This window comes from Pinus tabuliformis, chromosome 2_1 (genome assembly GCF_031772625.1).
Source record: "Pinus tabuliformis cultivar Carrire ecotype Pingquan chromosome 2_1, CPIR1, whole genome shotgun sequence".
NCBI lineage: Eukaryota > Viridiplantae > Streptophyta > Pinopsida > Pinales > Pinaceae > Pinus > Pinus tabuliformis.
In genome coordinates, this window is record NC_142299.1 from 424,364,297 (window position 1) to 424,436,385 (window position 72,089).

The following is a 72,089-nucleotide window of genomic DNA, read 5'->3' on the forward strand; positions in this document are numbered from 1 at the left end:
AGGTCACGTGGAAAGTTTCTCCTTAATCAAGCAACCAATAATTTTTCCAAGAAGAAAGTGAAGAATTAAACAAGTTTTCATTTACTCCAATGTTACAATTTGCCACAACATAGTGAGTGGATTCCTATGATATACCTTTCTCTTTGTCATGGGTTTTACCTTTGGCTTCATTTATTTCCTGCTCAATTTTGTCCCAAAGCAACCGACATGTGGATGCATCATGTCCATCTCTATAAGAACATATGGAACGAAGATCTTACTTTTCTTAGAATTATCTACCCCCCCTCCCTCTAAAAATTTTTCTTGCTCTTCCTCTTCGGCCACCTCTTCCTCTAAAATAATATTGAGCATGATTCTTCTCTGTTTGTGCAAGACACACAACTTCTTTAGAAGACTTAGGAGTTCTCTTCTTCCCAAAATCCTTCTCTCTCTCATCAAAATTCTTCTCAAGGGAGTCAAAGGTAGTCTCCTTGAGTTTTCCACTTGTTTGCAATGACTCAAGATAATTTGAATAAGTGGGATATAGTGCCCTGACATAAGCTATGAGAGGAATGTCTATTTGAACACCAATGGTTTTGATATAATGCATAATAGATATTCCTTCTTATTCTAAAGAAAGAAGGTAATCGTTTTTCAATTAAAGACTCAAAAATTTAATCATCAATTGGACAACTTCAAGTTCAGAGTGTAAGTCATAGAGTTCCTTAAAATTATGTAAGGCTCCAAAATCATTCGAAAAAGGTGAAATATGGTGACTCACCTCTTCATTTATAGATGTTAGAATCAAGGCATGGGCCTTGTTGCTCTTGTTTTCCCAAATGGTGATCTCCATATTTGAGGTGGGCTTTGTAGGTTCACTATCTCCTTCCACTTCATAAATTCCTTTCCATAACTCATAAAAATGCGGGTGTGTTTTATCATTAGGGACCACTTAGGATAGTTCTCTTTTTCAGATAAAACTACTCAATCAATTGATATCAATGAATGCATTAAAAATATGTGTACTACAAAAATGTACTTCTGGTGGCAAAAAAATTGCAGTTCTAGTGTAAAAATGTTCTTAGAGGTATTACTTGTGGGAGTTGTTATATGGGGGAGGGGATATATGGGGAGGGTTGTATGGGGAGGAGGGTCAACGTATGCCAAGGAGGTAGTTTGGATAATGCCAACTAGTATGTTATATTATTGTTTGCATCTGGGGAACTCGTTCGAGGTGATACCGCCAGTGGTATGGAGGGGTTGAGGAGGATGCACTAAGTATTAACCATTGGATTGAGTGGAGAATTCACCACATCTTGATGGGAGTTGAATTTTGTGGTGGCACAATTTACTATCAACTAGAGGAGACCAGAGTAACCAGTAGCGGTAGGAGTCAGGGAGAGGTCTGATTGTCGACTATGTAAATATGGAGCCGAGGTCGACTAAGTAAAAACGGATCTAAGTGGTAATAACATTGTAAAACACTATGGTAATGGTTCAATGGAGATATGTAGGGAGGAGAACTAGAAATGTTATGGGTGTTGTTGTACCTCTGTAGATACTTTTAGGATAAGGAATTATGTCGAGCATCTAAAATGTTTTTTTGTTTGTTTTGGATTTTTAAAAGAACAATTTTAAAAGTGCATGTGAAGTTTGAAACCGTCATCGAATTTGTCTTGGATTTTTAAAAGAACAATTTTAAACATGCATGTGAAGTTTGAAACCATTATGGAATCCATATTGAGAAGGTGGGCTTTATGTCTATTATTTTTCTTCATCATTCCAAAAGAACAAAACTATGGAGGGTAATTTTCCACACATGAGCCTTTCGCCTATAAATATAACTTGACCTTTTTGTATTATTCCTTGGTGCAGTATCACATACCTTACCCTAATCAATTTGTTTGGCTTTCAAATTTTTAACCCATGGTAACTTTTGAAGAGGCGTTGCTAAAACAAGTCCTTGGTCACAAATTACACTAAGAATTCAAAGCAAAAATGATACAAACAATACCATGGGTGAAAGCCACAAAATCCAATAGGTAAAATACAACAAAGGGAGAAGGCACAAAAATGGCATAAAGCAAATGTGTTGGTAATGGTTAGTAAAAAAGAAGGACCCAGGGCAAATGAAGACAATAAATAAAACACCTACCTTTCTCTTTTCATAGAATTCTAGTCGAATATTGCTGAAGGAATGGTTATCCCTATATATTGAAAATGACATTGAGCTAAAAGTAAAAAATCAAAATAGTTTATTGAACACTTAATACCATTTTGGGTGGCATAGAGTAAACTAATGTGAAATTAATATCATCTTGAAAAAATTGGAAAGGATGTCAAGGAAGCTACAATGACAGGGTTGGATGTGCCTTGAATATTTTCAGTATATTTAGTTACTGCTATTGTGACTTCAGTCACTTTAGATTCTCTATATAGTTGTTCACTAATGCCATTCACTGTCAAGATGCTTTGAGAGTTATAATCTCCTAGAGGCATAGTTATTTTCAATATTCCATCTTGATATGTTTTACTATCAACCAAACCCTATCTAGGATAATATTCAACTAGAATTCTATGAAAAGAGAAAGGTAGGTGTTTTATTTATTGTCATTGTAGTTTTTTTTCTTGTATTTGGTTTGTATTTCTTTATGATGAAAAATTTTAAAAATGCATGTGAAGTTTGAAACCATCATGGAATCCATATGAAGAAGGTGGGATTTATGTCTATTATTTTCCTTCCTCATTCGGAAAGAACAAAATTGTTGAGGGTAATTTTCAAAACATGAGCCTTTCGCCTATAAATATAACTTGACATTTTTGTATTGTTCCTTGGCGCAGTATCATGTACCTTACCCTAATCAATTTGTTTGGCTTTAAAATTTTTAGCCCATGGTAACTTCTGAAGAGGCATTGCTAAAACAAGTCCTTGGACATAAAGTACATTAAGAATTCAAAACCAAAACGATACCAACAATATCAAGGGTGAAGGCAACCAAATTGAATGGGTAAAATAAAACAAAGAGAGAAGACACGGAAATGGAAGAAAACAAATATGTTGGTAATGGTTAGCCAAAAATAAGGACATGGGGCAAAATTGGACAATAAATAAAACACCTACCTTTCTCTTTTCATAGAATTGTAGTCGAATATTGCTGAAGGAATGGTTATCCCTGTATATTGAAAATGACATTGAGCTAAAAGTCAAAAATAAAAAATTTGGTAGAGGAACTTGAAATGATTGAGAAATAATCTTGGCTTACACTAGAACTGACCTATCATGAGAAACTTAATGACCTAACATTTCCTATGGAGAAAATTGTGATTATTGTTTACTAGCAAGCAATGCAAATTGCTCAACTTAGCATGAATATAGTCGATATGTATGGAAGAAAAATGAACATTCAAAATTAGAATTTCAAAAGTGTGGTGAATTTGTTGTCATTAGGATGGATTAGGAATTCTGGTCTTATGAATGGGGAATTTGAAGAGGTTCGTAAATCACTAGGGACTGCCACAAAAATAGAGGATGATCTCAAATAAAAGAGTGCTGATATGAATCCAAAATCTTGAGAGAATGTTGAAGTAAACATAACTAGCATATAAATAAACATTAGTATTACTCAATATGATCTTATAAACTTGGAATATGAACACAATTTTAGAACAACTAGAACCAACATGAAAATAGAGAGTAATATTTATGAAAAAATATTGTTGAAGGAATGGTTATCCCTATATATTGAAAATGACATTGAGCTAAAAGTCAAAACTCAAAATAGTTTACTGAACACTTAATACCATTTTGGGTGGCACAAAGTTAACTACTATGACATTAATATCATCTTGAAAAACTTGGAAAGGATGTCAAGGAAGCTACAATGGGAGGGCAGATGTGCCATGCATGAATGGAAAGGTTATTTACAAAGATGAAGAAGAGGTTTAGAAAGAAAAATTCAAGTTCAAGACTTGAGAGATGACTCCAGAGATTGGTTTTGAATATGTTTGATTTACAATTAGAGAATGTGAGCTCTCACTAGGTTTTGTGTTCCTAGATTATGTTAAAGAGACTGTGGAGGAGTGTGATATTCCTTTAGCCCAATGTTTATGAAAATATAATGATGAATAAGTTTGGGAAAAATATTTAAAACAATAATTGAGCCTTTAGGATGGTATAAGATTTAAGGATGCAGAGGTTGAATCCAAAAAAATTGAATATGGAATCCAACAATCAGAGGAAATGATGGCTTGTAATAATATGTCCCAAAGTGAGGGTATATCTAGAGTTAGGGCTTATTCGGGGAATATTTTCTCAGAGGGGAGTGGGAAATTGCCTACAATTATGCCTAGCTTTTAACATGGGAAACCTTTGAAAGCTAGGAAACCTAATGAAATATTTCAGGGGTGATTGTAAAATTTGTGTCCACTATCAAACTCACAATAATTATGTGGATATGGTGTTATCATTCCATAGTTATGTTTGATGTGTATATATCATTTTTTGGATTATAGACCTGATTTCCTTGCCACTCCTATAATTTTTTCCAACCTTGTTTGAATTTGCTGTGTTGAACACTTTCTCACAAGACTTAACTTAATGTAGAAGAGACCAATCTGAAGGTTCTAATATGACTATAACCTTCAAAAATGAGTTAGATAATGATGGTACTCAAATATATTTTGTCTGCGAAATGAATTTAATGCCAAGATAAGGAAAGTATTGTAAAAAAATTTGTGACTCAAATAAAAAGATGTTAACTTGTCATATCTTTGAATGAGTTGGACGAGAGCTCTAGTGAAGGACCAGAAGCAGGTTTTTGTATTACAGTGGATGTGAAAGGTTCGCCAATGAGCTCATAAAATGATTCACCTAGCATCACGTTTGCATCATGTGCATGTCATCCTCATATTAGAAAACAATGCCCATTATTAAGTAATGTATTAGCAAAGACTTTATCATATTTTAATACTGCAAAAGTACTAGTAGCAGCTTGATTCAACAACTTTTTACTCATTCAAAAAAACTTTAGCTGTGTGCACATGTTCTTTTCTATCCATCTCCTATGTGAATTTTTTTATTTTCTTTTGTTTTTTTTTTTTGTTTTTGTTTTCTTGTGATAATTTTATTAAGTCATCTTAACATTTGTTACACTTTAAGAAAAAAAAACATATAGTAAATAATGTATGACATCTAGCTAGAAAATTGCATTATAGAAGAAAAGAAATTATCCTATGGTTACCCATACATATTGTTGTGTAACCTACCCCAATATGCCATGATCCTTAAGGTCTAGAGGAAGTAAACCTCCTACTAACATAATGATTGATTGGTTACATATTTGCCTCCAAACAACTACCATGATTTCCCTTACACATCATATTATTCAAGATTTAGAAAGAAAGGCAAGAACCAATGATATAAAATTGTGTTCAATAATGATGATAAGTTCAAAGCATTGTGAGGTTAATAAAATAGTTTTGTGCAAATATAATATGGTAATTTGAAAAGCTTCACTATACCCTTTTTTTTATCACAAATATAAAAATTTGAAACAAAGATCTCAGATTATTGTTCTAGAAAAAAGAAAAACATTTTTCCAATCAATAAATATTTTTTAGCACTCATTTCATTGAAATGGAATTTTTATCTAAACAATATCCCATTGGGATGAGAAAATGTGTAGAAATTCTAAAAAATTGGGCTACGAGGCAACAAGTGAATTCTAAAAATTAAAGCGAAAGATCTATTCATTTTTACTTGCTACATTGATCAATGTTTATATTATTATAATATTCCTTATGCAATTTGATACGTCGTCTTTTTTGTTTTCTCTTAGTTTTCTGTGTGAATCATATCATGGATTAGATTATGGTTTGTACATATTGACTTGAGAAGTTGTACTAATCATGATATAGTAACTCCTTTTGTTTTCTTGTGGTATTAATATCATCTCTTATCCACGCAAGGAAGTATATTCATGGCTTGTTTTTTCTTAGATTTTAAATGCTTTAAATTGCTATCTTTTATCAGCATGCTATGATAGATAAAATTTACACCATTACGTGAATGCTAATTTTATTTCTTTTTATCTTTGAATTATTTATTTTATATACTTATGCTTTCTCATATGAGATAGACAATGATTTACTTGATCAACGTTGCTTTGTTTCAGTCAATTTAAAGCCTCAATTGTGTTCTGATATTCACATTTCCTGTACACAATTAACATCGTGCGCTTGTTTTCTCGTTAAAATTATGTAAGTCATAATACATGATATTGTTGCCTTTGTACCCTCCACTTGACAAGTTATCATAAGAGCATAAGAATGAGTAGTTACATGTTTTCTTTCTTTAAGTTAATTTCTAAACATTGTTTCTGAGTTTCACGAGGCTTTGCTTCTAGTTGCATGATCTAAGAGTTTAATAAATCATCACAATTTTATGAATGAACGATTTCTTCTGTTTATAAGCCCCACCAACTCATACAATTATGCTTTTGTATTATTAATATATCCATATATATTTGCTTATTGAATATAATTTTACCTTACAAACTATGAATACCCCCTGAGGTGAAGGGAGGTCAGACTTACTCACTTAAATTGCGAGGGGGGTTAAACCCTCAATGAATGCCCTCTTAGATTGTTCCTTAGTCACCTAAAACAATCTAGGAACCAACAGGTCTAAAGTGATGAAGATATAAATGGTGCAATATAGCTCTAACCAATCACAAAGTGGATATGAAGTAGTAGGAACAAGGACAGTTCAGTTGATCAGTGATGAATGGAAAACTCTATTGATTGGATGGACATGTTGAGAAGACTGAAAGCATAATCAACAATCTATACAACTAACAATGAGAGGATTTTCAAAGCACAATAGAGGCAAGTAGAAGTGAATGTACAATGGCAAAGACAACATGATTTGACAACTAGTCATGGGGACAGGAAGTGTCCCTTAGAGAAAGAATAAAGAACCAATGAGGCATGGGGGAGTAGAAAGAGAAAGAGACAAGGAATGCCAAATGAAGATATGATGAAAGGAGTACCTTCATTGGACACCTCAGAGAAGAGGACCAATACCCATGAGCAACATCTTGAAGGCACTCCCAAAAGGAATCATCATCATCATCATCGTCATGACAGAAGGAGGGGAAAAGAATACAGACCCGACAAATTTATGAAAGTTAAGCCTTCTATTTTTGTTAATGAGATGAATAAGTCAGAGGATGCAGAATCCTGGCTACTACGAATGAGAAAGTTCTTCAAAGTTTATCAATATTCAGAGAACATGAAAGTGAAGATAGATTCTCTTAGCCTAAATCATAAGGCTAATATATGGTGGGAACATATAAAAAATGTGAAAGGCATAGAAGAATAAAATTTGTCCCAGAAGGAATTTGAGGGATATTTACGAGACATGTATCTATTTGTGAGATACTTTGACAGCAAGGCTAAGGATTTTTATGACTTCAAGCTATGATGAATGTGAGACAAAGAGTATACCATTAAATTCCTAGACTTGTTAAGATATGTTCCCTACCTAAAGCATGAAAAGGAAAAGATTCAGTGATACATCGATGGGATGCCAATATCACTTAGACATTAGATTGAATTCGATGATTAATAAACCCTTAAAGAGGAAACCCAAAATATGAAACACTGCTGCAAACAATCTAGACACAAAAAAAAAAGTTAAGTTAACAGAAAAAAGAAGTATTGAAATTAGAGTAAAAACAAGGGGAGGTTTTTGACAATAGCCTAGGAAGAAGGAAAGAAACCCCAACACCTATAGAGGTGAAGCTCTGTAGATGATCAACACAACTTGTGAAGGTTGATGTGGTCAGGGCAAATAAGAGGATGGGTCCTGAAAGAATCACATAGTATGTTTGAAATGTGGGGAGAAACATCTACATAGAGACCACCCCCAGATATATATAAATCAGCAGGGATTGCATATTGTGAAAGAAGTGCAAACAACCACATAAATTGAAACCTACTTGGGACCTGCACAACTATGAAAGACAAGCACAATGACAACCTGGAAACAATCATCTGGATGGATAATTAGATATCGATTATGTATCCATTTTTTTGTTGTTGAAGCAATATAATTATTTGTAAATAAATTATGTAGTGGTTGAGTTAATTATTGTGGCTAGTTATAATACAAGAGACTGAATGTAGTGGAAAGGGCTCAGGTTGAGCCTTAATATTGAACTATTTAGGGACATTATAACTCATGGGAATTGGTTTTCTATGTTGTTAAAATTTTTGTTCTTGTGCCCTCGATTTATTTAAGTTTGAATTTTTTATTTTTTATTTTTTCTTTGTTTTTTTTTAATATTTTTTTTTACTTTTGGATGGCACATGGCCATGCTATTTTTGTTGTGTGATTTTATGACTTCTCTCATGAATTCCTTTGTTTTTTGGTTACTCTATTTTCCCTTGGATTTTTCCTCTCTTCCTTCATGATTTGGGGCATTTTGGAACATTGGTGGGCATGGTAGGAAAGTTGCGGAGCTCTCGTAAGAGAGCTACGCAAGACCAATAGAAACATGACCTGAAAGAGGGCATGTGAACAATTAAAGAGCTCAAAAAATAAAATAATGAGAAAGGTTTGGCTTGGGCGAGGGGTTGGCAATGTGCGTCGCTAGTGTATGTTGGCGAATCACTCCTAAATATGACAGCAAATGAAAAAGAAATTATTTGTGGCCTAAACATTATTGTGTGAATAACAACAACAATACAAAGAGTTCTCTAAAACTCCAGTTTTATCAAACATGTGTTAATGTATGATATGTCCTTGACTAAGCGAAAAACAATATCAAATTCAAGACGGCTATTTTGGTCCACGGGGATAATGGACAACATAGTGAAAGCCCCTGGAATGGCTCAAAGGTGGTTCCCTTGACAACGAAACTAAGTACATATACAATTATGTGTTCGTCGTCATGTTCGTTTATGCATATATGTGTAAACACCATTGTGTCTCACAACATCTTGTCATCAGGAACTAGCCATGAACTAATTTCACCAATTTTACTAGAATAAATATTTCATGAAATCCTGAGTAAGAAGGGGAGTTGTCTCAACGATATTATTGGTATCAAGAAATATATAATAATATTTTTCAATATCTTTGACCGAAATATCAACTTCATCTACAACGAAGACATCGCCCTCTCCAATCGACTTTGATTTTATCCTCCAACCTTAAGCCAAGCGACCCTGGAAAAGGATGATAATACATCACCAAAACCTTTTGGAGTACTTCTTCATTTTGGCTATCATGGCCGTTCTCCACTCTTGCCTTGCAACAATCTATAGTTTGTACCACAATTATAGTGTTTTGATCAAGTTTTAAAATAATTTAGATGTCATCATTTGTGTGGGTGTTTGAGTGGTGCATTTAAAATTTGAGGCTTTAGACCCAAATGATATAATGGAGTTTTTAACCAAAAGATGTGACATGGTTAGAATGTTGGGGGACCAATTAAAAATTATTACATATTATTAGCCTGTGGCTTTTATAACTTGGAAGGAATTGTGTGAAGGTAAGTCTAATAAATGTGTTGTTCAAACTGGATGAAGTAGACAAATGGAACATTTGAAAAAGGCTAATTTTAGAAAATATCTAGAGTATTCTATTGTTCCAATGTGCAATTTTTTTTGAAGAAAATCAAAGGATGGTGTCATAATGAGCTAAGGAAAAGTCTCAAAGTGAAAAAATGGAAATGGAAAAGTGAGTAAAACAATTTAAAATCTGAGTTTGATAAGAATAAAACATAAGTTCTCACATAAGAGGTAAATTTAATTTGAAAATACTAAGGACGTGAAAAGTATTCTTTTTGGAATAAGAAGAAATACAATGGAGGTTAAAGAATCGAGCTATTGTTTTGCTTCTAGAGATCAATGGAAATTATGAAAAACCTTCCAACACTATGTCAAGCACAACAAGAATGTAAAAAAAATATTAAATGTGAGGACAAATCAAGCCTCAAGGGTTAGTACATTCAAACAACCATAAATCATTTCAGGTCTCTATTTCAATAAGAATAGAGAACAAGTGTATCATAGACTCTGAAGGTAGTCTATCTCTTTCCACAATTGACTAATGATCAACATAATGAGAACCCTCATGATGAGCTAATTGAGGAGGAGTTAAAATTAGTATTGGATGGTTTTAAGAAAGAAAATAGTGGAAGTCTAGATGAATGGACCGACGAATTCAACTCACGGTTCAATAACTACCTAGAAGAGTATCTCTCAGTTATTGAAGATTTAATGATATGATAAAAAGCTATCTAACCCCCAAGAAAAGCGATCATAAATCATTTGGGTGATATTAGGCCTATTTGAGGTTTATGTAACTCTAAGTACAAAAAGATCACAAATAAGTTAGCCAACATAGTAAAAGGTACCATTAATTGTTCATTCCGTGAGAGTAATTTTTGCTATTACACAAAAAAACCAATGATGCAATGGGGGTGTAGAAAGAAGGAATGCATATTACAAAGGTTACAAAGATACCACTATATATGATGAGATTGGAACCACCAAATGGTTATGATAAATTCAATTGGTTTCATATGAAACTATTGTTGATTCATATAGCAATTAGGAAATTGGTTTATGGGTTGTCTATTCTCAACCACATTCAAATTAGATATCATTTTTGGGGTTCAACTGTGTTAAGTAAGTCATTCACGTATGACCATTTCCATGAAAGGTAGTCATAACTGACTAATTTCTCATGATTTTTTAATAGTTCACTTAGCACTCATTGCATCGGGTGATGCTCACAGGGGTGAAGAAGTGGGATTGAAACTAGTGAAATGAATCACACAGCGTCAATCATCACTTCCGGGGCTTGCACCTAGTAACCAGGACTTCTCGAGAGGTCACCCATCCCAGATCACCTCTGCCTCAAGCGTGCTTAACTGTGGAGTTTTCCCCACAATCAAGCCCACTTAGCTTGCTACCCCATTTGCAAAACCTTAGAAAGTATTGTGCCTCATGAACCATTCAAGTAGAGATCCCTTCACTCTTTTCTGAATTTAAGTATTAGGGGGTTTACACAGTGCATTATATTATATATCATTTTTGAGATTCAACTGCGTTAAGTAAGTCATTCACGTATGACCATTTCCATGAGTGGTAGTCATAACTGACTAATTTCTCATGATTTTTTGAATAGTTCACTTAGCACTCATTGCATCGGGTGATGCTCATAGGGGTGAAGAAGTGGGATTGAAACTAGTGAAATGAATCACACAACGTCAATCATCACTTCTGGGGCTTGCACCTGGTAACCAGGACTTCTCGGGAGGTCACCCATCCCAGATCGCCTCTGGCTCAAGCACGCTTAACTGTGGAGTTTTCCCCACAATCAAGCCCACTTAGCTTGCTACCCGATTTGACAAACCTTAGCAAGTATTGTCCCTCATGAACCATTCAATTAGAGATCACTTCACTCTTTTTTGAATTTAAGTATTAGGGGGTTTACGCAGTGCATTATATTAGATATCATTTTTGGGATACAACTGTGTTAACTAAGTCATGCACATATGACCGTTTCCATGAGAGGTAGTTGTAATTGACTAATATTTCATGATTTTGGAATAGTTCACTTAGCACTCATTGCATCGGGTGATGCTCACAGGGGTGAAGAACTAGGATTGAAACTAGTGAAATGAAGCACACAGCATCAATCATCACTTCTGGGGCTTGCACCTAGTAACCAGGACTTCTCGGGAGGTCACCCATCCCAGATTGCCTCTGGATCAAGCGTGTTTAACTATAGATTTTTCCCCACAATCAAGCCCACTTAGTTTGCTACCCCATTTGCAAAACCTTAGCAACTATTGTGCCTCATGAACCATTCAAGTACAGATCCCTTCCATTGTTGATAAATGGGTCAACCCCAAGGTTATTATTTGCTACAAACCACTTAAGGTTTAAACATTGATGCTTGATATCTCCATTCCTTTTTGGACTAGTAACTAAAGTGTTAAGCATAGTGATATCAACATGCAAGAGAGAAGGAGGTTTAATTTAAGGTCTAAACATGGGGAGCTCAATAAAATGTAACTCATTTATTATTCATACACGATGTCATTTATTTCGGAAATGAATAGTAAGACAAGTTTCTAAGAACAAGGAAAATATAAAGATGCTTTGGAAAGAAACAAGGATAGATGTAAGTGATAATAAGTCCTTTCTACAAAGGGAACAATTAATAAATCATATATTTATACATTGCTACTTTGGAGAAGAAGTACGAAATGAGGTGGTATGAATTACATATGTTAGTGCAAAGTAGGAAGGAGACACTCTTGAATATTTCTCCTTGAAATATTGAATATGCATGTTTGTTTCTCCGAGAATAAAGTAAATAAATAAAAAAACATGAGCTCAAAGTTCATTGTGAATGATATTTTTTTAATGGAATATTTAATTCCTGTGAGTGAATGATATTGTCTTTACAATGGAACATGTAATTCCATTATAGGGAACTTATCATGCAAATCATAGAAGTGAAAAAATGCATACCTCTAAAAAATATCAAAATTTTCAAAACTAACCACTGTGACTCATAGAGATGTTTTGAGGACAAGAGCCAACACACCCAAGGTCAATGTGGATCTAGTTTTGAATCCTACTTTTTATCAAGAATCTTTCCATATTTTGCAAAATAGCTTTTATTCAATGCTCAAACACAAAAATTGTAAAATAGATTTTATCCAATTGTCAAACACAACATTTGTACAATAGATTTTATTCAATGCTCAAACACAACAAATGACAACATGTGACAAAATAATTGGGCAGGGTGTGTTTTTAAACACCAAGGCCAACCACGACCAACTAGGGTGTGCATTTCAACAACCAAACTAGGAAATACATTGATGATTTTTCCCTCTCACCTTAAGCCACAAGAGCTCCGAAAAGGGTTAACTAAATATCAACAATCATTCATGCACCATATGAATTCCCATCCACCATTTTATAATTTTCCTCCTAAAAACACCATGGGCACCAAATTACCATGGTCAATACCATGGGAATCAACTATTATGAGTTTTTCTCTCTATCTCCTTTATTTTAGAATTAATTATTCATTTCGTTTTTTTATTTTTTCATTATTTTTAATGTTTCTTTTCTATCCAAAAGAAAATGAAAAAATTATCTTCTTGGAAAGGGGACATTGAACACGGCATAGATAGTTGAAAAATCTTAATTTATAAAAAAAATCGATTATATGATATAATGTTAAATATATGGAATACAAGAGTGGTTTGATTTTTTTTAATATATTATTAAATTTATAATCAGATTTTTTATAAAGAAAATTGTTATGTAACCAGCTCACAAAATAGAAGAAAAGATAGTTCAACGACTTCAAAATCAACCTCTTTGACGGGAAAACCTCCTTTACATCACACAAATGAATAATTCTTGGATGATACAAATGAGAAAACATCCTTTCTATATATAGGAGTCTAAGGGGTCAGAATATAATCAAAGTTGACATAACAATAATAATATAAGGGCATAAAAATAACAATGGTGGGATTCAATGGGGCACAATAATAACACTATGGAGACAATAGGGGTACAACAATAACAATAAGGGCTACAATGACAATAATAATAGGGGAATCACTAGTATTATAGGGACCTAACATGCCACTCTCCTTCAAAAAAGTGTTGTCTTGAACGCTTGAGTAGTTCTGGGTGATTTTGTATAAAATTCTCACCCTCCCATGTGGAATCTTCAGTGAGTCAGTTCTTCCACTTGATGAGGTACACCGAAATTGATAGATTTCGTAGCTGTAGAGTTCTTGTTTCTGTTACTCCTTCAAGTTCCAATATGATTTTTTCTTCCTCGTCAAGTTCTGGAAATATTATTTGAACTGGGAGTTTGTCACCTATAACCTTCCTTAAGCATGAAACATGGAAAATTGGGTGCACTCGGGAAGCTGTAAGAAGCTCCATTTTTTATGCCACAATACCGATATTTTGCAGCACCTTGTATGGACCATAATACTTTGGTGACAATTTATTATCCTTCTTAGCTTGCTTGAGGGAAATTTATTTATATGGTTATAGCCATAGGAATTCCCAATCACCTATATCAAAACTCCTTTCGCTACGATGTTGATTTGGTTGTTGTTTGATTCTATTCTGTGCCAAAGTGGGGTTATCCTCTAAGAGTTGGAGAACTTGTTTTTGATGCTTAATGTGATCTTCCATTCGTTAAACCTTAGAATTTTCTCTTAAATATGATGTGATCAATGGTGGATGATATCCAGAAAGTGCCATAAATTGGGTAATTTTTGATGCAGTATGGAAAGAAGTGTTATGCCACCATTCAGCTAGAGGTAACCATTTGACCCATTGTGTCTATTTATTAGATACAAGGAAACGAAGATATCGTTCCAAACATTTGTTCACTATCTTAGTTTTCCCATCAGATTGAGGATGATAAGATGAGCGATGAGCTAACTAAGTAACAAGACAGGAAAATAATTATGTCCAAAACTTTCCAGTGAAAATGGTATCTCTGTCGCTTACAATAATCTTTGGGTTTCCATGTAGCTTTTGAATTGTTTCCATAAATGCAATAGAAACTGTACTAACTTTAAATGGATGCGATAATGCACAAAAGTGTGCATACTTGGTAAGTCTGAAAATACCACCATGATGAATCTCTTTCCTTTGGAGTTGGGTGAGCCTATGATAAAATCCATTGAAACCTCCTCCCACCGTTGGCTTGGAATGGATAAAGGTTGTAAAAGACCTCGGGTCTTCATTTCAACTTTATTTTTTTGGCAGAGTAATTTCGATTCCCTTCCTGTTTATGATGTGGGCACCCAATCACCGTATGTGTCTACTAAAGTAGCAAAGGTGACAGCTCCCAGGATGGATCAGGGTGTTGCCTCTGTGAAAATACAGTCCATGTTTAGAGGGTTTTGTGTTCGGAATTCAAAGCCATTGGAGAAGCTGAGGATTATAGGGCAAGTGAAGTTAGAAGCTGATGAAATAGGAAGGTGTCTTTGAACAAAAACTCAGTTGATACGTGGAAATCAGTACGAGTCCCGAAAACTTAACCACCAAATCCTGTTTCTAGTGCTTAGACTCGATGCAATTGAGGGATTTATTTTGACTGCCTTTAATAATTAATGGGGCATGAAACCTTAAATTATTACATGACATAATTTACCATTATGTTTAGCCAAATAATAAATGCTCTTCTTTCTTTCTGTGCAGGGTTTGAAGTCATTTGTGCAGGAGTCAAGGAAGGATTTATACTGTCTATTGCTTCAGCTAGATGAGACACTCGATGCCATAATCACAAGAAAATCTATGACTATGGAGGGGGGCAACCAACAGATTGATCATGAGCATACCCCTGAAATGTATTCTCATTCTCACTCTGACCGAAATAGTAGTACTCCTGAATTACCAGAAACGCAACCCTAGACAGAAGAGGTTAGTAAAAAAGAAGAGAATTGCTCGATCCATGCTGCAGATTGAGAAAGGGATACCTACGAAGAACTCAAGGGCTTGGATCACTTCTCCTCCTCAGAAACATTTCCAGTTCCAGTTCTACCAGATGAAGTGCAACATATAGGTGGTGAAACCATGCTTTCCTCCTCATAAACTATTCCAGTTCTGGTTCCAGCTCCAGCGAATGAACCAGTACAACATATAGGCGGTGAAAGCATACAATGTGATGCATCATGTGATGACCATGGTGATGAGATAGGGAAGGGTCATGCAATAGTAGAAAAAATGGAGAATGATATAATCAAGAAGGTGTTGGCAGATCTCCACAGGAAAGTTGAACCAAATGATAAATTAATCAATGATTTAAGCTTTAGAGTTGCTCAACTTGAGTGAAAGGTATCCAAGGACAATGACAATGACACAAAGAAGTAAAATTCATTCATAATTATTATCACGCTTTGAGCTTGGGGAGTTTCTATCATGCAACTAGTGGGTTGGGACAAATGTACTCTTTCCCATAATTTTTCTAGAAAGTTTTTCTCACTATATAACACATAACATATAATTATAGGTTTTTTTAGATTTCCCCTTGGGATATTGAATATGAAGCTTTTATGTTAGCTATATATATAATTTAGTTAGAAAGCTCAAATATATTTCTTATCCAAAACTAGTTATTCTTTTTTGAAACCTTACTCGAGCATAGTTGTTTTTATATAAATTTAAATGTCAAAATTGAAGATTTGATGTATGAACAATATATATTTTTGTTTACTACTATCTTTATTTTTTAATTTGTTAATGTAAAAATCACTATTATTTTGAAATGTAATATTATGTGACAACATATCCTTCACATTTGGTTGTAAAGTGCCTCTCAGTGCAATTAAGATGGAAATTGAAGTATTTTATCTAAGACTTACTTTGAAAGATATTTTTTTATCATTATGTTTAAATTTTTAATGCAATTATTATTTATTATTTTAGATGTAATAGTATGTGACAACATCTCTCCTCCATATAGGAGTGCAACAATAAATTTTGTATATATCTATATATATATATATATATATATATATATATATATATATATAGATATATATATTAGTTTATATTGGAAAAATATATGTTACATTTAAAAGAAAAGTTTCTTTCTCTCTGTCTTTTTTAATTCAAAGTTTCAAATGCTATGGTGGTATTGAATCATCTATTATTTTTGTTATGATCAATTGTAATTTTTATATACTATGAAAACAAAAAACAATGTTATTTGATATTAAAGTTATATTTATAAAAAAAATCCAATATTGTTCATTTTAACAATGCAACATTACTTATATTTAATTTCTTCCCATTGATACCATTACCACTCTTAAAAATAATTTTGAAAATATTATTAAAAGTCAAATGAAATCACAAAATATGTGTCTATGTCATATAGTTGAGCACAATGAAGTCAATATTTATTTTCACATTTTATATTCTCACATTCCAGATAAAGATTCCCATTTGGTTGATTTTTTCATCTTGATGCGATGTGAGAAATCAACCTCTAACACACCACCCATAAAGTAGGAAAAGATTAAAGTAGTTTGATTTGTTCTAGAGGAATATCTAAATTACAAATGATATTTTTGGTTTGTTAAGTTATGTATATGCAAATTTTAGAACAACATTCCCAAACTCAAAGAATGGAGATTTTGTCATAGGGCTTGGAATATGGTTTAGGAGATGCATTTTGGACCGATCCTTCACATTTTCTTAGGGACGATGTGATACCACTCCCTCAATTTCTTTTACAAACATGATTATTTTATATTTATTTGTAAATATTGTTTGACTGGATGGCTAATGGCTTAAGTTGTCTAATTTATTTAAGTAAATTTTATAATAAACAAATGATTTTCTTTTTGGAAATGTTGTGGGAAAGAGCCAAGTAATATGGAATTCTTGTTACCATAGGAATTAATAAGCAGTTAAGTCCACATAGTGGACCTTCCCTAATTCTTCTAAAATTCCTAGAAAAAATATTATCATGGGGGAAAAGACATAATTGGAGCGAAATATTATGTTGGGTTGAAAGATAAGTTTAGATGGAAATAAATGCTAAGTTAGGTAAAATGTTCAGAAAAGAACAATGGGAGAGAAACATGTGCTTATGGATAACATCGAAATATATATTATTTACTTACTATTTTCAATTAATTTTATATTTGTTATTTCATATTAGAAAGATTCCTATTAAATTAAAGAAAAGGATGCCTTTTGTTTTAATTCAAAGAGTCAAATTAGATGGTGTTATTGAATCATTTCTTATTTTTACTATGACCAATGATATTTATGTCTACTATGAAAACTAAAAACTATATTATTATACATTAACATTATAACTAAAAACTATATTATTATACATTAACATTATATTTATACTTTAGGAAGACCATCACTTGTTTCATTCAATGGTTCAGGAGTATGTTGTCTTCCCAAGAGAAGAACATCATGCCTATATCGTTGACCTTCCTGTTCATGCAAGGCACTTTGATTAGGAAATAAAAGTAGTTAAATTCATTTAATTTGAACATAATGTTTTGATACGAGGAACATTGCTTGGTTCCTGTTGAATCTACGGGAACTTGGTACTAGGAAAGTATGCAGAAAAGTGTATTCATAGGTTCGAAGCAAAATATGATGCAACAAGTGTGTTTATTTCCAATATATTCATAACTTAATCAATAAGATTTGTGTAGAAAAGGTGAATAACGTGATGGAATATAGAGAACAGAAAAGAAATTAGGACAACTAGATTGAGGTGAAAAGTGAGTTGCATTCTTTGGCTACAAGAGATGAATCGCAACCACAAATAAAAGAGATATATGAAAATATGGTTAAATTAAACTGAAAAATGAAGGCATTTGGGTATGTACCTAATACCAAATTCGTTTTGGATGATATATATGAGGAGTGTAATGAAGAATTGCTTCTCTACCATAGTGCAAAGCTTGCCATAGCTTTTGGGTTGATCAAAACACCTACTCAGACACCTCTCAAAATCATTAAAAATCTTATTGTGTCTAGTGATTGCCACACTACCACAAAGTTCACCTCTAAGATAGTTGTAATAGTTATCATCATGAGATGTAATAGATACTTTCACCAATTCAAAGGTGGTATACGTTCATGTGGGGATTATTTGCGATTGTGAATAAAAACTAACAAAAACAAATTTAGTCATTAATTGTGCACAAATTATAAACTATGTCAAATGATGATACATTATTCATGTCATCTTGCATTTTCCTATAAATGGAATTTTATATTATATTTTTTATATACATAGACTTCAAATGTCAAAGTATAAACATGCTATAAATTAGTACTTTTAAGGCCACTCAAAATAATGGGAAGGGAAGCAAGCATTTTTGGCCTAACAATTGGGAGGAATAATTTTGGATTGATGGAATTGCCTAAATAAGATGTGAAAATTGCAAATCTACTTGCTCGAGGGGTACTTAAGATTCAAAATCCATTTTTGCATTGAAAATAACAATTTAATCCATCGAAAATTAACAAATATTAGTTAGTTGAATTCTATTAATAACTCCGTGTCTATCAAACTTCGATTAATATTATCAAACTACACAAAAATGGTAGTCATAATTATGATAAATCATTGAATACTTTTTTATTCACAAATTTATACATATTAATACAATATTATGACCATTGGTTTTCATATTCCAAGTGGTCTCTCGAAATCCAATGATTATTCACATTCCACACCATAGCCCTTAAAGGGTATATATGAATCCAAGAAGAGAGTCGAAATACAGAAAATTAAAAAAAAAAGCATGATAGAAATTGGCTAATTGTGCTCCTTGAAATGATGGTATAAGGTGGGATAAATCGAGGTCTCAATTTGTGGTGGTTTAAGGATGAACACCACCACTAGAATGTTTTGTGTGATTCTTGGAACAATTCCAAATTTATCTATAAGTTGAAGTACTCTACTCGAGGAAGTGCTCTCTAATTTAGTGAAAAGGAAGGCCATTTAGGTGTTAACCTGCAACACTTTCCACAATTCCTCAAAAAATTCCAAATCTGCCTAGAAGCTTAAGTCTTATGCTAAACGAAGTGCTCCCTAATGTTCATGGAAAAGGGAGACTGTTGAGGTCTCAATCTTCAGTTTTTCGACATAAGTTTTGTACAAACTTAGAGGTGACCGTGCTATATGCACAGTAGGTCAAGCTCTACTCATGTCACCTTCAGTCATTGAATCAAATCAAAGTATGTAGATACCACTTCTTCAACTAGATTACAAAGAGAAGTTACATGAAAATACAAGAGTCTAATCTAATTGGAGGAAGTCAAACATTATCCCAATTGCAGGCCATTCATCAATTGTAAAGGCTAACTACAACTGTAGGAAAGAAAAGGCTATACTAATTGCAGAAATGAACTATGTTACTACTTGAAAAAATTAAATTAATATTCTACTTGCAGAATGGAAATCATTACTCTACTAATTGTTGGGAAAAATACTGGGGGGGTGAATGAGTATTTTGAAACTCACTTATAATTTTCATTTCTCATCCAGATTTTTGTACATGACTATAGTGATGCAAACCTGTGTATGTACACGACTGTTATGAAAACAATTTGCATATATCTAGTTAACTAACTTTTCACTTAATCCACATTTTGTTCAACTTGAACTAATGTATCTGTACTTCACTAGGAATTAATTAAACAGTAACCATTTGTAGTAAGAACACAATAAACCATCAGACGTAAGCAACACATCATCACACATGAAGACTAGGATTTTTAGGTGGAAACCCAACATGGGAAAAAACCACTGTTGTTACCGTCTTTGTCTTTATCTTTCATTATAAAGAAAACATATTAGAATATTGTACTGGCACTAACTCATAATAGCACATAGGCACCCACATACGAAAGGCACCAACCTTATCTTGTTCTCCCAAACCCACTAGAAGGGAGTTTCAACCCCCTGATCTTGTTTACCCATACCCACTAGAAGGGGGCTTCTACCCCCTAATCTGATTTACCAGCTACCACTCGAAGGAAGGTTCGACTTCCTCACTGAAGGATCCAACCCTCAACACTTTTGTGTAACACATTTCATAAATTTGCACACTGGTTCCACCCGATACAAAACATTACAACTTGTAAGCCACTTTTCATCAAATTTTTAGACTGGACCTGTTAGTGTCGGTCTTGAAAGCCCTCCAGCAGTGATCAAAAATCTCTTTGCATTTGCATTAGTAGGTGTCTCATCAGTGTCAAATCTTGCATTCCGTTAGGCATGCCATAACCCTGATGGAGGAGCTGGTCTATTGTGCCCCTCTTGGCTTTGCTGGATCAGGTCATATCAATTTTTGAGTTTTTCAAGCTTGTCTTGATGTGTCTTAATGTCAAAGTCCTAGGTCTAGGGTTTTGGTTATTTGTCTCTGCAAGGTCATGTCTCTGAAAATCCATGAGTACTCAGCAAGCCAGAGGGAGGATTGTAAACATGTTTCTTCGATATTTTTATCTTGTGCAGTGAACTTTTACCTTGGATTTAAGAACTCTGTTTTTTTTAAAGTCAAGGTCATTTTCTCAGTTTTTGTAAATAAGTGATGAAATTCCCAAACAATCTTCAGTCGACAAACTGCAGCCCTGGTCCCCTTGCCAAGGTCCTTCAGATGATCTACCTAGAAAAAGAATCAAGTCGAAGCACTCAAAAAGTCAAATTCAGGATCAAAGAAACCAAAAATTAGTGTTTTAAAAAGTGTCAAAAATAAACTTTATAAAGGGGGTTTATGGATGAAATTTTTTCAAATGAAGTTTATAAAGGGTCACATTCCCTCCTTTCACTCTCATTGTGCATTCTAAAGCTTGCAAGAGAGGTTTTGAGAGAGTGATTGGAGAAAGCAGCGAAATTACAGTCATTTCGGGTAGCAGGGAGGTGCGCGACCCGTTCAAGGAGGTGCGCAACCTGTTGGGCGGTGTGCGACCCATCCAGAGCACTCCAGCAGTCTAAAAAATCAACGGTCGCGACCCGTTGGGCGGCGCGCGACCCGTTGGGAGGCCTGTGCGACCCGTTGAGCCGCTGGCCTGTAAAACTCAAAGAAATTCCCTAATTTCTCTTCAACTCATCTACATTGCTCGAGGTAGGGTATTTACTCATTGTTTTGGAGGTTGATGATGAAAATAAGGTTGTATGCTATGATTTTAACCTCACATCATGCGAATGAAAAGGACATAAATGGCTGCTTGTTAATGTTTGTAAAATGCTAGGGTTTTGTGCCTGTTTCAAGTGATTTTGTCCCATTTGGTTCCTTCCCTCTTTTCCCCTTTCATTCACAGTCATGCTTTCATCACTGTCCCATATTATTTGTACATAAAATGTAAACTTTTTCCCCCATCCCTAATCTATAAACCCTACCCCTCTCCCAAGCACACAAAACCCTAATTCCCTCTACCATACACATGAAAAAATGAAAGCAAAAAGAAAAGATACATTTGCAAATAAAGAAAAGAGTCATGTGAAAATAAATGTTGCTGTATATCTCAAGTCATGTACATAACCCCTACATGCCCTTGACATCCCCTTGTACATGAAAACCTTCCCTCTATGTTAAAACAATGTACATGTACTCCTTATCAAAAAATTTTCCTTATGACACACATGAACTCCTATAAGTAAATTTGGTGTATGGTTTCCCTATGTCACTATTGATACATGTATGCTCCTTCCATGTTCACTATCATACATGTTTTTTGTCCCATATGAGATGTTCTTTGCACATGATTTCCCAATGTTAAAATGTGTTCCTATATGCATGACAATTTGCAAAATTTCCCTTAAAAATTCCCTGTTATTTTATATATTCCCATTCCTGGTTAAAAATTCCCTCCCCTAACATTCCCCTCATGTTTCTTTTTCCCTTGAAACAGCATAGAATTCAGCACTTTTTGCAGGTAGAAACAGCAGTTCACTTTGTCCACTTTGCTCCAAAACCATGTTAGATACCGAAACTTATGAGCAAAGTGATGACCATTCATCATCTACAGAGGTTGAGGAACAGAGGAGGCTTCGTAGAGGGGGTAAGGGAGGCCATCATAAGCGGGAGGAGCCTACCTCTTTGGCAGAATTACAGGCCTGTCCTTTGGTAGTGTCTTGCTTCCGGTACATGTCTTGCTATCAGTTTTGTGAGAGGATCTCTCAGATTCAGCATCATAGAGAGTTGGCCCGCTTGTTTGTCTTACACCTCCATGATGGACATGTCACTCTAGCAGGGGTGAACTTCACAGTGACACCTGAGGTGATCTCACAGGCTACAGGGATACCAAATGTGGGTGAGGTGTGGCCTAAGCGCAGGTTTCTTGATTTTGTGCATTTTGAGCCCTATGTCCGGCCATCATGTGTAAGGCTTTTGACGGGTGTTTTCCCATTCAGATTTCTCGGCAGCGAGTATGCTCCCCTCATGAGGCTTATTATGCATTATTTTACCTGTGAGGGCAGATTTTCACAGGTGTACTCATATCACATTCGCCTTTTGATGCATTTCACCCGAGTGAGGATGATGAACATCCCGATTTTCTTGTTTCAGAACATTCGGAGGATGGTGCCCATGCTGCAGAGGAAGACCCCGGCCCAGCAGTACAGGAGCTTGTGTCATTATGGTTTGATTCAGCTCATAGTCTCACATCAGTTGACTCAGCAGGGCATCTCATGGGAGGAGTTCATCTCCCGTGAGTTTTTCACAGTGCCACCTCAGCCACATCAGGAGGTCATTTATGAGGAGGGAGGCCCATCTAAGCAGCCTGATGCTCCCGTCACCCGACATGTCAGCTCCACTCCTTTGGTCACTTATCAGAAAGGCCCAAGGGCCTTATTTGCAGCAGCTAGGCGAGTACTATCTCCACAGCAGGTGGAAGGGGTCTCGCCTTCATCTTCAGCTCAGCGAGTGTTATCTCCACATCAGGTGGAAGGGGCCAGACTTTCTTCATCAGCACAGGTACAACAGATGGGAAAAGAGCCCATGGTTCAGGAGGGTTCGGTGATTGATCTTGAGGCCGTTTCTCCTAGCCAACAGGCAAAGGAGATCATTCAACATCTCAGGGCCGAGAATGATATTTTGCAGAGGAGACTTGAGGGTGCCCAATGGACCATTACCTACCTGGAGCAGCAGAACAAACAGCTAGAGGAGGAGAAAGTTCTTGATGAGCTATGGAGCATTCGTAGCGACCGAACCTTGAACCGTAGAAGACCCGGTGATCCATTGCCAGCTGACCGAGAGTCTATGCTTATTCAAGAGAATGCCCACTTGGAGAGGCTATTGGCTAAGGCCAACCAAGAGAAGAAGCTGCTGAGAAACATGAAAAATCACTATTGGGCAAGGATGCATGTCTGCAAAGCTAAAATGAAAGTCTTTCGAAGAAGGTTGACCGAGGCACTAAAACGGAGAAGAAGACCAAATCCACTCCGTATCTTGGCTGAGGCATCCCTCAAAGACCATGGCACTCACTAGCATCAGCTACAGCACAAATCCCAAAAATGTTTGAGAATTTTGGGTAATTTTGGTATTTTTTGGAAATTTATAGGTTTTGGCTTCTCAATGGGTCTCACCCCCGGTGAGACCCTTTGTCATCGTAGCTCCGTTTTGAAAAAACTCAACATTTCTAGATTTGTCATGCAAATTTACACATGCCTATTGATGAACTTGAGTTTTTATGGGGTTTTGGGCCTCCAGAAAGTCAAAATACATGCAAACATTTGACTTTCTGCCCCTTTTTTGAGTTGCAGAAGCAGTCTTGAGAGAATTGACTTTTGACTAGGCAAATGACCTCCAAATCCAAAAATTCTAGTTGGGTTGGAAATTAGACTCAGCGACCTTTCCAACGAGCTATCCTACGCTCAATTCTGACACCGGGAAGGCCTCCAAACAGAGCTCCAAAGTGTGCAACCCGTTGAGAAAGTGTGCGCGACCCGTTGAGGAATTTGTGCCAGATTTGACCAGTTCAGCCCAGAAAACGTAGTTTGACTCCAGTTTGACTTTTTGAGGTTGATGGTGGGTCTCTTGGATGTAATTGTGACACCTTTTGGATACTTTTACTCTTATTTAACTCTTCTAGAAGTTTCTTTCATGTAAAGGGTGAATATTTAATGTATGAACTGGTTTCCAAGTTTATAGAGGCAAGTTGTTTTGACTGCCTATTTTGTAGTGCTTAGTTTAGAAGTGGTTCAAACAGCTCCTAGGATAGTGAGCTCGACCCATGGAGGCAGGGAAAGAGGTTAGATCATCTATATTATGTACTTTCATGCTCATTTTCATGGTTGGACTCTTGAGGGAGAAGCTATCATTGTATAATTTCATTTGTATCTCTGCAATTTTTGGCTAAGGAGGACCAGGGTTTTGCAGTCATCTTTGGGATTCTTGTGGACTCATGTGTTGATGGTGTGTTTCCTAATGTATTTGTAAGTGTGTTTATGTGATCCATCTCCTTTCTTTACTCCTGCATATTAAACAAATGAAGTGTTAAAGTATGAATTCATGCCTGCCATGCTCTGCTTTTAAATTTGTTTAATTTCTATGTTTTCTGCTGTCTAAAGAGAATTCAAAGACATTGTTTTCTCTCTTTAGCTCATCCTCTTTCTTTCCTGATCATCCATCTAAACTAAAGGCATAAATACAGGCTCCTACCTCGCCCCAAAGAACCCCCTGCAGAAACTGTGTCAAATCCCCACACCCTAAATTGCAGTTCCTCAATTTGCCACCAAAAACTTCAAAAACCCCAAATCAACCTTCCTAATTAGTTTACTAGCCTAATATCAGTGTTAACTTGTTGGTCATCTCATCTCATTGAAGATCTACCAAGATTGACCGGAGAGAGCCTTCTCCTGCCCCGTAGGGCTAGCTACGAGGCTGAATGGTTTGATGTTGCCTTGAGGTTTGCCTTCCTCAGCCTAGGGTGAAATTTCAAGCGCTAACATACTGGCGACCATACTGGGGAGAACAAATTGATTGTTTGCTTATTGGTATGTTTAATTCATAAGCTTAGACGGAGTCTGAAGGTACGCCAGGTAGCCTTCGAAAACGCTCTTGTTTTACATCAGCGTAAGTAGATAAACGCTCCTTTAGTCGACCTCCGTGAGCTAGTGAAGGTAACATGGCAATCTGTGCTTTAAACCCGGTGTGTTTATAAACTCTGAACTTTCGGATGATTGAGTTAAGAGTTTTTATAGGCTGATTGGTTTTTCGTTCCTCGATTTCCAAACTGGCTTCTAATTCTAGTCGAATATTTAAATCCCATTCATGCCCAGCTATTTTTGAGTATCTTGAAGATCTTGATTTCAACGAGAATTTTGAGTTGTCGTTGTTCAAAACCAAATCTGAAAGTTCACTTGCTACTCTAGTTCCTAATCCTGATTTTGCAGCTGCTATTGAATTTGAGAGGCATAATAAATTGGTTGAAAATTTCATTTTGAGAAGTCTCCAGACACGTGTTCACGCTACTACTCTCGCTGATTTTGTGGAAAGTATTTCTGGTCATATTGGATCTTCTATCACGGCGCATGAACAGACAATTCCCCCTTTTGTTGCTATTTCTCCCATAGTTACTCATCCCCCATCTACAGTTGGTTCGCCTGCTACATCCCATACCTCTTCTCCTCCTCTTACTCCTCATACAGCTACACCTACTCCGCCTGCTACTCCAAGACCCACCTTACCTAGAACAATGGCAGCCTGGTTTGCCCCACTTGTTTTGCCTGCTAATCTCCATGACATGCCAGCTGATTATCAAAGTAAAATTCCCATGTTCGATGGCACCCCGCAAAGCATTACTGCTCAGCAACATATCGACAAAATGTCCACTTTCTTTGATCTATATGAGTTAGATGAAGAAGATGTCACCATGCGGTTGTTCGTGCAAACATTTGCCGGAGAAGTAAGAAAATGGTTCAGAGGGTTAACAGCTAACAGCATTACTACTTTGGAAGCACTTCAAAATTAGTTTCTAGATCGGTGGGAAATCAGAAAGGATCCGCTTCAAATTAATGCCGAATACAACAATCTCAAGCGTAATCCGGGTGAGTCTGTTCAAGATTACATAATCAGGTTCAATACAGTTTATAATGCTATTCCCGATGATTTTAGGCCATCTAGAAAGTCAGCACTTCTTAAGTTCCCGGATGGTTTTGATCCGGAGATGGCTTATTCTTTAAGAGATAGAGATCCACCTACCTTGGAGGAAATGCAGAAAATTGCTGTCAGCGTTGAGCCAAATTTGAATGACAAAAGGGCGAGGATGAAGGCTGAAAATCGAGTTACAATCAAAGAGGAAGCTTCCACATCAAATCAGGTTCTCCGTGCAATTGAACAGCTTAGAGGGGCAGTTGAAAAGGTTGCTATTGACAAGCCAGAGCCTCAAATTCGTAATCCAAATTTCAGAGGTCAACAACAGCAGCAATATAGGATCAAGCAGCGTGAAACAAAGACACAAGAAGGAGCAACTCAGCAGCAAATAAAGCCTCCTTTTCAGCAGAATTTCATTGCTCAAGAATCTGAAGATGAAGGTGATAATGTTGGAGAGGAAAATCACTTCTTCACGCCTAATGACATGCCTACATATATTACGGAAGAAGATGAGTTGGTGAGTAATTCTGTTTTTCCCCAAGATGAGCATTATATTTTGTCAAATGATACAATACTTGAAGAAGAGTCTGAAGAGTATCAAAGAGGATATTTGCATGCCTTATCAGCTCAGCAAGGTCAGAGACAATTAAGAAACCGATCCATTCCCATAAATCCTATTCAGAAAAGGAAAGACATTGCAGCAAAGAATGACTCTGTTTCATCAAAAGGAAAAGACATAGTCGGTCCTTCAACAGCTCCATCATCATCAGCAGCAAAGATAGATCAGCCATCAAATGTGCCAAAAGACAAAGTGGAAAAAAGAGATAATCCAAGTAAAGAAGGTGAGAAAGTTTCAGTTTTCAGTTTGGAGAATGAAATTGCAAAGTTGAAAGTACCTATTCCTTTGACAGAAATCATGAAAAACAGCACTTACCGAGCCCAGCTTTCTAAGATGTTGAATTTTGATCCAATGCTAGACACGGTAAATGTACAACATGATCAGCCGGAATTGATCTTCGGGCCAGCTTTGAATGGTGAGTCTCCTGAGAGTGATATTTCCCCATTCTATATCAGTTTTCGTTTGCATGAGTTTGTGTTGCATAATGCCATCTTTGACTCGGGAGCTTCACATAATTTGATGCCGAAAACAATCATGGAGAAGTTGGGACTGGACATCACTAGGAAGTATCATGATTTGTATTCGTTTGATTCCAGCCGGGTAAGATGTATTGGCTTGATCAAAGATTTGGTGGTGAGTCTAGATCAAATTCCAGTGAAAAATGTTTTGATGGATGTGGTAGTGGCTGACATTCCTCCGCAGTTTGGTATGTTGCTGTCGAGATCATGGGGAGCAAAACTCAAAGGTACACTTCAGTTAGATTTTTCATATGCTACAATTCCAGTTTTCGGTCAAATGAGGAAATTATATCGGGAGCAAAAGATGAAATACATGATCACTAGTAAGGAAAAGCCTGTAAATCATCCTGTAAATTATGTATAGACAGATTTAGAATCTTTTGTGTTGTTTGCGGAAAATTTCAATGAGGTAGATAGTCAGTTAGTTCAAGTAGAAGATATACCAGATATTTCAGAAAATTTCAGGGAAGTTTTGAGAAAGGAAAGTGAAGAAAGGTCTGCTGTCATAAGGCCAATTGCAGAAATGAAAGGGCAGCGAGCAGAACATGAATCAAAATCAGATTTTCAGCACTTAGAAGATGATGAGGATGGTCTTTGGACCATGGATTTTGATGGTGCAGTGGGCAGCGATGGTGCTGGTATAGGTGTGTGGATTCGAAGCCCATTCTCAACCCAAGATCGAGTTCCAAGCAAGGTATGGGTATGTTCTTATAAATTAGCATTTGATTGTTCAAATAATGAGGCGGAATATGAAGCTCTAATTGCTGGCCTGAAAATTCTTCGGAAGTTAAAAGCAAAGAAGATAGCGGTTTATGGCGACTCCGAATTAGTTATCAAGCAAGTGAAAGGTGAATTTCAGGCCAAACATCCTCGTATGAGAGCATATAGGAATGCTGTTTTGGATATTTTAAAGAGGTTTTCTGAACATACTTTGACATGTGTGCCCCGGATCCAAAATGGTGTTGCAGATGCATTGGCTAAGGCAGCGAGTAATCTGAAAATACCCATGAATTCCAGCAATAAGTTTGAGATATATGTGAAGCATCGTCCTATAGTTCCAGATAACCAAAGGTGTTGGCAAGTGTTCCAAGATGACGAAGAAATCAAAGATTTTCTGCAAGTTGAGGGTAAGTTTGAAGAGATTTCAATAGACACGGAAGCTGAAGGAGTGAATCAGATGGATGTATTGCAGCTCAAGGACAATCACATTCCAAAAGGATTGATTCCTTTGGAAGAATTGTTTGACCAGGATGATGTGGCCCGCAAGCCAACTTTGAGGCCAACAGCTGAAGGAGTTGAAGATGTAAATCTTGGGACAGCTGAAAATCCAAAGATGGTGAAACTTTCGAAAGCATTGCCGCCTAAGGTAAAGAAAGAGTATATCATATTATTATCTTTGTACTCTAATGTTTTTGCATGGGACTATTCAGATTTGAAAACTTATGATACAAGCATTATTCAGCATACCATACCCATAAAGCCAAATCAAAAGCCTTTCCGGCAAAAGTTGAGAAGAATTAATCCTAAATTGCTGCCATTGATAGAGAAGGAAGTCAATAGGTTGTATAAGTCTAGAATCATAGTGCCAATCCGGTTTTCCGATTGGATCTCCAACTTGGTGCCCGTGAGAAAGAAAACTGGTGAGATTCGCTTGTGCATAGACTTCAGAAATCTGAACAAAGTGTCATTAAAGGACAATTATCCGCTGCCCAAAATGGACCACATATTGCAGCGGGTAGTGGGGGCATCTAGGATGTCATTGCTTGATGGATACTCCGGGTACAATCAGATTTTGGTACACGAAGATGACCGTGACAAGACAGCCTTTACTACTCCATGGGGTACATTTCATTATGCCAAGATGTCGTTTGGATTGAAGAACGCCGGTGCCACTTTTCAGCGGGCCATGGACATGGCATTTGCAAATGAGAAGGATGTATTTTTAGTTGTTTATCTTGATGATCTAACCGTGTTTTCTAAATCAGATGAAGAGCATTTGTTTCATTTGACTAAGGTGTTTGAAAAGTGCAGAAAATATGGCATCTCATTGAATCCTAAGAAGAGTCTTTTTGCTATGAGTGAGGGTAAGCTGCTAGGCCATATCATTTCTAAAGATGGCATTCGTATAGACCCAGCACGAGTGGAGGCAATTCAGCAATTGGAGCAGCCCCGTAGCAAGAAAGAAATTCAGTCTTTTAATGGTAAATTGAATTTTCTGCGTCGTTTCATTCCCAATCTTGCTGAACATCTTAGAGAGATAACCAATATGCTCAAGAAGGACAGCGATGTCAAATGGACCGAAGAGGCGGTGAAATCTTTTAATTTGATAAAGGTAATCTTATCTTCAGCCCCAAATTTGATCAGCCCAGATTATACTCAAGATTTCATTTTGTTTTCATTTGCTTCGGAGCATACATTGGCAGCCGTGTTGATGCAAAAGAGGGATGGGGTTGAGAGGCCTATCGCTTTTTTCAGCCGTATCATAAGGGACGGAGCACTGAATTACAATATTATTGAAAAGCAAGCATTGGCGCTAATCAAAGCCTTAAAGGACTTCAGGGTATACATATTGAATTCTCATGTTTTGGCATACGTTCCTAATGCAGCTGTGAAGGATGTTTTAGTGCAAACGGAACCGGAAGGAAGAAGGGGTAAGTGGATCGCTGCACTCTTAGAGTATGATGTAGAAATTAAGCCTACTAAGTTGATTAAAGGTCAAGGTCTAGCTAAGTTGATGGCTGAAGCAAACCTTCATGTCCTTGATATAAATTTGATTGCTGCCTTGTCCGATGAAGATGAAGTGAATTCAGTTCTACAGGTGTCCGATATCTTTGTGTCTTCTCCTTGGTATGCTGATATAGTTTATGTGCTTCAAAATTTGTCTGCACCCCCTGGTATGTCTAGAAATAAAGCTAGAACATTGAAGCTAAAGGCTGCTAAATTTTGTATCATGAAATATGCACTTTATTGGAAAGATCCCGGTGGCATCTTGCTGAACTGTTTGGTCGAAGAGGAAGCAAAGACAACAGTAGATGATTTCCATAAAGGTGACTGTGGGGGTCATTTATTTTGGAAGAGCACGGCTAATAAAATTTTGAGAGCTGGTTTCTATTGGCCTTCTTTATTTTCTGATGTGTATAAAGCAGTAAAGGGCTGTCATGAATGTCAAATTTTTCAAGGAAAACAAAAATTACAGCCATTGCCTCTTAAGTCGGTTGAAATCAGCGCACCATTTCAGCAGTGGGGCTTGGATTTTATTGGCGAAATCCACCCAGCATCTTCAGGGCAGCATCGATGGATCTTGACCGCTACAGATTACTTCACAAAGTGGATCGAAGCCATTCCCACCCAGCAAGCTACTGATTTGGTAATTATTTCTTTCCTTGAGAACAATATTTTGTCACGTTTTGGCTGTCCACACAAGTTGATTACAGATAATGCAGCAGCGTTTAAATCAAAGAAAATGATTGATTTTTGTTATAAGTACAACATCAGCTTGGGGAATTCGACGGCCTATCATCCGCAAGGCAATGGGCTGGCTGAATCATCGAATAAATCACTAGTGAATATCATCAAGAAAATGCTGGAAATCAACAAGAAGAGCTGGCATAAAAAGTTGGTAAATGCATTATGGGCTGATCGGGTAAGTCAAAAGAAGTCAATTGGTATGTCACCTTTTGAACTGGTTTATGGAGTAGATGTAGTGTTTCCAACTTCACTTAGTGTTCCAGTAGCCAAATTGCTTCAAGAAGCAGGTGATGAGGAGAATCCCATGCAGCGAAGGATCAATCAAATGATTCACTTGCAGCAGTCACGAGAAGAAGTTTATCAAAATTCCTTGAAGTTGCAGGAGCACATCAAGAAGATCTATGACAGGAAAGCTAAAGCAGATGATTTTCAAATTGATGATGTTGTGTTGAGATGGGATGCCCGCAATGAAGACAAAGGGAAGCATGGAAAATTTGATAACTTGTGGAAAGGTCCTTACAGAATTGCAGCATATCGTGGTCCAAATGCTTTTCTTCTCAAAGAGATGAACGGTGATGAATGTCTTAGTGGGTCGGTGAATGGCCGGCTGCTCAAAAGGTATCATGCTTGAGCATTTTCTGCTCTAAATCACTCTCATTGTAAATACCATTTCATTTTCTTTCTACAGCAAGTGTGAAGCTGATTTCCATTTTCAGTTTGGGGCCCGCGGTGAAGGCTATAATTCTGAAAATGGTGATTAGTTGGTGTGAGTTTTACAAGTTGTTTCATGTCAGTTCATTTCCTGAATAACGTAAGTGAGTTAGTGTCCGAGTTAGTCTAGAAATTTCAGTCAATTGTCCAAGTCAAATAAAGTTGTTTCCAAGTTGGTCACATGTGAATAATGACTCCATCGCCCAATGGTTGCAAGCACTGGTCTACTCTCCCAGAGGTCTAAGGTTCTTGGTACCTCCAAGGAGCTACCATCCCCATTGGAGCCAATGTTAGTGTCGGTCTTGAAAGCCCTCCAGCAGTGATCAAAAAGCTCTTTGTATTTGCATTAGTAGGTGTCTCATCAGTGTCAAATCTTGCATTCCGTTAGGCATGCCATAACCCTGATGGAGGAGCTGGTCTATTGTGCCCCTCTTGGCTTTGATGGATCAGGTCATATCAATTTTTGAGTTTTTCAAGCTTGTCTTGATGTGTCTTAATGTCAAAGTCCTAGGTCTAGGGTTTTGGTTATTTGTCTCTGCAAGGTCATGTCTCTGAAAATCCATGAGTACTCAGCAAGCCAGAGGGAGGATTGTAAACATGTTTCTTCGATATTTTTATCTTGTGCAGTGAACTTTTACCTTGGATTTAAAAACTCTGTTTTTAAAGCCAAGGTCATTTTCTCAGTTTTTGTAAATAAGTGATGAAATTCCCAAAAAATCTTCAGTCGACAAACTGCAACCCTGGTCCCCTTGCCAAGGTCCTTCAGATGATCTACCTGCAAAAAGAATCAAGTCAAAGCACTCAAAAAGTCAAATTCAGGATCAAAGAAACCAAAAATCAGTGTTTTAAAAAAGTGTCAAAAATAAACTTTATAAAGTGGGTTTATGGATGAAATTTTTTCAAATGAAGTTTATAAAGGGTCACATTCCCTCCTTTCACTCTCATTGTGCATTCTAAAGCTTGCAAGAGAGGTTTTGAGAGAGTGATTGGAGAAAGCAGCCAAATTACAGTCATTTCGGGTAGCAGGGAGGTGCACGACCTGTTCAAGGAGGTGCGCGACCTGTTGGGCGGTGCGCGACCCATCCAGAGCACTCCAGCAGTCTAAAAAATCAACGGGCGCGACCCGTTGGGCGGTGCACGACCCGTTGGGAGGCCTGGGCAACCCGTTGAGCCGCTAGCCTATAAAACTCAAAGAAATTCCCTAATTTCTCTTCAACTCATCTACATTGCTCGAGGTAGGGTCTTTACTCATTGTTTTGGAGGTTGATGATGAAAATAAGGTTGTATGCTATTATTTTAACCTCACATCATGCGAATGAAAAGGACATAAATGGCTGCTTGTTAATGTTTGTAAAATGTTAGGGTTTTGTGCCTGTTTCAAGTGATTTTGTCCCATTTGGTTCCTTCCCTCTTTTCCCCTTTCATTCAAAGTCATGCTTTCATCACTGTCCCATATTATTTGTACATAAAATGTAAACTTTTTCCCCATCCCTAATCTATAAACCCTACCCCTCTCCCAAGCACACAAAACCCTAATTCCCTCTACCATACACATGCAAAAATGAAAGCAAAAAGAAAAGATACATTTGCAAATAAAGAAAAGAGTCATGTGAAAATAAATGTTGTTGTATATCTCAAGTCATGTACATAACCCCTACATGCCCTTGACATCCCCTTGTACATGAAAACCTTCCCTCTATGTTAAAACAATGTACATGTACTCCTTATCAAAAAAATTTCCTTATGACACACATGAACTCCTATAAGTAAATTTGGTGTATGGTTTCCCTATGTCCCTATTGATACATGTATGCTCCTTCCATGTTCACTATCATACATGTTTTTTGTCCCATATGAGATGTTCTTTGCACATGATTTCCCAATGTTAAAATGTGTTCCTATATGCATGAATATTTGCAAAATTTCCCTTAAAAATTCCCTGTTATTTTATATATTCCCATTCCTGGTTAAAAATTCCCTCCCCTAACATTCCCCTCATGTTTCTTTTTCCCTTGAAACAACATAGAATTCAGCACTTTTTGCAGGCAGAAACAGCAGTTCACTTTGTCCACTTTGCTCCAAAACCATGTTAGATACCGAAACTTATGAGCAAAGTGATGACCATTCATCATCTACAGAGGTTGAGGAACAGAGGAGGCCTCGTAGAGGGGGTAAGGGAGGCCATCATAAGCGGGAGGAGCCTACTTCTTTGGCAGAATTATAGGCCTGTCCTTTGGCAGTGTCTTGCTTTCGGTACATGTATTGCTATCAGTTTTGTGAGAGGATCTCTCAGATTCAACATCATAGAGAGTTGGCCCGCTTGTTTGTCTTACACCTCCATGATGGACATGTCACTCTAGCAGGGGTGAACTTCACAGTGACACCTGAGGTGATCTCACAGGCTACAGGGATACCAAATGTGGGTGAGGTGTGGCCTAAGCGCAGGTTGCTTGATTTTGTGCATTTTGAGCCCTATGTCCGGCCATCATGTGTAAGGCTTTTGACGGGTGTTTTCCCATTCAAATTTCTCCGCAGCGAGTATGCTCCCCTCATGAGGCTTATTATGCATTATTTTACATGTGAGGGCAGATTTTCACAGGTGTACTCATATCACATTCGCCTTTTGATGCATTTCACCAGAGTGAGGATGATGAACATCCCGGTTTTCTTGTTTCATAACATTCAGAGGATGGTGCCCATGCTGTAGAGGAAGACCCCGGCCCAGAAATACAGGAGCTTGTGTCATTATGGTTTGATTCAGCTCATAGTCTCACATCAGTTGACTCAGCAGGGCATCTCATGGGAGGAGTTCATCTCCCGTGAGTTTTTCACAGTGCCACCTCAGCCACATTAGGAGGTCATTTATGAGGAGGGAGGCCCATCTCAGCAGCCTGATGCTCCCGTCACCCGACATGTCAGCTCCACTCCTTTGGTCACTTATCAGAAAGGCCCAAGGGCCTTATTTGCAGCAGCTAGGCGAGTACTATCTCCACAGTAGGTGGAAGGGGTCTCGCATTCATCTTCAGCTCAGCGAGTGTTATATCCACATCAGGTGGAAGGGGCCTCGCTTTCTTCATCAGCACAGGTACAACAGAGGGGCAAAGATCCCATGGTTAAGGAGGGTCCGGTGATTGATCTTGAGGTCGTTTCTCCTAGCCAATAGGCAAAGGAGATCATTCAGCATCTCAGGGCCGAGAATGATATTTTGCAGAGGAGACTTGAGGGTGCCCAATGGACCATTACCTACCTGGAGCAGCGGAACAAACAGCTAGAGGAGTAGAAAGTTCTTGATGAGCTATGGAGCATTCGTAGCGACCGAACCTTGAACCGTAGAAGACCCGGTGATCCATTGCCAGCTGACCGAGAGTCTATGCTTATTCAGGAGAATGCCCACTTGGAGAGGCTGTTGGCTAAGGCCAACCAAGAGAAGAAGCTGTTGAGAAACATCAAAAATCACTATTGGGCAAGGATGCATGTCTGCAAAGCTAAAATGAAAGTCTTTCGAAGAAGGTTGACCGAGGCACTAAAACGGAGAAGAAGACCAAATCCACTCCGTATCTTGGCTGAGGCATCCCTCAAAGACCATGGCACTCACTAGCATCAGCTACAGCACAAATCCCAAAAAATTTTGAGAATTTTGGGTAATTTTGGTATTTTTTGGAAATTTACAGGTTTTGGCTTCTCAACGGGTCTCACCCCCGGTGAGACCCTTTGTCATCGTAGCTCCGTTTTGCAAAAACTCAACATTTCTAGATTTTTCATGCAAATTTACACATGCCTATGGATGAACTTGAGTTTTTATGGGGTTTTGGGCCTCCAGAAAGTCAAAATACATGCAAAAATTTGACTTTCTGCCCCTTTTTTGAGTTGCAGAAGCAGTCTTGGGAGAATTGACTTTTGACTAGGAAAATGACCTCCAAATCCAAAAATTCCAGTTGGGTTGGAAGTTAGACTCAGAGACCTTTCCAACGAGCTATCCTGCGCTCAATTCTGACACCGGGAAGGCCTCCAAACAGAGCTCCAAACTGCGCGACCCGTTGAGAAAGTGTACGCGACCCGTTGAGGAATTTGTGCCAGATTTGACCAGTTCAGCCCAGAAAACGCAGTTTGACTCCAGTTTGACTTTTTGAGGTTGATGCTGGGTCTCTTGGATGTAATTGTGATACTTTTTGGATACTTTTACTCTTATTTAACTCTTCTAGAAGTTTCTTTCATGTAAAGGGTGAATATTTAATGTATGAACTGGTTTCCAAGTTTATAGAGGCAAGTTGTTTTGACTGCCTATTTTGTAGTGCTTAGTTTAGAAGTGGTTCAAAAACTCCTAGGATAGTGAGCTCGACCCATGGAGGTAGGGAAAGAGGTTAGATCATCTATATTATGTACTTTCATGCTCATTTTCATGGTTGGACTCTTGAGGGAGAAGCTATCATTGTATAATTTCATTTGTATCTCTGCAATTTTTGGCTAAGGAGGACCAGGGTTTTGCAGTCATCTTTGGGATTCTTGTGGACTCATGTGTTGATGGTGTGTTTCCTAATGTATTTGTAAGTGTGTTTATGTGATCCATCTCCTTTCTTTACTCCTGCATATTAAACAAATGAAGTGTTAAAGTATGAATTCATGCCTGCCATGCTCTGCTTTTAAATTTGTTTAATTTCTATGCTTTCTGTTGTCTAAAGAGAATTCAAAGACATTGTTTTCTCTCTTTAGCTCATCCTCTTTCTTTCCTGATCATCCATCTGAACTAAAGGCATCAATACAGGCTCCTACCTCGCCCCAAAGAACCCCCTGCAGAAACTGTGTCAAATCCCCACACCCTAAATTGCAGTTCCTCAATTTGCCACCAGAAACTTCAAAAACCCCAAATCAACCTTCCTAATCAGTTTACTAGCCTAATATCAGTGATAACTTGTTGGTCATCTCATCCCATTGAAGATCTACCGAGATTGACCGGAGAGAGCCTTTTCCTGCCCCGTAGGGCTAGCTACGAGGCTGAATGGTTTGATGTTGCCTTGAGGTTTGCCTTCCTCAGCCTAGGGTGAAATTTCAAGCACTAACAGGACCTACACCCATCATTTAAGTCCAATACCAAATATCAAAACTGAAACTGATCACTGCAACAAATCACTCGATCACTAAACTAGCTGAATAAACCAATCACTAAACCATCTGAGACCCAAATCAAAGAACTTATTATTAATTAACATAAGAGGTTAAATCATTGTAACCATAATACCAATATTTAACCCAAACATTGCATCAACTCGTTACCCCAACTAAAAATGTTGATCAATAAAATCTCAGAATATATATACTAATCTACTTTAGTAGATCCACCTGTGTACGTGACTTCATTGAAGCATACCAACATAGAAATCTCAAAACATTAACCATGGAAATGAATTACTGTCATTTTGAAATAAAAACTGAGTTACACCCTAAACCACTGAATCACTATGAAATAACCATAGAACCATCGCAGATCTTCAATCACATACAACTAGTAGCATCATAATTCTTCAATCAATCAATTCAAATTTAATCATCACTATTAAACCCATATCACATAGTAAGCCTTCATTGATATACATAAGAAACACAAGAAGATTTATTATACTAATGAGACATTTTATTCAAGAAAAACCTTACTTATATATGCACCTTCCACAAAACATTTTCGCATATATACTTGGTTTTCAAGAATCAAACCCGTGTATAGATATGAATCGATACGTGGCTTACGAACATTAAACCCGCGTATGTATGCACCTTCCAGGTTATCAAAATCATGTACAAATCTAAAACTATTGACTTATAGATTTTTTGCACATCAAACCTTCAGAACAGACTCATATCTCATAATACATAATCAAACATGTGTATGACATAAATATTACAGATCAAATCAATCCATTATCAATATAGTCATTTCAAATATATTGGATTCGATCCATCATCAAATTCGTGGGCACATACTTAGTTTTAGATCAACATTATAAAACCAAGGGATTAATAAACCCATTAGATTAATATTAAAATCCCAAGGAATTATAAACCCAAGGGAATAACATTTGACCCTACAATTAATATTAAACCCTAGGAATATAAACTCTAATATTAATATTATAAACCTTAGGTATAATATTATAAACCCAAGAGATTAATACTATAAATCCAAGGAATTAATAAACCTAAGGTATTAATATTATAAACCAATGGATTATATACTGAGGGGGGGAATTTTAAACGCAAGGGACTAATATGATAAACCTAAGGGATTGATAAACCTAAAGGATTAATATTATAAACCCTAATACTACAAATTATAAACCTAATATTAAACTTTAATACAATAAATCAAATATTAAAAGGCCCTAATATTATAAACCTATTAAATCCAAGTTTTGTAATGTAGTAATGCGACATTGAATAAGTTATATTGTAATTTAACATTGTGACAATGATTGTTAGACTTATCTTCATATTGAGACAATATTTGTCACAATGTGATGTTGGAATTTTTTGTACCATTCCAATCTTATAGTAATAAACCCTTGATATTATAAGACTAAGAGACTAATAAACCCAAGGTAGTAGTACTATAAAAACAAGCAAATAATATTAAACCCAAGGGATTAACATTATAAACTAAAGGAGTAAAGACCCTATGTGGATGATTTTCATATTGACAATATTTGTCACAATGCGACGTTGGACCATCGGTGACCATGGTTCACCATGATTGACCACAGTTTACCATGGTTTATTTTCATATTGAGAAAATATTTGTCACAATGCGATGTTGGACCATGGTTGGTAATGATAAACCATGGTTTACCATGGTTGATGATGGTTGACCATGGTTGATTTTTGTATTGAGACAATATTTGTCACGATGTGATATTGGACAATGGTTGACCATGATTGTCCATGATTGATTTTCATATTTACCATGATTAACCATGATTGATTTTCATTTTGAGATAGTCTTTGTCATAATGCAATATTTGACTATGGTTGACCATGATTGAATATTGACCCAAGCGAATATAATTAAACCCAAGGGACCAATATTATAAAATAAAGGCATATAGACCCTATGATAAATATTATAAACCCTAAAATAAGCATTAAACCTCAAGATTCATCTCATGAAACTTATGATTAATATTATAAACCTAATTGATTAATAAACCCAAGTGCTTAATATTACAAACCCAAGGGATTATAAATGCAATCCTAGACATAAGAGTTTACGAAAAAGGAAAATAATTATGTGATATATGTTATTGATTTCGAAAGGGATACCTACGAAGAACTCAAGGGCTTGGATCTATCCTCCTCAGAAACAATTCTAGTTCTAGCGAATGAACCACAACATTTAGGTGGTGAAAGAATGCTCTCCTCCTCAAAAGCAGTCCCAGTTCTAGTGAATGAACCACTACATATAGGTGGTGAAAGCATGATCTCCTCCTCAGAAATAGTTTCAGTTCCAGTGAATGAACTGCAAAATATAGATGGTGAAAGCATGCTATCCTCCTCGGAAACAATTACAGTTCGAGCAAATGAATCATAGCATATAGGTGGTGAAAGAATTCTCTCCTCCTCAGAAACAGTTCGAGTTCCAGCGAATGAACCAGTACAACATATAGGTGGTGAAATATACAATGTGATGCAACATGTGGTGTCCATGGCGATGACATAGGGAAGGGACATGTAGTAGTAGACAAAAAGGAGAATGAAACAATTGAGAAGGTGTTGGCAGATCTCTACAGGAAAATTGAATCAAATGATAAATTAATCAATGATTTAAGCTTTAGAGTTGCTCAACTTGAGAGATGGATATCCAAGGACGATGACAATGACACAGAAAAGTAAAACTCATTCATAATTATTATCATGGTTGTACAACTTCTCACCAAATTTGTATTTAAACTCCTTTTCTCGAACTTGAGGATATTAAATTTAAGAATACACAATATTTTTCTTTTTAATATAATAAAAAACCAACTACTAAATAGAAATATAGTTTATATAAATATGATTTTTTTTATTTTAATATTAATTTGGGTGGTAAAATACATCACCACTTGAAAACAAAATAACGTTTAGTTTTTTTATTTTATTTACATGCAAAAGCAATGCATCAAAAATAAGACAAGATGGAAAAAATTCTAACTTAGCTAAAATGTTAAATGTTAAGAAAAGAATTTTGGGAGAGAAAAATGTGTTTAAGAGGAAAAATAAATACTTTTTCTAATTAAAAGAAATGTAGGTTGTTATATTTCTAGTTGCTCATGATCAGTTAATATGGTTTTTGTTAGGCATAAAATTTTGTGATGCTTTCCATTTTGAAGTGGATCTTCATACATAAATACATATATATCTTGTGTTACAGGCTAAAAACTAGAACCTCCCACCCATGGTGATAAATGAAATTACAAAGGAGTTGAAGAGTCTTGATTAATCACCTCAATGAGGTATAAAAGTGGTGGTGAATGATGAAAACTTTTTCAATCAAAGTTGTGGACATTGAAGGACCAGGTACATTCTAAAAGAATAATCAAGAATAATGTAACATATTTTGGATGTTCTATGCTTGAGAAAGGGATCATTTTTTCATATTGTATTTACTAAAGCATCTGAAATCGTTTTTTTTGAATGGTTATTAATAGATTTTTGGAACATGAGCTATATTTAAATTTTTTGATGTTTTTTCCTGTAGCTTGCATTCCATATGAATTTGGTGTTTTTCGAATGAAACTAGTTCTAACTCCTGATTTTCCAAACTCTCCTCCCAAAGGTAATTGTTGATCCTTATAATGATAGTTCATCCAATTTACATTCTCTTTGCTTTAGATGTTTAGTTGCCTATAGGACATTCTTTTTGTTTTCTACTCACTTCTTATCTAAATCATCAAGTATATAAGGGGGATGCATGACTTGTAAAAAATGAGAAATAAACTTTGGCGTCTTTCAATAGTAATGATTGGCTTGGATTGTAGGGTATTTTTTCACAAAAATATTCCAGCCTAATATTGTAAGAAATGGAGAGATATGTGCCAATGCTCTGAAGAAGGATTCAAATCCAACCCTTAGACCGTGTCACATTATTCTTGTATGTGTTCATCCACTTATCAGTTTAGCTTATTTATCATAATTTTTATTAAGCATTGTAGAGTGTTACATTTGGTTGGACATAATTGTGCTTGTTGCGTATTTTTTGCTTGAAAGATATTTGGAAACTAAATATGGACATAAGCTATTTGAATGGCACTGTAGTGTGTTAATTGTTTCGATACAATATGAGCTACATGATTTTCACTTGTTTCATATTGCTTAAGTGATACTTGAAAACTGATGTTGCACATGAGCACATAACTCAATGAATTTTTCTCAACTTATGGATCTTTTTTTCTTAGCCACTTTTAACATTCTATAATTAATTGACCAAGAAACTTAGGGATGAAATATTTCTGGTTCTAGGATTTAGAAGTGAATTTTAAAAATGTATTCAAAATGTTACATTTGACGCGATCTGTGTGCACTGCACAATGAGAACTTACTGGAATTCACGTGAAGAAGAAAAAAAATTGTTGGAATATTTTTTATTGCTATTTGTTTCATAGTTAGCACACCATGTATTATTGTTTGAGCTCCAATTTGTATCAACTCTGCATTAGTAAATTGGCATGGACATTCTTGGGTCTTAGTTATAGGGACCGGAGTACATGATTTTTTCCATAAACAATAGTAATTTATTTCCCTTTCTAAACTTTGGATTACTGTTGTAGGTTATAAGATGCCTACTTATAGAACCATTCCTGGAGTCTTCTTTGAATGGAGAATATGGGAAGAAGCTCATGGAACACTATGAAGCATATGCAAAGCATTTCAGGTATGTTATATTTTTTCATCTATATCTGGAAATTATTTACATGATTACACTTTATTCATATAATTTTGGGATATATATGGTTAACCTTGATATTTATCTCTATTCTTTGAGAAGAGTATGAGGATATTAAATTCAATATTAACAAAGTGATTAGGGTACTGGTAAATAACTAAAACATTGAACATACCCATGTCAGAGGTAATGAGTATTGATCTTCAAATCTCAATTTTGTAGTTATTCACATAATTCTGGACATTTCCACATGTAAAGTTGATCATGCTTTAAGTATAGTTTCTAATAACATTTCCCCTAGTGGGTAGGGTCCAAAATGTATTCACATTTTCCTTTAATTTCATTCTTTTAGGTTTTGTCTACACATTAGATTTATTAGGTTTTTCACTGGTTGTATTCTCTCTACATCTCCATCTACATCTGCATGCACTATCTAATGTTGAGTAGCACATCTCCCTTTTATAGGGTTAACACTTGTTGGTCACCCTTTCTTAGGGTCATATTTCTTGTTTTCACTTGTATCCCATAGCCTGTAGCTTAGGCTTGTTAACTAGAGTTTCTAGCCCTTAGCCTCATTCACCCATTTTCCTTGTGACAAATTTTGTTTTATCAATAACTGAAATAATAGTGTGAGAGGTTCTTAATGGGTCTAGATCCACACACATGCACCTATCTCTGCACATATGCCTTTGCAAGTTGTCTACCTGGATGTTCTTATGCGAGTCTGCCTTTGGTAATCGTCTACGTGGGTCTTCTTATGCGAGTGTGTTAATTTTAAGTTAACATGTTCTTTGCTTAGGTTAGTTAATTCATACATACATTTTCCCATTAATCCATCAACAATAATATAGTAACTAATGAAAAAACATAAGAGATAAATGTTAAAAACAAGCCAATACATAAGAACACAAGAATATGGCTCAAGCTAGGGAAAATCCCCAAGATGGGGAAAACCCTTAATCGAATCTTCCTATTATTAATCATCAACTGTTCAACAACGAGAGATACATTGAACAATAATTCAAATTCAATAATAACTTTCTAAATGGAAGATTTGACATCAAAGAACTTAAACATGAAGATAACTTAATGAAGCTGCAATTCTAGCACCAAGGGCTAGAGATTTCCATACTGCAATTCTGAATGCTATTTATGGCACAAATACAGTGAGCTTCAAGTGTTGATTGAAATCCTGGTCATTGGTTAGGGTTCTCAGCTTGATTCCTCATTCTCGTCTCCCTCAATTACTAGGATTATCCATAGAAGACACCCAATCATTGATTTAGATCTTGGTAGCTCCTCCTCAACGAATCTTGAAATAGTCCCAAACTACATGGAAGAATTTTGACCCGTCTATACTCAAGCCTTGGCATATGCATCCTAGAGAGGAATTATACATGCCTTCATACCCACTGAATAGTCTTAGCAACAAGCTACTGTAGTAGCTCTATTCCTGTAGCCTGTAAAAAATATAAACCTCACCAAATAGCACAGAAAAATATCCAATAGGTATTCCATTGACAATGGCTATATTCAACAGGAAATTTGTACCCAAAATCAAGTGATATGCTGCCCAGACTAACATCCTATCCTCCACTCATGGAGCCACATACCTACAACACTTTCGCCCAAGAAAACTGTACCCTAAACAGAGATAGGTCTCCTCATAATCTCGACCCCTGCCACCTACGTACTACCTCAGATGCCATCATATTTCACAGGAGAGGATTAGGACTTGGATTATATAAATGAGGATGGAGGATGTCTATATATATATATATATGAAAATTTGTCCTTATGAAGGTGAAGCCGAACTTGACACTTGGAGGAAAATTTGAATTTCAAATTTTCAATTTCCCGCCTTAATAAGATTATGACTTGTAGAATTTCATTTTAAATAAATAAATATTTTCCTTATCCAAAATCGGTGATCTTTAGGTCGAATTTGATCCTCTCTAAAAGAGTATTTGAATGAAATAATCATATCCAATAGATTATTTGTCCAATGGTGGAATTTGGCCCTAGTTTCCAAATTTAACACTCCCTCTCAACTAGGGAGGATTCCACCTGTCAAACCAACAACTATGTCTCTGATCATAATGAACCATTTATGAATGTCGGTTTTTCTCTACTCTATTGAACATTGAAGTAATAATGAATAAGAATTGACTGAGAGTGTGTCACAAGACCTTACCTCTCTCCACTGAAAAAATTCAATCCAAAGGTAAAACCTTAATTTCAGACTTGATCCCAGATCAAGTTGAAGAACACCAAGCATCCTAGTCATAGGGAGTACAGAAATACCCATTGCATCCATCAGTATTGCTGTGGTGCTTAACCACTTTTCCCAACTCATTGGCTAGATGAGAAGTACTTCCCATGTGTCCTAGAATACATCGGTAGGATGATACTGAATCAATAGCAGGGAAGGAATGTATCACATCCTTCTCACAACCACACATAGGGAAGGGATGAACCACATCCTACAATCACACATCACAATCACATGTGGGGAAAGGATGAACCACATCCTACAAACACACATCAAAATCACATGTAGGGAAAGGATGAACCACATCCTACAATCACACATCACAATCACACGTAGGGAAAGGATGAACCACATCCTACAACCAATCGTAGGAAGGATCCTACACATGGGGAAAGGATGAATGATGTCCCACCAACATCTCAACCAACAATCGAAGGGAATGAGCATCCTACATGTGGGGAAAGGATGAACCACATCCCACTGACATGTCAACAAATGCCTATATGCATCTCTCATTGGGGTATCCATAGGAGAAGGTGAACCACCTATCCTGCTCATATGCAATTAGGAGAAGGTGAACCACTCGTCCTATGCATATGTCATTACCAGTAGGGGAAGGTGAACCACTCATCGTACATACATATCAACCATCATGGGGTATCACAGGGGAAGGTGAACCACTCACCTTGTACACAATGCACCAATATGGGAAGGTGAACCATTCACCCTATGTTCACTCATATCTCAATAAGTATCCCAAGCCCCCAAGACCTCCCAGAGCTCAATATTCAATCTTTAATCAAGGATCTAGGGAATAGTGCCAAGCTTCTTTCTGAATTCGAGACTAGATCAATAGGATTCTCATAACATATAGATGTATGTGTTGGCATTATGTTTCTGGTATGGCTCTATGATTCACGTGTCATACTTAATGGCAACTCATACAGGTGGCAATGCTCTGATCAGGCTCTCAAAATGTTGGAAATTAAGAGGTACGCAGGAGAATAGTTCAAAAGGTGTGTACCCACAGGTACGCCGGCCAGGAAGTGCATTCATACCCGCAGGTTACCCGTTCATGAGGTGCGTACCCCCAGTTCACTCACTTCAAGGCAGAGAAGCGCGCTCACGTGGGGTTTCTTATGTTTGGCCCGTGGTATTTAGCCCGTCGTTCTTGATTCTATGGTTTTGGCCCGTGGTATAGGATCTATTTTAGCCCCGGTTTGGATCCCTTGTATTGGTTATTGATGGTTTTGTCCCATGGTGTGAATAAGGGCTTAACTATAAATAGGGAAGGAGATCACTTGGCTAAGGCATCTTTTGCAAATTGAATATCTTAAGATCTGAAATATTGGGTTATCGGTTTAAAAGCTTGATCTATATAAAAGTGAAGTTGAAGGTGAATCTATGAAGGGTGATCTCTCGGGCGCATGATCAGATCTGGGCATCTGACTATCTGTGGCACACTGGGGGACTGCCAATTCGGCCCTAACCAGAGGTACGCAGGTGATTAACAGTGCAAGTGCGTGGGTACGCACAGCAGAAGAAGGCGCACTGCGTGGGTACGCAGAGCAGAAGAAGGCGCAGTGCGTGGGTACGCAGCGCGACAGAGGATCAGGTGCGGAGGCACAGTGAAAGTACGCGGCGCTACAGAAGCCGCAGGTGCGTAGATACGCGGCGCGATAGCATCTGAGAGTGCGTGGCCACAGTAGCAGTACGCGGCGCGATAGAAGCAGTGGGTGCGTGGGCACAGTAAAGGTACGCGGCGCATTTAAAGGAACAGTGCATGGATACGCAGAGTAGTTGAAGGATCTCTGTGGCTATACGCAGAGGTGCAGAAGCTGAAGTGTGTAGAAACGCATGCCAGAGAAAGAAAAACTGCGTATCTGTATTTGACTGACTTTTCTCTGTTGATAAGGTGTTCTGGGTTTAGTTTACTGTTACTATCGATCTGGTTACTACAGTTGACTGGGTGATTTACTTGTACTTGATGATCTCTTGATGTTTATGGATCCAGTTTGAAAATTTATGAAAAGTGGTCCTTGAAAGAAAAGAAGTAGGGGGGTTGTAGCTCCCTTCCAGGAGAGACTGGAAAACGAGAGAGAGTTGTAGCTCTCTGCAGGTTGCAGCCTGCTTACTGGTAAAGGATTGCACCAGTACAAAACCATTGTAAAAGGAGTTTCTAATTTGAAAGAAGATAGAGACATATTGCAGCAGGTGGTTTTCACCCACATTGGGTTTCCACCTTATATCTGGTGTTCTTTGGTGTGACTATCTGTTTTTCTTGTTCATGCTCATTATTTTTATGGTACTGACATGCAAAAATAATTCGAAGTATAAATAAGGAAGATTTATTAAAAGAACTTGATAATACTGATTCACCCCCCCTCTCAGTATTATTTCCAACAATTGGTATCAGAGCAGGTCCTTCAGAGAAGCTTGATCGCTTGAAGGAAGATCATTCATCATGAGCAACTACGAGAGGGAAGCATCAATCAGGCCACCAATCTTTGATGGGACAAACTTCAATTATTGGAAGGTAAGAGTTACTGCCTATCTTCAATCTCTTGGTACAGAAGTTTGGGATATCATAGATACAGGCTACACTTTTCCTTCAGCTACTCCTACAGATTCGGCCGAGAAGAAGAAATATGAAACAAATGCTAAAGCAGTCAATACTCTGCTAGGATGCTTATCTCAAACAGAATTCGTAAAGGTTATGAAATATAAATCCGCAAAGGAAATATGGGACAAGATTGTCTTGAGCTACGAAGGAGATGAACAGGTAAAGCGTGCTAAACTTCAAACCCTCAGGATTCAGTATGAGAATCTCAGAATGTATAATGATGAAAGTGTGGCTAACTATTTTCTTCGGGTAGACGAGATTGTTAATTGCATGAAAAACTTGGGTGAAGAAATAAAAGAGGCTATTGTGGTTGAAAAAGTTTTAAGATCATTGTCCCCCAAGTTTGAATCTAAAGTGTCTGCAATAGAAGAAAAGGAAAATATACGAATTCTTACTATGTCTCAGCTACACGGAATTCTAACTACTTATGAAATGAGAAAGGGAGGTCCATCAGACAGGAGAGAAGTTGCTTTCAAGGCTTCAGGCAAAGGAGACTACTATGAAGCAAGTCACGTGCCAGAAGAAGAAGAAGAATCAAATTTTGTCAGAAATCTTCAACGGGGTACTGGAAGGTTCAGAGGTAAGTTACCTTTTAAATGTTTTTCTTGTGGAAGAGTAGGCCATTATGCTGCGAAATGTCCTCATATGGATAAGATTGACAAAGGAAAGGAACCTACTAGATGGAGCAAGAAACAGAATGCAAATAAGAAAAGCTACTACACTCATGAAGATAGTGATGGTCTATCAAATAGTGATGAAGATGAACGAGGTAATGACTATAAACTTTTAATGGCATTTGAAGATGATGATTACATGGATGCTATAGATGTGGATAGCTTTCATGAGGAAATTTCTAGACTCAAGACATGTATAGAAGAAAAGAATATGATCATTGATACTCTACAATTTCAGATTGATGAAAAAGAAAAATATCTTGAAAAGTTAGAAGGTGAAATTGTTGGTCTTAGAAAAGAGATTGAGAAAACAAAGGCTATTAATCTTAAGTTTGTCAAAGGATCTGAAACTTTGGATGAGATCATTAATGTACAGCGTTCTCCACTAAACAAGATAGGTCTGGGGTATAATGGAGAAACTTCTCAAGCATCCACCTCAAAGAGTTATCTTGATGCAGCAAGAAGGAATGAGCAAAAGCACAATGGAGATCACGAGGTAAAGCAGGGACCAATTACAAACAAAGACTATCAGGTAAACCAGGGGCAATCCGTCTTAAGGATGAACAAAAGCTACAACCAGCCACAGGTAAAATCCTCTCAATTTGCTTCAAGAATGAATGACAATAGAAATTACAATCGTTTGGCTGGAAGATTTGATAACCACAGAAGTTTCTTCAATGGACAATGCTTCTCTTGCCATAACTTTGGTCACAAAGCAGCTCAATGTGTTGCATATAAAACGATCATGACTAGAGAAGCTCAAAAACAAAGAAGTATGACCGGGATTACAAAAAGGACCTATAACAACTTTTTGGTTCTTGAAAATGAAGTTGAATGTTCTATTTGCAATAACTTTGGTCATGAATATTCTGAATGTAGGAGCAGGTTTCAGCAGACAAAGGAACAAGCCTCAAGCACCAAAACATGGAGAATAAAGGAACCACAAACAGAAAGATGTGCGATAGCATTTTATGCAGAGGGACAGGAAAATCTATGGTACATTGACAGTGGATGTTCGAAGCATATGACAGGTGATAAAGAAAAACTTGAATCATATTCTGCTTTAGAAAAGGGAAAGAAAGTTTCTTTTGGAAATGATACTCCTGCAGCTATAAAAGGAAAAGGCACTGCTCAGTTAAAAGAAAAGGTCAAAGCTAGAAATGTTTTGTATGTTGATGGATTGAAGCATAATCTTCTGAGTGTCAGCCAGATGTGTGATCAAGGAACCGAGGTGATATTTAGATCAAATGGATGTCTTGTTCGTGATCTTGATACAGGTAAAACGGTGATCAAAGGTAAAAGAACTCCAAATAATCTATACATATTTGAAGAAGGACAACAATAATGCTATCTAAGCAAGGATGATGAACACTGGTTATGGCACCGGAGGTTGGGGCATCTAAGCTTTTCACAAATAAGGAAAGCATGCAAATATCAGGCAGTTCGCGGTCTTCCAGATATCAAAATTCCAGACAACACCATATGCAAATAATGTCAGTTTGGAAAGCAAACCAGAACTAACTTTCCAGAGAAGGAAGGATCAGCTAGCATGCCTCTTGAGCTTGTACATACAGATGTATGTGGACCATTCAGGAAAAGGACACCTCGAGGAGAAGAATACTTGATATTATTCATTGACGATTTCTCCAGGTTTGTCTGGTTAGGACTTATGAAGCACAAAGATGAAGCATTCGAAAAATTCAAATCCTTTAAAGCCTTGGTTGAAAATGAATCAGGATACAAAATTAAGTGCCTTAGATCCGACAGAGGTGGGGAGTTTACCTCAAATGAATTTTTCGATTTCTGTGAAGAACATGGGATAAGAAGAGAATTCTCTACAGCTAGAACTCCTCAGCAAAATGGAGTAGTGGAAAGAATGAACAGAACAGTCCAACAAATGGCTCGTGCTATGCTTGATGAGTCTGGAACTCCCGCAACTTTCTGGGGTGAAGCTGCATATGCTGCGGTTGTTATTCTCAACAAAACAAATGTCCGGGTGAACAGCACTCAAACTCCTCATGAGCTCTGGTATGGTGAGACTCCTTCGGTAAAGCACTTCAAAATCTTTGGGAGAAAATGCTATATTAAGAATACTGATGAGAAACTTGGCAAACTTGAACCTAGAGCAGATGAAGGCATTCTTCTTGGTTATTCTCCACACAGCAAAGCATACAAGTGCTACAATAAAAGACTTGGAAGAATTGTTGACAGCATTGATGTAGTGGTTGATGAGAAGGGATACATTCCTAGGCAAGTAAATCATGAAGATATCGAAGAAGATGAAGACTACCCTCAAAGACAGAATGATGAAGAAGAAGAACCTCAAGAAGAACCAGAGGAGCAGATAAGGATAGAAGAGAAGACTCCATCCAGATATGTTCAGAAGAATCATCCAGAATCTCAGATTTTGGGGCAGAAAGAAGCAGGTGTACAAACAAGAAGAACAATTGCAGAAGCTTCAAGCTATTTGGCATTACTCTCTTCCACTGAACCACAAAATGTGAAAGAGGCATGCAAAGATGAATGTTGGGTCAAAGCAATGGATGAAGAACTTGAGTAGATCGAAAAGAACAACACTTGGGAGCTGGTTCCTAGACCAAAGGATAAGAATGTTATAGGGACAAAATGGGTCTTCAAAAATAAATTGAATGAAAATGGAGAAGTAATTAGAAACAAGGCCAGACTTGTTTGTAAAGGGTATGCGCAGCAAGAAGGAATAGATTTTGAAGAAACCTTTGCTCCTGTTGCAAGACTTGAGGCCATTCGAATGTTCCTTGCTCTCTCAAGCTTTCAAAACTTCAAAGTATTTCAAATGGACGTGAAATCAGCCTTTCTGAATGGAGACTTGGAAGAAGAAGTATACATTGAGCAGCCAGATGGTTTCATTCTTGGAAATGATCCAAATCTTATATGCAGATTGAAAAAGGCTCTCTATGGTCTCAAACAAGCTCCAAGGGCTTGGTACTATCGCTTGGACAAATATCTTCATCAACAAGGTTTTTCAAAAGGATCAGCAGATAGCAATCTTTATATAAAAATTGAAAATGACAAATTGCTGATACTTGTTGTGTATGTAGATGACATTATCTTTGGCAGCAATGAATAATCTATGAGTCAAATCTTTGCCTTGGTGATGCAGAAAGAATTCGAAATGTCCTTGCTTGGAGAATTGACATATTTTCTTGGCCTGCAAATCCAACAAAAGGAAGGAGGGATCTTCTTGTCTCAAACTAAGTATCTCAAGCAGATTTTGAAGAAATATGGCATGGAAGATGCAAAACCAGTATGTACACCCATGGTCATAGGATGTAGCCTCAGTGCAAATGATGAATCAGCAGCAGTACATCAACCAACCTACAGATCTATGATTGGAATTCTACTTTATTTGACAGGTACCCGACCAGACATCATGCATGCAGTGGGAATAGTTGGAAGATTTCAGGCAAATCCAAAGGAAACTCATCTTCAGGCAGTAAAGAGAATCTTCAAATATCTTCAAGGGACTCAAAATTATGGCTTATGGTATCCTAGAGATACAGATCTCACACTTCATGCTTATACTGATGCAGATTGGGCCGGAAGCGTGGATGACAGGAAGAGCACAAGTGGTGGTGCATTCTTTATGGGTTCCAGATTAGTATCTTGGTTCAGCAAGAAACGGAGTTCGATTGCCTTGTCTACAGCTGAAGCAGAATATGTTGCTGCTGCATCTCGCTGCACTCAACTCCTTTGGATGATGCAGACCTTGCAGGATTTTCAAATCACTTGTACACCACCCATCTCCATCTTATGTGATAATACAAGTGCAATCAGCATTTCAAAGAACCCAGTCATGCATTCAAAAACCAAGCACATACCAATCAAGTATCACTTTCTCTAGGAACAAGTGCTTGAACAAAAGGTCAAGTTGGAGTATGTTCCTTCTAAGGAACAGGTTGCTGATATACTCACCAAACCATTGCCTAGGGAGACCTTTGAATACCTCAGGCAAAAGCTGGGGGTTGTTGATGCATCATCTTGTTGTTGAATCTCTTCTGATTGTTGGTTGTATGTAAGGTTCATCTGAAGTATATGCGTACATGTGCTAGGTTGCAGATTGGTCAAAGATCGAATGGCACAGGTTCAGGGGGGAGTATATCATGCATTGTTGGCATTATGGAGGAAGTACAAAAGGAGATCATGGATGCTGGTCTGAATATTGCTGCAATACGTCTCTATCTCTCTTTCATGGTCATTTATGGTGTTTGATAGATTATGGTTCTTCTTTGCAAATCTGGTTTATATTTAGGGGGAGCACGTTCTTAGGGGGAGCATAACCCTTTGCCCTTGATGTCAAAGGGGGAGAATGACGTTAAAGATTTTGAGGTTGCCATCAAGTCCAAAGGGGGAGATTGTTGGCATTATGTTTCTGGTATGGCTCTATGATTCATGTGTTGTACTTGATGACAACTCATACAGGTGGCAATGCTCTGATCAGGCTCTCAAAATGTTGGAAATTAAGAGGTACGCAGGAGAATAGTTCAAAAGGTGCGTACCCGCAGGTACGCTAGCCAGGAAGTGCGTTCATACCCACAGGTTACCCGTTCATGAGGTGCGTACCCCCAGTTCACTCACTTCAAGGCAGAGAAGCACGCTCACATGGGGTTTCTTATGTTTGGCCCGTGGTATTTAGCTCGCCGTTCTTGATTCTATGGTTTTGGCCCGTGGTATAGGATCTATTTTAGCCCCGGTTTGGATCCCTTGTATTGGTTATTGATGGTTTTGTCCCATGGTGTGAATAAGGGCTTAACTATAAATAGGGAAGGAGATCACCTGGCTAAGGCATCTTTTGCAAATTGAATATCTTAAGATCTGAAATATTGGGTTATCGGTTTAAAAGTTTGATCTATATAAAAGTGAAGTTGAAGGTGAATCTATGAAGGGTGATCTCTCGGGCGCATGATCAAATTTGGGCATCTGACTATCTGTGGCACACTGGGGAACTGCCAATTCGGCCCTAACCAGAGGTACGCAGGTGATTAACAGTGCAAGTGCGTGGGTACGAACAGTAGAAGAAGGTGAACTGCGTGGGTATGCAGAGCAGAAGAAGGCGTAGTGTGTGGGTACGCAGCGCGACAGAGGATCAGGTGCGGAGGCACAGTGAAAGTACGCGGCGCTACAGAAGCCGCAGGTGCGTAGATACGCGGCGCGATAGCATCTGAGAGTGCGTGGCCACAGTAGCAGTACGCGGCGTTATAGAAGCAGTGGGTGCGTGGGCACAGTAAAGGTGCGTGGCGCATTTAAAGGAACAGTGCGTGGATACGCAGAGCAGTTCAAGGATCTCTGCGGGTATACGCAGAGGTGCAGAAGCTGAAGTGCGTAGCAACGCATGCTAGAGAAAGAAAAACTGCGTATCTGTATTTGACTGACTTTTCTCTGTTGATAAGGTGTTCTAGGTTTAGTTTACTGTTACTATTGATCTGGTTACTACAGTTGACTGGGTGATTTACTTGTACTTGATGATCTCTTGATGTTTATGGATCCAGTTTGAAAATTTATGAAAAGTGGTCCTTGAAAGAAAAGAAGTAGGGGGGTTGTAGCTCCCTTCCAGGAGAGACTGGAAAACAAGAGAGAGTTGTAGCTCTCTGCAGGTTGCAGCCTGTGTACTGGTAAAGGACTGCACCAGTACAAAACCATTGTAAAAGGAGTTTCTAATTTGAAAGAAGATAGAGACATATTGCAGCAGGTGGTTTTCACCCACATTGGGTTTCCACCTTATATCTGGTGTTCTTTGGTGTGACTATCTGTTTTTCTTATTCATGCTCATTATTTTTATGGTACTGACATGCAAAAATAATTCGAAGTATAAATAAAGATTTATTAAAAGAACTTGATAATACTGATTCACCCCCCCTCTCAGTATTATTTCCAACAGTATGTATAGCAAACACATTGATTTATAGCAGAGATCTTGGTCGCACAGTCCTCTGCTTCTTGCATTATTTGATTGATCTTACTCCCTCTTTGTCTTTTCAGGGTGCATTGTGTTCATCTGACAACCTGCTCATCATAAGATCTGTCCACCCAAACATGTCGTAGAAATTTGTCCTTTGTTGTACCATATATGGTGGTATGAGAAATACTGGATTCTCGAAATCTTCTTCTACAATATACAACGAAGGAGTGCATAAATGGCTCACTGAAGCCATACTTGTTGATTTCAGCCTTCATAATGATCCATATTTCAGATTTTGATTTATTCATAAAGTAATGTGAATTTTAGATGTGCACTTTTCATTTACCATATTGTCTAACCAACAAAAATTTCAGCAATGTATTTCAGGAAATAAAGATATCTGAGTAAGCAACAATTCATATCCATGGATCCACTCAAAAGTCTTCATATAGAGACCTCATAAGATGACTATGTCCAAATTAACAACATCTCCATCTTATCAAACCTTTTAATCTTAGAGCCCTTCATCTTGACCCCTCAAGAAAAATATCCCTCTTACTCTGATAAATGAGAGGGTTATCATCTGTAGGAAAAATGTCATCAATAGCTGAATCATAGCTCCCTAATACTCAAATTGTATTCATAGGTCTGTCTTCAACCTACTATTAATCCAAAGATTTTATAGTAAAGCCTTGCTATGGTTAATTTCCTAAGCTTCTCGTGTGGGCTTCAAGGAAGATCCAGACCAAAGAGGAACTTTCTGAAGAATTGACAAGGTTCTTCTTTAATCAGGAGAAGACATCTTTCTTGAGATGATTTCAACAAAGGCCATTCTTTTCCTAACCGATATTCAAGAATAAAAGCTTCAAGATACGCATTTCACTGTTTTACAACTTGATTGTGAACACTCCTGTAACACATGCATCAACATATAGGGCCTACAACATATCACCACCGCTACTAGACTTGTAGTGATATCATACAAAATGGTGGCCTGACAAATAGGGCATAAATGATGTTCTGTTACATGTACAAGGATGTCATTCATAGACAGTGCCACTGATATTGTATCTTTACTGCTTAGGATACTATCCTTGATAGCTACAGATCTTCATAATTCTAGGACGACCCCATCATTACTCAATATACTAATATGGTCCATACAAGAATTTTTTTGTTAACAACGCTTCTTAGTTTTATTCCAGAGATAATAGTAATACATGTCCAACAATAACTAATCTCAACATTTCCTTATACATATTCATCAGTGAAAACAAGTTGTGTCCTTGATCTGAATGTTTCAGCCTCTTACAAGTTCACCGCAACATTCAGTCGATGATGTGTATTAGTGATACAACTTAACAACAAGAGCGGAACCCTTTTCTACATATTAATGATTCCATGAAAAATTCTACATGCAGTCAATTTTCAATCTGAATTTTAGACATATCTTCATAAAACTATCCTAATTTAGTTGTCACTTATATGATTTCAAAATGACTTTCCATCAAGCTAATGCCTTTGCTCTTGGAGATTTTCCATTCTTAGCTTTGAATTATTTCAATAATTCAAGAGAGAGAAGGTCAAGTATATTTGACAACCAAGAGCCACATTTCACAAGATGATAAGGCATTTGAATTTGAAGAAAATGATACTATAATTTGATATGAAGGTCAAAGATAGGACAAGGTTGTCAAGGCATCGAATATGAGATGTAATAGAATTCCTTACATTTCTGTGTTCTTCGACTACAATCTTCAAATATGAACCTCTTAGCACAAAATATGGTTGGCTTACTTACCAACAAGAAAAATTAATAGGTCAAGCTTTTAAGCATAGCCCAGAATTCTTGTGGGGAAGTTAATTGTTGACTTCAATGAGCCGAGATACCTTCAAGAAGAGCATCAATCAAATGTTGCTAGGATTACATCATCATTAGAGATCAAGATTCTTAAATCAATTTCAGAGCAAGGTCACTCAGAACCTTAGAGTTGGTATTAAGAAGAAAGGACATATTGCCTTAAGATATCAAGTGATCAATACATCTCCCATAATTCCTTCACAGACCTGGCGGATTATGTCGATAACATATATATACATATATACCCAAAAAAAACTATTGGAAAAGTTAGAGCAATACAATCATTGATTATATAATATTGCTCCTTGATCTGAAAATTTTTCCAAAAAGTATTCTGCATAGGATAATCAAGGCTGATCCTTATATTCAGAATTGTCAACAAACTCTCAATAAAGATCCAGTACTCATGCTCAAACTGGGTTGTCTTCAATATACCCTTTAACAACTCGATTTTAAATGCTCAGTGATATGAAATGAACCAAAAAGGGATGAGATGGATGTGAAACCATAGTTGTCATCTGAAACGTTTCAAGGATCCAAGAATCTCAAAGAGAAATTATTCTTTTAAGAATGATACAGTCCTCTAAAATGAGGTTTGTAATACTTCAATCAAGCATCTACAGAGGTTCAATCCTATCTCCAAGGATCATAGAATATTTCAATCTTTAAGTATATCCTTCTATATTCTTATACAGTCTCAAGCTAGGAATGTTAAATAATCATCCGAAAATGTCTTGACATTACTCAAAACATACCTTAATGACTTCCATCGTTTCCCCGTCATTTTCGAGTAGCTCTTGGATTGGTATCCATGATCTTTAAGAGAATGTCACATATTTGTTATTCTTGAACTTAGAGTTATCTCAGAGGGCTAAAGGTTTAATCAATGAAATTCCTCAGAAGCTTCTTGGTGATTGCAATCTCTTATACTTGGGCTTGTCCTCACCTGAGCTCTGATACCATGTTAATTTTAAGTTAACATGTTCTTTGCTTAGGTTAGTTACTTCATACATCCATTTTCCCATTAATCCATCAACAATCATACAGTAACTAATGAAAAAACATAAGAGATAAATGTTGAAGACAAGCCAAGACATAAGAACACAAGAATATGGTTCAAGCCAGGGAAAATCCCCAAGATGGGGAAAACCCTTGATCGAATCTTCCTATTATTAATCATCAACTATTCAACAAAGAGAGATATAGAGAAAAATGATTTAAATTCAATACTGACTTTCCAAATGGAAGATCTGACATCAAAGCACTTAAACATGAATATAACTTAATGAAGTTGCAATTTTGGCACCAAGGGCTAGAGATTTCTGTATTGAAATTATGAATACTAGTTAGGGCACAAACACAGTTAGCATCAAGTGTTGATGGTAATCCTGGTCACTGATTAGGGCTATCAGATTCAGTCCTCATTCTCCTCTCCCTCAATTACTGTGATTATCCAAAGAAGACACCCAATCACTGATTTAGAGCTTGGTAGCTCCTCCTCAACGAATCTTGAAACAGTCGCAAACTACATGGAAGAATTCTGATCTATCTGCGCTAAGGCCTAGGGATATGCATCCTAGAGAGGAGTTATACATGCCTTCATAACCATCGAACAGTCTTAGCAATAGCAACTCTATTCCTGCGGCCTGTAACAAAGATAAACCTCACCAAATAGCATAGAAAAACATCCAACATGTATTTCTATGACAACGGATTTATTCACCAGGAAATATGTACCCAAAATTAAGTGATACACTGCCCAGAAAAACCTCCTATCCTCCACGCATGGAGCCACATACTTGTGGCTCTTTCTCCCATGAAAATTATACCCTAAACAGAGATAGGCCTCCTCATAATCTTGACCCCTGCCACCTGCGTCCTGCCTCAGATGCCATCATATTTCAGAGGATAGGATGAGCACTTGGATGATCTAAATGCAAATTTAGGATGCATATATATATGAAAATTTTTCCTTATGAAGGTGAGGCCGACCTTGACACTTGGAGGCAAATTTGAATTTCAAATTTTCAAATTTTCCCGCCTTAATAAGATTATGACTTGTAGAAATTTTTTTTAAATAAATACATATTTTCCTTATCCAAATTTAGTGATCTTTAGGTCGATTTTGGTCCTCTAGAAAAGAGGAGTTCAATGCAATAATCATCTCCAATAGATGAGTTGTCCAATGGCGGAATTTGTCCCTAGTTTCCAAATTTAATAGAGTGTGCCTTTGGTAATTGCCTACGTGGACATTCATATGCTAGTAGTAATATTATTAATATGTAATATGTAAATTGTTGAGACATGTTGTGGATCTAGTCAACTCTTCTAAAAAGGGTATCATAAAAAATGCAAACAAACTTGTGTGCCTAGTTAATTATACAACCTGATTTATTTCTCTTCTTTCCAAATATTTGTTTCCAAGAGGTACGATGTGCTTATGTTACAAACAAAATATATTGATATGGGTTTATTTTGCAAGCTCTATACAAGCATTCATGCTTTGAAGCCCAAATTGAAGAGTAAAGTGGCAATTTCAAAGTCTACTGCTTTAAATGAAGGCCCAAAAAATACCCTTGTGACCTCTCCTACCCCACTTCTACCATGCACAACAAATAGGAGAATAATATTCAAGATCCAAGCATAAATGTTGCTTCAACAAAAGCTATAGGAGTTGGTGCATCGACAATTCATAAGAAGAAGGATATAGCTTCTACCAGAGTTCACATTGATAAGAAAAAGCTCGATGCAAGGAAGAAAACTCTTAAAATATCATAGAACTTTAGCCCTTATTATCAGTTATTTGAGTCTTTTAATTGATCATGTTACAAAGGTGAGCTAATTTATTCTATGAAATTAAAATGCATTGATCCTTTGAGGCCGGATTGAGTATAATGTATTTAGAAGATGGAAAGGTTTGGTCTCAGAATTTTTGGGAGCCAAAAATTGAGTACCTAAGACGTAGTTAATGGAAACTGCTACAAGTTTATCGATTGGTATCTATTTATTATTTTTGCCGCCCCCTTAAATAATTTTGTATTTTTGTGTTCTTTTATGAGATTTCATCCATGTACATCTAGTTTGGTATGTACTTTTCAATGGTTGTGTGTAGTTTTAGAAATAGTAGTTTTGTTGGTGCTAAGTTGTTACTCCAAACAACGATGCCCATAATGGAAACATTGAATGAACCTGAAATATTGAGTTTCTTTAGCAATGTTGAAATTTAGTTCTTTCAAAACAACTTTTTTTTAGTTGAATAAAGCCTATTTTTCATTTTTGTGGGTATGATGTGTATTAAGAGGATGGAAAGGCTTGGTCTTAGAACCTGCTCCAATTATAAAATAGAATCACTACTTAGACCGGGATGTTTAAACTTGATATCAAAAGTGGGTTGTTCTCAGATTCAGATAGATTTTCTCCATAGAATTCGTAATCGATTTTATCCGTTGTTCTTTTTTTCACCTGATTCAATTCATAAAAAAACAGAGGAAATGCTTATTTCTCTAGCTATTTAGGTTTTGGCTCTATATTTGAAAATAACATTGTGTGACATATAGGATTTCCTATATGCTATTATTCTTAACCATACATAACAAGTTTTGCAAAAAAAATTGGGTCTTGAAAGTTAACTATAGGTTGATGGTTAGGCATGTAATTTCTCCCATTTCATATTAAAAATCTAGAACAAATTTTTGTATGTCACAAACTTACATGCAAAAAATACATTTATACAAAAACATAGTGCATTGCTACCGCATGGCTTTTGTTGGATCTCCACACACAATGCTAAAAAGCATGTAAAGAAACACAAGCACAGTGACATTCCCACCATGTTGCTCTTGTTTCCCAAAGAAAACAACCTAATCATCTTACTGTAGAGGGAGTACCTACATATGGTTTTTTAGCTTGTTTGAGTATAAAATAGCAAATTTTCATTGGTCCCATATTTTCTATAGTTTTTATCATAGTAGATGTACATTACATGAAGCATTTCATCAATATTTTTGCTAAAAAGGATGTTTATTTAGTGGAAAGAACACCCCCTACGCTAAAATAGTCCAAACGAGACCATGGTAATACATGTATTTGGGAGGGTCTTCTTAAATATATAGCTTCACTTCTATTTGTAGAGTCAAAATAGGACTATCGTACATGGAAGGGAGAAACCCACTTATGTGTTTTCGATCTGTAACCTAGTGGAATTATCACAACATGAACTGCTAGCTATTATGATTCATTGTTGATGTAAGAAAATTAGAACTTTCCTACTGTTAACAACATTTTCCTCTTTTCATAATCGAAGAGTCACTGTCTTGACTGATTGGATGTATGCAACTAACACATGTGCCTCAATCAAGATGTATTAGCAGCTTAACTAATTAAAGCTCAATTCTGTTCAAGAACAAACGCCCCATAAAACACTTTGAACTGCCATTCATATAACTCAAGACAGCCATACCACAATGTGTCCAAACAGCGTGTGAATCAATTCAAATTCGATTAAAAAAATTATGCAGCGCACAGTAGAAGCAAGAGTCATGATTGAAATGTTGATGGCAAAGAGGTACCGATGGCATCGCGCATAGTTGCAGCGTTACATAGAACTGTTCATCACCGCCAACGCCCAAATGTTCATATCGACCGATCCAGCAATTAATTCAATGGCTATACGCATATACACATATCGGGTTTTCCATTGCCAACACAGCATTACGTTAGTACATAGAAATCGACTCTTATCCAGAACAGAAATGGATGCTTGAACATTTCCATCAACAGAGACTACATGGGCGAACAGGCATTAGCTACCCCTCTGCGATTTAGTGGATCTGACAATTAAAACACTGCACAATCGGATCAACCGACATTCAACTGCTCCGATGAGATAAATTAAACGGATCTGACAGTTTCAAAACTAATTAGCATTAATCGACTCGTTCAGAATTTTTGTGGGTTGTTTACATACATAAATTGCCACAATTCAAACAATTCATAAAAAAACACTCATATCAATCTTCACAGCCAACATACATTGAGCACACACGCTATTTCTAATCATCAACCTTCGCAGAACAGAAAATTTCCTTTGATCCCTGTTCATAAGAACGATCTCGGCTTTTTCTCAAATCACAGAGTCTTTCCAAAAAAAACAGAGTCTCTCCTCTTATTAAGAGCTTTTCGCTCATCTAAAAAAAACACACCCAAAAAAGACTCCCCTCCACGAAGAAAAATCTCTTCGTTTATTACAACTTCCTCACATTAACTCCACTAACAAATCGATAACACAATCTTCTAATTTTAAAAATCCTAACAATAAAATCTCCTACCTATTAGCGCTCGCACACACCTGTTTTAACAAATCTTATCACTAAGTTACTATAATAACTAATTAATTGAGAAATCGCCCTCCTCAATAAACTAGATTTGAACAAACCGTGAATGAAATTCACCCTGTCAAGCCACAACATGTGGACAAATTTCCACATTGCTGGCTAGCTCCGATGCTCCTGCATCAGACTCCCGGGGAAGAAAAGATTTGTCCTTTAAACTTTCAAGACTTACTCCATATCTCTGCAATTCAGCCGCTGTCAACCAACTGGAATCTTCCATTGGTTGCTCTTTCCACTTAACCAAACACTGAGAGTGAGTCTGACCTCTGATTTTCTTTGGCACTCTCTTTTTCCTTTTTCCTATTTTGTGTTTTCATCTATTATGGCGTCTCCTTGTGGTTCTTCTTTTGGCTTTTAGTATAAGCACTAATCTGCAATACATGACTAAACCATCTGTTTGGAATTCCTTTTTCCGTCTCTTCATATCTGCTCGTTGTTTGTTTTTGCTACTGCATTCCTGCCATCTGCTTTTGTAATCTCTCTCAAATATGCTTCTAGGAGTTAGCCAATTCACAACTGCTTGGATTTTCTTCGAATCTAATTTCAACTCTTCTTTGGAGACTGCATGTTCCTCCAAACCTTCAATCTTTAATCTAATGGTGGGTTTATATAAGGTTCGAGAATTTGTGCTCATGTGCCCTTCAGCTTCTTTTTCCGGATTGAGTATTGTTTTCACAACACATGGATTAAGACTTCCATTGATTTTCCCTTTATCCATCAACTCTTCCATTTTTGTTCCAGTTTCGACATTTTCCTGCATTACCCTATAGGCTACTTTATTCGGCAAACTGACTCCAGGTATTAGATCATTATGGTGGCTAATACTCCTGATGGGTAACAACTCATCCACAACAATATCAGCAGAACCATTCAATAAATTCTGAATTTCTTCAGGTAAATCTTCTAAATTTGTAGAAGTTAAAATTACCTTGGGTTTTCCAACATTAGCAAAATGCATCTCCTTACCCTTCTCATCTTCCTGCAACAGGATCTTCTCATTCATCAACGTGACACTATCTCCAAGTGCTTCTTTATCAGCTTCAGCTTTCAATGGCAGTAGTGTATGCTTATGCCCATCTTTCTCCAAAGTATAAGTATTTCTTCTGCCATCATGTATGGCATTTCGGTCAAACTGCCAGGGCCTCCCTAGCAATATGTGGCATACATCTATCGGCATTACATCACATAAAATGACATCCTTATAAGTACCAATCTGAAATTCAACTTGACATTGTTCAGTTACAAAAATTTGATGGCCTTTCTGAAGCCACGATACTTTATAAGGAGTGGGGTGTACTGTTCTCTCCAACTTCAACTTGTCCACCATCTCTGTAGAAACAAGGTTGTCAGTACTACCGCTATCAATTATCAACTTGCAACACTTACCCTTGGACTTACATACAGTTCTGAATAAAGTCTTCCTTTGAACTGGTTCTTTGGCTTCCTTAGCTCCTTCCAGTAATACCCTCTTCAGTAGTAGGGACTCTCCGTCTTCTGGTGGTTCCTCTTTAGCTTTAGGTTGAGGAATCTCTTCCTTGGCTTCTACAACATTCACGTTGCGCTGGTTTGTTGATCTCTGATGAGGACAATCCCATTATACATGTCCCCATTCACCACATGCAAAGCACCGGACATCTCTTCCTCGGCCTCTGCCTCTGGGCACGAACCTTCCACGCCCAAAATCTCCTCTTTGTGGTGCTCTATTGCTCGCACTCCTTGCCTCATTCTGAGAGTGTTGAACTTTGGATTCAAGTATCCTTCCTTCTTTTGCTGGATTCTTACCTCTGTTTCTTTGGTTTTGTTTGCGCAACAGTTTTTCCTCTGCCTTCAAGGCTGCTTGATAGGCATCCTCAACATTTTTCAAACTTAACAGGCTAATCTCATCTTGGATCTCATACCTTAGCCCATTAATATACCTGGCTACTTTCTCCAAATCATCTTCTACATGCCCTGTTCTGATATTTAACATGTAAAATTCTTCAGTGTATTCTTTAACAGGCATTCCTTTCTACTTCAGATTTTGCATCTGCTTAAAAAGATTCAAATGATAGTCTTTAGGAAAAAACTTGGCTTTCAGTTTACTTACCATTTTATCCCACTGCTTGATCTTAGATTTCCCCTTTCTCGCTCTTGATGTCTGTAACTCGTCCCACCAGATGGCTGCATGGCCCTTCAGTCTAGTGACTGCAAACTTCACCCTCTTATTCTCCTCAATCTCTTCATAATTGAAATACTGATCTATGGATCTGATCCAATCCATGAGCTCCTCGGCATTTAAACTCCCTTCATACATAGGAATTTCTATCTTGGGTTTGCTTCCAACTTTTGCCAGCATCTTGAGGACTTTGGCAGTTTCATTTTCTTCTCCTGCTTCCACCTCTTCATCAGATTCTTCTGAAGAACTCTCAGTTCTCTCATCAGGTGCTCTTCTCTGGGCTGTTTCCATTGTCTCCATTCGTTCACGCAGTCTCCGCACTTCTTCTATCAGGACTGCATGTGGTTCTGGTCTTCCTCGACCAATTCCTCGCCTTGGCGGCATCTTTGCTGCAACACCTGTGACTGGCTCTGATACCAAAAATGATGTAAGAAAATTAGAACTTTCCTACTGTTAACAACATTTTCCTCTTTTCATAATCGAAGAGTCACTGTCTTGACTGATTGGATGTATACAACTAGCACATGTGCCTCAATCAAGATGTATTAGCAGCTTAACTAATTAAAGCTCAATTCTGTTCAAGAAAAAACGCCCCATAAAACACTTTGAACTGCCATTCATATAATTCAAGACAGCCATGCCCACAATGTGTCCAAACAGCGTGGGAATCAATTCAAATTCGATTAAAAAAAATTATGCAGCGCACAGTAGAAGCAAGAGTCATGATTGAAATGTTGATGGCAAAGAGGTACCGATGGCATTGCGCATAGTTGCAGCGTTACATAGAACTGTTCATCACCGCCAACGCCCAAATGTTCATATCGATCGATCTAGCAATTAATTCAATGGCTATACGCATATATACATATCGGGTTTTCCATTGCCAACACAGCATTACGTTAGTACATAGAAATCAACTCTTATCCAGAACAGAAATGGATGCTTGAACATTTCCATCAACAGAGACTACATGGGCGAACAGGCATTAGCTACCCCTCTGCGATTTAGTGGATCTGACAATTAAAACACTGCACAATCGGATCAACCGACATTCAACTGCTCCGATGAGATAAATTAAATGGATCTGATAGTTTCAAAACTAATTAGCATTAATCGACTCGTTCAGAATTTCTGTGGGGTTGTTTACATACATAAATTGCCACAATTCAAACAATTCATAAAAAAACACTCATATCAATCTTCACAACCAACATACATTGAGCGCACATGCTATTTCTAACCATCAACCTTCGCAGAACAGTAAATTGCCTTTGATCCCTGTTCATAAGAACGATCTCGGCTTTTTCTCAAATCACAGAGTCTTTCCAAAAAAAACAGAGTCTCTCCTCTTATTAAGAGCTTTTCGCTCATCTAAAAAAAACACACCCAAAAAAGACTCCCCTCCACGAAGAAAAATCTCTTCGTTTATTACAACTTCCTCACATTAACTCCACTAACAAATCGATAACACAATCTTCTAATTTTAAAAATCCTAACAATAAAATATCCTACCTATTAGCGCTTGCACACACCTATTTTAACAAATCTTATCACTAAGTTACTATAATAACTAATTAATTGAGAAATCGCCCTCCTCAATAAACTAGATTTGAACAAACCGTGAATGAAATTCACCCTGTCAAGCCACAACATGTGGACAAATTTCCACATTGCTGGCTAGCTCCGATGCTCCTACATCAATTGTTAAGCTCCTTTTATATATGAGTAAGAGATTAGGATGGAATTTGGAAAAAATATCGTATGTAGTTCTTACTCTTGCTTGATGGAAAATATCAATAAATGTGGAGTCACTTGAAATCTAACCTAGAACCACTTGTGAGTGCCCATATCTACCAAGCAATATCAAGAAGTGTGCATACTACACTGAGATATATGCTATTGTTGGTGGCACTTACAAGTCTATGTTTGAAAGATAATGTCTCACTAGAGGGTATTAAGAGTCATTCTCTAGTGTTGTTGAGTCTCGTGTTCCCTTGAGGCACCATCAAAATATCCTCTAGAAATTTTAGAATTGTATTTCAAAGGTATGATAGTGCAAGGAAGCCTTATCTTTAGTGAGGTGCATCATAAGGTAATGCTTGCCTTCAAGATGTAGAAAATCTTGTAGATGTTTGGAGGTTTATTTTGAAATACACCATTTTTTTCAACTAGCCAAATGGTGCACATCACCTCTACAACCAAAGTTTTATCTTATGTTCTAGTTGTAGTTTCATTTAATGCCTCTGTGTTTTCTCCAATCCATTGTTGCATTTTACATAGTCTATGAGTGATAGCCCATATCTCATTGGTGAGATGACACTAAATAAAAAGGTGATTTCATGTTTTCGTGCTATTCCTTTAGGAGCGCATGTGTTGGGACTTTCCCATCCTCTTCTTCTAAGCATGTCTAGGTTGAGATTGCACCCTTGATTTGAGATTTGGGGCCCCAACCTTGGTTGTAGATAGTGGTCTTACATGTAGAGGATCTATACTTGTGCTTGAACACCTTATTTGGTGCAAACCTATTCATAAAGATTCATCAATTGATTTTACATCATCATATAGATCAATTTATATGTTATTTTATATATATGCACATAATCAATCTTCCTAAAACATGTTTGATCATTGTGTGCCTTAGACCATTAAATGCCACAAATGATAGTGAGATGTGCTTGAGTGTGGATTAAGTAATTTCATTGTGGGAGAACTAATATGCATTTACAATGTATATCAAAAGAAGAAAGGTGCAACTAATATGCATTTACAGTGTATATCAAAAGAAGAAAGGTGCATTGTAGAATGCATGTGGGTTCATAAGTGAGGCATCATGTCACTATACCAGGGAATAAATATAAAAGGGTATAAAAAATGTTAATAAAAAAATGGATACATATATAATATCTAGTGAGAATAAGGGTTTTTTAAATTGGTAAGATGTATTTGATTTATATTGGTAGGGGGTTAAAAAATGTGATTTTTAGAGGTATTTTCCAATATGTAGTCAAATTAAGGGTATTGTTTAGTGTTCCACGAACGCACGTGCTATGTCAGAGGTTCATTGAGCGAAGCCCCCGTGCTTGATTCAGAAGAAACTTGCCACATGGCCTTTAGTAGAGATTTTTTGAAGAATTTACTAACAATGTTGATGGAACAATATACTATGCACACAAGTCAAAACTAAATCCATCAAGGCTTGGCACCATCAAGCTCAAATTGCCTTGTCTTCTATAATGTCTTCTACATGATGTTCTATACCTCCAAGTGTTTAGGAGAAACTTGTTGTCCTTGGTCCATGTCCGTTAGCAAGGACACCCCATCCATATGTTTGATGGTAAGGTTATTGTCAAAAAAGCATCAAATCACTCAGTTGTCATGATGGGGATTGAAGAAGAAAGACATCTGAAGCTACAAAGTACCTATACTCATGCACAAAACCTCTCATACATTTCTCATGATGACGAAGGTACATTTCCATAACGTATTTAGTGACATGCTATATTTGGAAACTTGAATTATGACAACCTTCATAGGTTGAAGAAAAGTGGTGTTACCGGTTTTCCTACAATTCCTAGGAAACTTAAGCAATGTGATGCTTATATTCTAGGAAAGCATAACAAACAATTTTTTCATGATTCTCTTTCTAGAGCACATAGAAAGCTTGAACTCATTCATTCACATTTATGTGGCCCAATTCTTGTTCCTTGTGCAAATGGTAATAAATATATGATGACATTTATTCATGACTATACCAAACTGTGTTGGGTTTATTTATTGAAGAATAAATTTGATGCTTTTCAAACATTCAAGAAATTTCATGCATTTATTAAAAATGATGAACAATCTCATATTGGCTCTATTTTCACTCATAATGGAAAATAATACACTTCAAATGAATTTGAAAACTATATTCACAAGCATGGGATCAAACATCAAACAAATGTGCCTTATAATCCCCAACACAACGGAGTAGACGAGAGAATGAATAGGAAAATCTAAAATATGATATGTTCCATGATGTTTTTCAAGAATGTAAACATGATGTTTTGGGCTGATGCAGTTCTATGTTCTCTATATGTAAAGAATAGGTGCCCATCTAATGATATTAGAAACAAGACTCCATATGAAATGTGGTATGGCCACATTCATTTGGTGAACCATCTTATGGTCTTTGCCTTTGGTTCCACCCATTATGCCTTGATACCAAACAAACAAAGAAAAAAACTTGGTGTAAGGAGTTGAAAGTGTATTTTCTTAGGGTATTCAAATACCTCCAAAAAATATCGTCTCTGTGATGAAGTTAATAAGAAGTTTGTTGTATCTAGAGATGTCATCTTTCTTCAATTTTTCAAGGCTAACAATGTTGTTGAGCGACAACTTAATATCTTGGATAGATTCAGGCATGCAAAGTCACTTCAAGAATTTGATAATCAAATTCCACATCTCGAAGGGGGGATTCCCATACTGGATAAATTCGTGGACTCTTCTTCTAAAGCACTATTTTCCCCACATGAATCTCCAACCACTGATGACAATTTGAGTGATGTGATTGACATAATTGGGAGACTCAATCTTGATTCAGTTCCAACTCAAAAAATTGAGCAACCTAGTTCATCTTAGAAAGTTCCTCCAAAATGGATGACAAAGACACTTGAAAGTGTTCATCGTGATGAGGTTGGAAAGACAAGAATAAGAAATTCAACCAGGCAAAATGGAGATGATGTAGACAATTTTGATTCACATGTTGATATTGATGTTTCTTATGATTGTGGACTGAATTTGTCTATATATTTTGAATGAACTTCCTTCAAAGAAGCATCTTATCATGATGAATGGAAAGAAGAAATGTATAAATAGTATGATTGCTTGATAAAGAATGGTACTTGGAATTTGGTTGATCCTCCATTGGGAACCAAACCAATTGACTACAAGTGGGTCTACAAGAACAAGTATAAAGTTGATGGCTCACTTGACAAACTCAAAGCCAACATTGTGGCAAAGGGTTTTGTAAAGAAGGAAGGAGTTGACTATGAGGAGACTTTTGCCCCCATAGAAAAATGGGCTACCATCCTGACACTATTTTCCTTGTTTGGTCATAATGGTTGGAAATTCCATCAAATGGATGTAAAAACTTCTTTCTTGAATGGAGATCTGAAAGAGAATGTTTTTATGTCCCAGTTAGAAGGATGTGTTGTGAAGGGCCAAGAACAAAAGGTATGCAAGCTTGTGAAATCCTTGTATGGCCTATAGAAAACCCTATGAGCCTGGTATGAAAAGTTAACTGAGCATCTTCTAAAACACAACCTCAAACATTATTATCTTGATGATGCAACTTTTTTCTTTCAAGAAAGTTGGAAAAATAGTTGTGTATCTTGTCTTTTCTGTATATGATAATTTTATGACATGGAACAATGAGAGCTACATTTCATCCATAAAGAATGAATTGAGGAATGGTTTTGAAATGATTGAATTGGGATATGTTCACTACTATCTTGGTATTGAAGTAACTCGACATCTAAAGTTTATATTCCTCTATCAGAAGAAGCACAATTGGAGATCTATTGAATAGGTTTGGAATGAATGATTGCAATCTTTTAACTACTGCATTGGAATAGAACTTGAAGCTCACATCCATTGAAGGAAAAGAATTTGAGGATGCAACAAAGGATAGACAACTTCTAGGAAGTCTCAACTAATGTGCATTATATATAGTTAAATGACCCATGGTTAAATACATTTATAAACTATAATTTTTTTTAATAGAAACATCTAAATCTCTATCATACTTCTATGCTAGAATTAAAATGAAAAACTAAACCGATGATATATTTTATCACCATAATTAATATTGAAATATGAAATTCATATTTATATAAACTATATTTCTATTTAGTAATCAATTTTATTTATATTAAAAAATTATATTTTGTATTATTAAATTTAAAATCCTAAAATTCCACAAAAATACTTTTCTGAAGTATAAGAATATGGAATCACAGATACAAATTTTGGAATTTGGAGGGTTGGTTAGTGAGAAGTTGCACAAATGGGATGATAAGTATGATGGATGTTTACTTCATTGTGTCCTTGTCATCATCCTTGGATATATGTTACTCTAGTTGAGCAACTCTAAAGCTTAAATTGTTGATTAGTTTATCATTTTATTCAACTTCTATGTCTGATTATTCATTTTGTCTATTACTCGCCCTTTCCATATGCCATGACCATCACATGTTGAATCACACTATATGCTTTCACCCCCTATATCTTGATTTGCATTCGCTCGAACTGTCTCTAAGGAGGGGAGATCCAAGCCCTTGAGTTCTTCACATGTATCCCTTTCACAATTTGCAGCACTGATGGTGCACTGGAGGGTTTATATCCCTCCTTGAATCCCGCACAAACGAGTTCACATCATACACAAAAAATAATATATTAATATATCTTCAAATTCTTAAACAACAGTTAATATTAACTAATGTGTATTATAGGGTTGAAAATAAGAATATTTTCTATATATAAAGATGTCAAATACATATATGTAGTATAAATAATATTATAAAGAACGAGCATAGATCCATGTTAATTCCAAATCTATGAAGTGTTGAGAGGAATCAAATCTCTCTAGAAGCAAATATTTTTTCAAATTCTATACTAGAAAAGAAATTTACACCTCCAAAATTTTGATCCCTCTAAACTTTTGATAGATTTGAAATTAAAATAGATATATATTGATTATAAAATTAAAATTAAAAGCTCCAAGGGTTAGCTCAATTGTCGAGTCCCCATTGTTATGTACCTCTCCGATCGGTTGGTCATAGCATCAATTCTCCTTGAGACCCTTGCAGTTAGGCCCTACTAGTCTAGCAAGCAAGCTTTAAAAGATACCCTTCCAAGAAGATAAATTTTTCATTTCGATTTGGATAGAAAGAAACATATGAATTTGGAAGGATTTATTGGAATGCATCCATATTATTGCCATCGTGTCGGCGCGAGAAGGCTATGTTCATTGTGGTATGAATAAGTAGTGCCCCACAGTTGGATTAAGCAGGCTACGCTCATTGTGGTATGAATAAGTAGTACCCCACGGTTGGATTAAGCGGAGCAGGTGGGCTTCAAAAGATTCCCTTCGAAAAAAAAATTCATTTCAATTTGGATAGAAAGAAACATATGAATTTGGAAGGGTTTATTGGAATCCATCCATATTATTGCCATCGTGTTGGCATGAGAAGGCTACGTTCATTGTGGTATGAATAAGTAGTGCCCCATGGTTGGATTAAGCGGAGTTATTTTTTCAATTTTGAATTGCATTGTGGGAGCTAGGGTACTATCATGACAAAGTTTTTGGCGCGTCGCACAAGAACCCAATTTCTGAACATCCATCCACATCGCAATGTTCAAAAGTCCAATTTGGTCTTTTCCCTATGAGAGTATAATCCACCTTTGGTTTTTGTTGGGTTGGGTGGCATTATTGTTGCTGTGAGTAGAGGTTGGAATTCAACCCCTTTGATATGTTTGGAGCTAATAGGCATCCATTTCCATCTCCATTTCCACAAAGAAGAACGCAGAACCAAGGGAGCTCATTTCTTCCGAACAGCCAAACCCCTTCACAACCAATGCATGAGAGCATGAGCTCATGGGGCTAGCCATTTGAGGTTCCCGACCACAAATCATGCAATGATCCCAGAAAAAATGAAAATTATCAGTGCAAGTCTGCTCCTCCTCCTTCCAAGCATCATGAGAATAGAAGAAAACGTTCATTTCCTCTGAATAGCCAAACTCCTCTTCCTACTTCCAAGCCAGCTACAAGTAGAACCAACGCTCATCTAGCAAAGGAGAAGAATGTAGAAGCAACTACAAGTAGAAAGGGGGGAGTGGTTTCGATTCCCGTTTATGATGCATACATCGAATCACCAACAGTGTCTATGAAAGAAGCAAAGGTGGTGGCTCCCAGGATGGACCAGGGTGTTGCCACTGTGAAAATACAGTCCACATTCAAAGGGTTTTGTGTTTGGAATTCAAAGCTATTGGAGAAGATGAAGTTTATAGGGCAAGTGAAGTCAGAAGTTGATGAAATAGGGAGGGTCTTTCAACACAAACTCAGTTGATACGTGGAAATGAGTACGAGTCTCGAAAAGTTGACCACTAGATCTTGCCTCTGCTGCTTAGAATCGATGCGATTGAGGTATTTATTTTGACTACCTTTAATAATTAATGGGGCATGAAACTTTAAATTATTACATGACATCATTTACCATTATGATATATGTTCTTCTTTCTTTCTGTGCAGGGTGTCAAGTCATTTGTGCGGGAGTCAAGGAAGAAAGTATACCGTCAGCTGGAAGAGACACTCGATGCCATAATCGCAGGAAAATCTATGACTATGGACGGGTGCAGCCAACAGATAGATCATGAGCATACCCCTAAAATGGATTCTCATTCTCACTCTGACCGAAACAGTGGTACTCATGAATTATCAGAAACGCAACCCAGACAGAAGAGGTTAGGAAAAAGGAATAGAATTGCACAATCCATGCTGCAGATTGCGAAAGGGATACCTGTGAAGAACGCAAGGGCTTGGATCTCTCCTCCTCCTCAGAAACAGTTCCAGTTCCAGTGAATGAAGCGCAACATATAGGTGGTGAAACCATGCTCTCCTCCTCAGAAACAGTTCCAATTCCAGTTCCAGCCCTAGCTCCAGCGAATGAACCAGTGGAGCATCCAGCTCCAGCGAAGGAACCAGTGCAGCATCCAGCTCCAGCGAATGAACCAGTGCGGCATATAGGCGGTGAAAGCATACAATGTGATGCAGCATGTGATGACCATGGCGATGAGATAGGGAAGGGTCATGCAGCAGTAGAAAAAATGGAGAATGATACAATCCAGAAGGAGTTGGCAGATTTCTACAGGAAAGTTGAATCAAATGATAAATTAATCATCGATTTAAGCTTTAGAGTTTCTCAACTTGAGTGATTGATATCCAAGGATGATGACAATGACACAGAAAAGTAAAATTCATTCATAATTATTATCACGCTTAGAGATTGGGGAGTTTCTATCGTGCAACTAGTGGGTTGGGATGAATGTGCTCTTCACATAATTTCTCTTTAAAGTTTTTCTCACTATAGAACACAACATATAATTATAGGTTCTTTTAGATTTCCCTTGGGATATTGAATATGAAGCTTTTATGTTAGCTATATATATAATTGAGCACAATGAAGTCAATCTTTATTTTCACATTTTATATTCCCACATTCCACATAAGGATTCCCATTTTGTTGATTTTTTCATCTTGATGCAATGTGAGAAAT

The 72,089-nt window shown here is 36.9% G+C and overlaps 1 pseudogene; it reads left to right on the plus strand.

Annotated features, from left to right (window-relative positions):
* The first annotated feature begins 26,811 nt into the window (after window positions 1-26,811).
* LOC149200709 (ubiquitin-conjugating enzyme E2 22-like) lies at window positions 26,812-57,849 on the plus strand (annotated as a pseudogene).
* The last annotated feature ends 14,240 nt before the right edge of the window (window positions 57,850-72,089 follow it).